This window comes from Caretta caretta, chromosome 4, assembly GCF_965140235.1.
Source record: "Caretta caretta isolate rCarCar2 chromosome 4, rCarCar1.hap1, whole genome shotgun sequence".
NCBI lineage: Eukaryota > Metazoa > Chordata > Testudines > Cheloniidae > Caretta > Caretta caretta.
In genome coordinates, this window is record NC_134209.1 from 124010134 (window position 1) to 124082222 (window position 72089).

The window sequence follows — 72089 nt, forward strand, 5'->3', positions numbered from 1 at the left end:
AAGTGATGTTTGAGCCCAAGTAGCTCCTTCCTGGTGAAGCTCAACAGCCAGAAAGGCTAACGGGCAATGTCCTACCTTCCTAAAAATGAGGCCAAGTTTGCACAGCCTAATTTTCTTTGTTGGTTTTAAAATCCTAATATATATAGATAGATAGATAGATCCATAGTTGCAAAATTTGGATCTAGAGCTTTCCATTAGTGTGGGAGTATGGATGATCTTCTGTTTCATGATTGTGGTCTGGAATCATGTCTAGTCTTTGTAAAAAATGTATGCATAGTAGATAAAGTAGAAATTTGAAAGTTTTTTTTTTGTCATTGGAAGAAATGTATTGGAAACACTTTGAGACCCACTGACTCACAGTAATAGCAATCTGTTAATTCTAGGGCCTTATAAAATGGAAAAGGACAAGTCTTATAAGGTCTGGAGGAGAGAAATGTAGTGAATCTGGCCCCAACATCCAAATTTGCCTTTGGAGGGTAAATATAGACTTCTGTCTGAATGGCTGAGATGTCTAACATATACCTGAGCTACAGAGTGACAGCTCCACTCTCCCTTGTAGGAGTTTGTAGCTGGCAGCATTTTTCCAAACTATATTATGGAAAAATATATAAAAATACTAAACTGGGAGATGTATAAATATGAATAAAAGGTTGTCTTTTGTGAATTTGATTCAATAATACATATTACTGAGTGCTGTATATAAAAATTACACACTTTTTTAGCATGAACAAATTAAAAAAAAACTGTCCACCATCCACTGCTAAAAGTTTTGCCTCTAAATTATATTTGTTTCTATTTAACCTTACCCCTTGGCAGTTATTTGCATATATTAACCTATGTGCTACTGTGTGATACTGAGTAGTACTGTAGAAAGTCCATAAACTTGTTAGTTATAACTCCATTTTCACTACTCATCTGTTCATACTTTAGCAGGGATTTGTCATATACTGTACATGCTCCTCATAATATATTGTTTCTTTACTATGGATCTTTCAGTTTATGTGCTGGAGAGACTTTTGGAACAGAAGCCATTTTAACCTGAACTTTATGCTGAGTTTGTCTCTGATTTAGTGTCTCTAACAATTCAGACCATGGAGCCACAGTTCAAGTTCTTCTTCAACTACTCATCTTTACTGCAAGAATAGCAGCAGAATAGAAAAACACAACTGAGTCCCTTGGACATTATTTCAGTGGAAAAATTCACAAGCCTTAAGAAGCATGTGACCGACACCTGGTTACAGAGCTCCCTTTTATAAATGGCTCGTGATTATTTCTTGTTTGTGCTGCTGTTAATGTGTTAGGGGCTTTCCAGACACACAAAGAAAGGGCCCTGCCCTCACAATTTAAGATGGAAAATACAGTTAAATAGCGGTCAGGAAAAGAGAATCTTGTATAACTAAATTCTGAGATTAATTTTACCTACTTTTGAACAATGTTTTCACTAACCGATTTGAGATTATTTGTTTCCCATACTCTAAACCTAAAATTGGGCACATAAATCCATATTTAGCAATTTTAAATTAGTGATCTGGTTTTCTGAGTCATTAATAGCCTGCTCATAACTTCCCTGATTTCAGTGGGAGCTGCAGATACTAGGCACCTCTGAATGTCATTCCAACTTCATCTGGGTGCCTAACTTCAGGAACTCAGGGCCAGATTTTTAGAGGGATTTAGGCGCTTGGGTGAGCGGAGCAATGCCTAACCCCAAGGTGGCCCACCACGTTGTTAAATCTTCAGCTCCGATTTAGGCAACACCATGCCACCTAGGCTCCCTGTAGAATGCATGGGGATCGTTAAGCACTTAAGGGATTTTCAAAAGCTGGTCAACTGAGTGGAGAGTTTCGTAAGGTAGTCAAGAGTGAAATGCCCAGGAGAGGGGCAGGGAGAGGTGAGGGGCATAAGTGGCTGATAGGCTCTTCCCTCCACTCAGGATCTTCAGCCATGAACCCTCTCTTGGAGATTAGCACCTGAGCCAGGTCAGCCTCTTAGGCAGCTGAAACCATCTGTCTCTCTGTCTCCTGCTTATGCTCAATACCTCTCTCACACTCACCTACATTTCCCGGTGCCCATCTCTCCATTGTGCAGGTGCTGTGCTGCCCTCCCACCCATCAGTGGGCTGCATCTGGCCCTTCCTCTGTGGGATCGGACAGATATCCGGTCTAAGGCATGCTCAGAGCATACCTAAAGGATCAGGTCCCACTGGTGAGATAAGTGTTCCTCCTCCTAGTTTAAAAACCCTGCTTAAGGGGCTCCGCAGCTTCAGCTTGAGGTAGGGCTCAAGGTGGCTCCCTGCCCCGGGGGTGGTGGCAGCACTTAGGCAGCTTTACAAATGCTGAGCAGAGGAAACGTAGGTGCCTCTGGGTACTTAGGCACCCAGGGTACTAGGAGGCACTTGAGCTGCAGCTTTGAAAATGTCACTGGTGCCTACGTGATGGAATTAGGCACCTGTCTGCCTGTGTACATGCCTAAATCCCTTAAAAATCTGGATCTCAAGTCTGAAAATGTTCATACCTACATTTTACCGTGCTCTAATGTTTTCTTATGCTTATGTCAATACATTAAAAAATAAAATTGAGGATAAATGCTACTATTTCTGAGTGATTAAAATGGATCCCAAGAGTAAAGGCAAGATACAGCTCTTAATTTCTGTAACATGGGAATTTATGCCTATCAGTAGAATCATAGGGCAGGTCTACACTACTGCTTAAGTTGAACTAACTTACCCTCCCTCCTTCCCCCCCGAATGACGCAGGTTACAGCGACCTAAGCACTGTCCACACCTGTGCTATGTTGGTGGGAGACACTCTCCCCCGTCTCTCGTGGAGTAATTATACCAATGGGAGAGTGCTCTCCCGTCGGCGTAGAGCATCTTCACCAGGCAGCTGTGCCAAAGTAGCGCTTCTAGTATAGACCGGCCCATAGAATCGTAGGACTGGAAAGGACTCGGAGAGGTCACCTAGTCCAGTCTCCTGCACTCATGACAGGTCTAAGTATTATCTAGACCATCCCTGACAGGTATTTGTCTAACCTGCTCTTAAAAATCTCCAATGATGCAGATTCCACAACCTCCCTAGGCAATTTAATCCAGCTTCCCTCCACCCAGTGCTTAACCACCCCGACAGTTAAGATGGTTTTCCTAACGTCCAACCTATACCTCCCTTGCTGCAATTTAAGCCCACTGCTTCTTGTCCTACCCTCAGAAACTAACAAGAACAATTTTTCTCCCTCCTTCTTGTAACATCCTTTTGTGTACTTGAAAACTGTTATCCTGTCCCCTCTCAGTCTTCTCTTTTCCAGACTAAACAAACCCAGTTTTTTCAATCTTCCCTCGTAGGTCATGTTTTCTAGACCTTTAATCATTTTTGTTACTCTTCTCTGAACTTTCTCCAATTTGTCTACATCTTTCCTGAAATGTGGTGCCCAGAATTGGACACAATACTCCAGTTGAGGCCTAATCAGCGCAGAGTAAGAGTGGAAGAATTACTTCTTGTGTCTTGCTTACAACACTCCTGCTAATACACCCCAGATTAATGTTTGCCTTTTTTGCAACAGTGTGCACTGTTGACTCATATTTAGCTTGTGATCCACTATGACTCCCAGATCTTATCCTCCAAAGCACTTCTAACCCCTCCCAGCTTGGTATTGTCTGCAAATTTTATAAGTGCCATTCTCTCTATGCCATTATCTAAATCATTGATGAAGATATTGAACAGAACCAGAACCAGAGCTAGAACTGATCCCTGCTGGACCCCACTCGTTATGCCCTTCCTGCTTGACTGTCAACCTCTTGATAACTACTCTCTTGGAACAGTTTTCCAACCAGTTAGGCACCCATCTTATAGTAGCTCCATGTAGATTAGGTTATATTTCCCTAGTTTGTTTATGAGATGGTCATGCGAGATAGTATCAAAAGCCTTACTAAGGTCAAGATATACCACCTCTACTGCTTCCCCCCTATACACAGGGCTTGTTACTCTGTCAAAGAAAGCTATTAGGTTGGTTTGACATGATTTGTTCTCAATGAATCCATGCTGACTGTTACTTATCACCTTATTATCTTCTAGGTGTTCGCAAATTGATTGCTTAGTTATTTGCTCCATTATCTTTCTGGGTACTGGAGTTAAGCTGATGGTCTGTAAGTCCTCGGGTTGTCCTTATTTCCCTTTTTATGAACAAATAGATTCCAAGATCTACAAATCATAACAAATACACAGGTCACGAGTCTGCAGCTTTCACTTTTATTTGGATAAGAAAAATGCTTCTTGTTTGCCAATCACTGGGCATATACATGCTCTGAAATTGTTTACCGTGTTTCAGAAACACAAACATAAGGCTAAACTAAGCTTGATCAGCCAAGTCTGACGTATCCTCTTTAATACAGCACGGTTGGCAACTATAATCTTGAAGTTTGCAAGCTGTAGTAGTAGCATTATTTTCAAACACCTTTGGGAGCAGAGGATCCTTTCCTGGTATTAAGAAGCTTCTCTCCCTGCCTCTGACAGAAAATGTACAAATGGAATAGGAACCTTTTTACTTCGAGGCAAAAATTGTGCTTTCATGTCATGCACTCTAATTAATTTGCTGTGATGTCTCTCTGGTGATATATACAGAAATAGACATTTTCTCTGCTATGTTCTGAAGTAGAAAACAAGGCATGAGTCGGAAAGCTACAAAAGGGCAGAACTCATTTTGTTTTAATTACTTTTTTTTCTGGTTCATATCATCAAGATTCAGGTTTAGTTCTGAGTACTCAGATCCTCATGAAATCTGAGAGCGTTACTTTTTATGGAACTAGTCCTGCTCTACCCTATATATGTAGAGCTTCTGAGCCTTAGTGCTGATACAGAAATGATACCAGTCTGGGAACTGTAAGAAATAAGTTGTGAGTATTCATGTTCATTATTGAAGGATACAGTCATGAACCAAGTTCTCTATTTTGTAAAAGGGAGAAGGAGGAAACACCTTGCAAAATGTTGGGTCGAAGACCATGAGGGATCCCTTTACCAAAGCAAATAACAAGGGAAGTATTTACTCAGATGTGAAGTGTGTGTGTGTGTATGTACACTGCAATCTTAGATGATCAGCTAGATTCTTACCTGAATGGTAATTCTATGATGGGTGTGTATTAAATAGTAATGTCTTCTCAATACAGAGTTTCAGCTAACTTTGCTCACTGAGATTCTGGAGGTGCTTGGCAAACTTAAGGCTACGACCAGCTTAACTGGTCACATGTTCCTCACCATTGGTTAAGTTAGTGAGGAAATATTAAATCTATAAGAGTCCTGTGGCTGACACATGAGACTGGTATTTAGGAGATGATGTTGGTTCTAATCTGGTGCTGCCACATATTTCCTGTGTGGCCTTTGTCATGTTACTTAACATCCAATCCTTTGCCCATGAGAGTCAATGGTACAGGTCCCATTGACTTCAATGGGGTGGGATCAAGCCCCTCTGTATCTCGGCTCTCCGTCTATAAAATGAGGATAATGATACTTCATTCACAAGCATGTTGTAAGAACAAATTCATTCCTCTTTCTGAGGCAGCAAAATACCATGGTGGTGAGCGCCATAGGAAAGTCTATAAATACAAATATTAATTTAGCAAAGGTAATCTATGCTCTTGAGGGAGGGCAGGGACTCTACATCTCCTAGATGAACATTTGTGAGGCCCTGCTGAGGGAGGAGTCCCGTTGATGCTTGTTAATATTGTCGCTCTTTGCCTTGACTTTAGTTTTACTTTTTGGGGAAGCAGTATCTGGATCCTCAGATTTCACTGATGTCATTGATGGTTGTTCTCTTAAGAGTGGAAAAAGATAAAGTGCCCATGCTGATTCTTTTGTGTCTATCACCTGCATTTAAGGTTTTGTTGACATGATTAATAATCCTGGGAGGGATTGACCAAAAGGCTCTTGAATGTCTCCATATAAGTACCTCTGTAGTCTTCTCTCTTTGAGGACCCAGGGTGTAGTGCTGGGTGATCACTCCTCTGCTCCAGAGCTCTGGGTTGCTGGGGGCACCATGATAGAAACCTGTCAAGAATAAGTCAGAAACCTAGTTTATTTCATAGGGTATAGGAACACAACTAAAATCGTAGGCTTTGTACAGAAACCTTTTTTTGTTTGCTTTCTTTTAAAAAGTTATTTAAAAGTATCCTAATATCTCTGAAACGCTATTTTTCTGTGTAAGTTGAGGATGTCTTGACAACATAAATCAAACCTTTCAATGTTTAAAACACAGAAAATTGTATATAAAATGAAACTGCATTCAGGTATTGACAATGTTTCATATATATTTAATATGTATAAATGAAAATTCAAAGCCAATTGTATTTTTTTGCTGGTAAAAGAGGTAATTGATGCATTAAGGTACATTTGTATCTAGGCAGTTTTAAGACATGCATTATTTGCCTGTTAATAGTCGTGATATAGTTAGCTATAAAGAAGCTTTCATCAGAAAGGACTTTACAAACTTTACATATAAGCAAAGCCACTGAAAAGCAGTCATCTCTGGCATGGAATATGGCAGAGCACGTAGGAATAGAAAAACTTTGCAAAAGTTCAGAAAAGGAAGCGAAGACTGCTGCATCCATTTGAAACTGAGGGTGAATTCAGGAAAGTAGAATGTAATGACTTGCCATAGTTGGAAATTGCCTAGGACACTGGGATTAATACTCAAACTCTCACAAAAAGTGTGTATGGGATCTTTAATAACCAGTAACTGGTCGGGAGTTCAATTTTGTCTCCTCTCAAAGATGGCACCTCTAGAAACACCTTTTCCCACCATCCGAGAAACAAGAGGCTGGGGCACTGGTTCATCTGACAGTGCAAAGAGTGGAGGATATGAACTCATCATTACCAGAACATGTAGCACCTACATGTGTCTTGGAGATCTCCCATTGGCATCCTGACAGGATGCAATCATAATTTGTTTTTGTGTGGCCTATGAAGTGTGATATTTTGTATTAGTCATTTTGAAATGTATACTAGAAGCTCATAAAAGCATTTGAAACCAAAGAAATTTTTTCTTTAGTGTTCCTCCCTCCCACCCCCTCGAATTAAATAGCTATCCAAATGAATGTAAGTTGGCATTTGTTAGAAGGGCAGAAAGCACACTTGGGCTGAAGACTTATTTCTACACACAGCCCATTTTAATGTTCCAAGTACTGTATACTATAACACGCCCCAAAATGGGACTTATAAATGCAAAAGCTCACTATACTGTATGTGCGTGTTGGTCTTTTGTCCTGCAAGTTATTAAAATACAGACTGGTTGCCTAAGAGACTGGGTAGTGATTCAGCAGATATTTAGCCATTAGTACAAATTAATGTCTTATGTGTATGTTTCCAATAAATTCATTGTAAGTGTTCAAGTTATCCAAGCCACCCACCCAATAAGTGTGTTCTCGCAACAGAAGTATTGTTGTTGCCATGGTTCTGCCTCATGATGTTATTTTCTTAAGTAAATACATTTTTCAGACTCAGTTGTGGCTGTAGTATATTGATGATAAACTCCACATGAAAGGGAGCAAGAGTGTTGATTCATTAAGAGTCTTTTCATTAACAGTCCTACATTCATCTGTAAAAGAAAATCAAGGAAAAGTAACTATGCACTCAGCATTTTCTTGTATCAGTCCGATTCTTTATTTTTAATTATGGCAGCATATGAGTTGGAATCTCTCAAGGCTTGATATTTTAAACTGAACACAAGTGTGTTCCATTTCTCATTTAATTTGCATATGTGATTAGTGGGACTATAGGTGCAAATAGTATTTTGCAGATGCAAGAGGTCTATTAGATGGCAATTGCATGTACAAATTAGTTGCACAATTTCTGCACATGAAATTTTAATAAATTGAATACCCAAACCTGAAATATATTAAATATTTTCTCAGTTTTTGCCCCTCGCCCTCTTACTTTCCCGCCTCCTTTATCCATATTGCCACGGAAGAAGGGGAGCAGGAGGAAGAAAGGGGCAAAAGGGAAGAAGTAACCAAAGCCAAAGAACAGACAGACTATTGTTGGGATTTCAATTTTCTGTGGTTTCATTTTTTAAAAATTGAAAATGAATTATTTTTCTGTGAAAGTTTTCATTTTTGAAAAAAGCCAATTTTTTTTGTCAAAATTTCAAACAAAAATTTTCAACCAGCTCTGTTTATAACTCTCTTCCTTCCTGGCCCCATTTAGTCATAAAAGGTGAAACGGACAACCCCTTTTTGATTCAGCACTTGATATCCTACAGGATGATCTTGCAGTTCTGTTTCTCTGGGTCTCAGGAAGTGAAGTGTCATTTGATAGTGCACTTAATCGCCACTACCATTATTATTTCTATATTTATATTTATAGCACTCGGTTTTTGCTTGGCAACTAAAACAAATGAAATGACAGATATTTGCTTCAAGCACTTTGCAATCCAAACTAGACATAAAACAGCAAGAGACTGCAGTAAACTAAGGGCAGGGAGGGGAGAAGAAGGAAGAGAGTTATAAGAAGAGCTGGCTAAAATTTTGCATTTGAAACTTTTTTGAAAAAAAAAACTGCTTTTTTTCCCCAAAAACGTAAATGTCCACAGAAAATTGTTTGGATTTTTTTAATGAAAACACTGAGAATTGAAATCTCAACAATTATTTTTTTCAGTTTTTGGTTACATTTACCTTCTCTCTCCCTCCCCCACCCCCCCTGTTCTTCACTGATTAATATAGAAACAAAAGATGAAAAACATTCAAAAATATTGCAGTTTGGAATATTCATTTTTATTGAAAAATTGGGACATTTCGCTACTTCTCTCAATAATTTAGATTTTCTTTTCAAAATGTTTCACTAAACATTGTAAGAGTAATATGAGTGAGGTATATTGTTATGTATTGGTGTTAGGTATATTTTATTTTGGGAACAGTTTTGAGGCTGAGGGTTCAAATGGAGATGAGCCTTGCAAAGTTAATCAAAAGGACTAAGTTCTGGAGAGAGTTTTGAAGGTGGAGAGTAAAGCTGGCAGAATCGTCTAACAGTGTGAACTGCTGCCTCTCTGCCAGGGTGTCTAATTTATATAATGTGTGATTTGAAATACGGCAGGATAACATTAAAATAGATGTGATTTCACAAGGGATATCATTTATTTCTCTGACAGACCAGGATGACTGACTGACAAATGAAAGTAGGAGAATTTTTGATTCTAATGTATTTATTACCTAGATAGAATTTCAACTACAGAGCAGCTTTCTGCAGTTTCTGATCACAGTTCTACTTCTTATTGCTCAACTCTCTATCAATATTTATACATTTTGGAGAGCCAGACAATATCACAGAGCTCAATCTCCTCTTTTTGTGCAGATTTTCATCTCTAGGGAACTGTATTTGAACTTGTCAGTTCTACGAATGCAAACTCAAAAGTAAACTCTGGGCTCTATTATCCCATGATTGGCTGTTTTGACAGCCGTCCTCAAACAACAAAGGCAACATTTTAATATTTTGAAATGAATTGATCTAAAGCACTTGAAATGAACCATCCTAGATAGCAGTGTGTGGTGGTTCTGCTACTGGGGGGAGAGGGAAATTAATAATTTGTTGCTGTGGATTTACAATGTCTATTCACATTTGTAAATTGCATTCCTCTCTGCAAGGCAGTACTGTCATGTTCTAGCAGCCTGGATATATCTTTGGAGCAGAGCCACAAATTACTATGTAATATGTGGAAGAGAGAAAAACTAGTAATGACCACACAGGATCAGACCAGTGGTCCATCACATGCAATATCCAGTCCCTTCAACAATGGCCAGTAACATAATACAGGGCTTCAGAGAAAGGTGCAAGAAACCCTGAAGTGAGCAGTTATAAGCCAGTCTGTCCATAGGGATGTTTCTTTCTATCCCCATCAATTAGTGCAGGGCTTATGCCTTGAACCATGAGCTTTTCTATCCTGTTTAAAAATTTTATTCTTTTCTAATGTGGCTGTGAAAATGCGAATGATCACAAATGTCTAATCTTTTTAAAGCCATTAGGCACTTTTGAAAATGTTATCTAAGTGATTTAGGATTATAAACCCTATTTTCATAGAATCATAGAATATCAGGGTTGGAAGGGACCCCAGAAGGTCATCTAGTCCAACCCCCTGCTCGAAGCAGGACCAATTCCCAGTTAAATCATCCCAGCCAGGGCTTTGTCAAGCCTGACCTTAAAAACCTCTAAGGAAGGAGATTCTACCACCTCCCTAGGTAACGCATTCCAGTGTTTCACCACCCTCATAGTGAAAAAGTTTTTCCTATTATCCAATCTAAACCTCCCCCACTGAAACTTGAGACCATTACTCCTCGTTCTGTCATCTGCTACCATTGAGAACAGTCTAGAGCCATCCTCTTTGGAACCCCCTTTCAGGTAGTTGAAAGCAGCTATCAAATCCCTCCTCATTCTTCTCTTCTGCAGACTAAACAATCCCAGTTCCCTCAGCCTCTCCTCATAAGTCATGTGTTCTAGACCCCTAATCATTTTTGTTGCACTTCGCTGGACTCTCTCCAATTTATCCACATACTTCTTGTAGTGTGGGCCCAAAACTGGACACAGTACTCCAGATGAGGCCTCACCAATGTCGAATAGAGGGGAACGATCACATCCCTCGATCTGCTCGCTATGCCCCTACTTATACATCCCAAAATGCCATTGGCCTTCTTGGTAACAAGGGCACACTGCTGACTCATATCCAGCTTCTCATCCACTGTCACCCCTAGGTCCTTTTCCGCAGAACTGCTGCCTAGCCATTCGGCCCCTAGTCTGTAGCAGTGCATTGGATTCTTCCATCCTAAGTGCAGGACCCTGCACTTATCCTTATTGAACCTCATCAGATTTCTTTTGGCCCAATCCTCCAATTTGTCTAGGTCCTTCTGTATCCTATCCCTCCCCTCCAGCGTATCTACCACTCCTCCCAGTTTAGTATCATCCGCAAATTTGCTGAGAGTGCAATCCACACCATCCTCCAGATCATTTATGAAGATATTGAACAAAACCAGCCCCAGGACCGACCCCTGGGGCACTCCACTTGACACCGGCTGCCAACTAGACATGGAGCCATTGATCACTACCCGTTGAGCCCGACAATCTAGCCAACTTTCTACCCACCTTATAGTGCATTCATCCAGCCCATACTTCCTTAACTTGCTGACAAGAATACTGTGGGAGACCGTGTCAAAAGCTTTGCTAAAGTCAAGAAACAAAAGCGCCATTTTTAAAATAGGCTCCTAAATCCCTTAAGTGTTTTTAAAACACATTTTAAAATAATGCTCTGGGCCTCAATGACATCTGTTGTCAAAAAGTTCCAGGGATTAATTATGGGCTGTATGAAAAATTCCTTCCTTGTATGAATGTTCATTTTGTTGCCTTTCAGTTCATTATATGCCTTCTTGTTCTTGGATTCACAGAGATGTAAATAGCAGTGCCCAATGTCTATGCCATCCATTATACTTCTGTGATATACTCTCTTATTGGTCTCACCTCTAAGCTAAATAGTCCCAACGTATTCAGTCTTTCCATGCCTCCTACCATCTTCACTGCCTATCCCTAAAACCTTTCTATTTCTTCTCTATATTTTTTGAGATAAGTGACCACAAATGAATATAGAATTCCAAGTTAGGGTGCATCACTGAATATGACTATTGTATTGCTAATGCTGTTGATGTAGCTTTTATGAGTGTTGCATATTTTCAACCCCTCCAACCATGCTTTGGTTTGAGGGGAAGACTAAGGTTTATGGGCATCACAGACAAAGGGTGCATGAGGAAAATCTTGGAGGAGATGATGATGGAAGTGCAGCAAAATCCCAGGGAATGTTTGTGAGAAGGATTGATAAATTATAGATTAAGGAACCTAATAAAAATACTATTATCTACACATAGACAATAACTCCCAATCCAGGGAATGTATTTATCTGTCTTATATACATTCTGTTGGTTTGTCTTATTTATTAAATATTTACAACATAGTGTACCTCAGTTCACAGCTTTCGCATGTTCATCATAGAAGGCTGGAAGGGATACTGAGAGGTCATCTAGTCCATCCCCCAGTACTGAGGCAGGATCAGATACACCTAGATCATCTGTGATAGATATTCATTTAAACTCTTCTTAAAGATGCCAATGAATGAGATCCGCCAACCTCCCTTAATAACCTGTTCTTATAATTAACTGTCCTTATAGTTAGAAAGTTTTTTTTTTCTAATGTCTAACCTATATCTCCCTGGTTGTAGATTAAGATACTTATTTCTTGTCCTACCTTCAGTGGACATAGAGAAGAATTAATCACCATCCTCTTTATAACAGCCCTTAACATTTTTGAAGACTCTTATCAGGTCCCTCCTCAGTCTTCTTTTCTCTAGCCTAAACATGCCCAGTTGTTTAAATCTTTTCTCATACATCAGGTTTTCTAAACCTTTTATCATTTTGGTTGCTCTCCTTTGGACTCTCTCCAATTTGTCCTCATCTTTCCTAACGTCTAGGGCAGGGGACTCAAACATGCTGCCTGCCCTTGGAGTTATTTCCTGCGGTCCTCCATAGGCGCATATTCCACCAGCAGCCAAGTTCCCCTCACCCTCTGCACCCCCTGTGCTCTTCCCACCACCAAATAGCTATTTGGAGGCGCTTAGGACTTTCCATGAGGGAGTGGGGAGGAGCGGGGACGCGGCACGCTCAGGGGAGGAGGCAGAGAAGAGGAGGGGCTGGGGCGGGGATTTGGAGAAGGGGTTGGAATGGGGTGGAGTTGGGGCGGGACTTTGGGGAAGGGGTTGAAATGGGGGTGGGGAAGGGGTGGAAAGAGGCGGGGCAGGATGGGGCCTCATGGATTAGACGAGCAGTCTGAGGTATGAAGTTCAGCATGTATGATATTATATATAATATCATACATGCTGAATATATATTATATTATATTAGACTGTTAGTGTAGATCATCGTCAGTGTTACTGACCACATAAGGAATAGTTACAGGTGTTCATATTTTATTAAAACTCCTCTTCGCATTACAGTTTTAAAAAAGTTAATACATTGACTTTTAATAGCATACTATATTACGCTTCATTTTTTTCATTTTTGACTATACTTTTGTATTGTTGTATGAAAAGGTTTCAGTGTTGCGGCCCTCGGGCCAAGGTACTAGTCCTCATGTAACCCTCGTGGTGATTGAGTTTTGAGATCCCTGGTCTAGGGTGACCTGACGTCCCGTTTTTAAAGGCACAGTCCTGTATTTAAGCCCTCCTGCAGGTGTCCCAACTTTTTTTCTTAAAAATGGGCAAATAATCCCATATTTTCTGTCTTCCCCCCCCCACCCCATCAGCACTGGTGGGTCCTGCTGCTGGCCGGGTCCTGCTTGCCAGCCACCTGCCCACCAGTGGTGAGTTGGGGAGTCCAGTGGCCAATGTTGTGGGTGGGTGCGCAAGGCTGGTGGCGGGGCAGAGATGCAGTGTGAGGGGCCGTCCGCTCCCCCTCCTGGTCTATCAGTGCAGCCCCTGCTGCGTGCCAGCTCTCAGCCAGCAGGGCCCCTCCCCCCATCCCATTTCTGGCCGGCACTGGCTACGTGATGTGAGCTGCAGTGGCTGGTGAGTGCAGGCAGGCGCCAGGCAGTGGCTGGTTACATGTTGCCTCTGCTGCCCACCCATCAGCCCTTTATGTGCTCCCCCTCTCCCTCCCCCTCACTGCTTTGCCCCTTCACCCTTCTCCCCCCCCCGCTCTTCCATTCTCCCTCCTGCCCCGGTGGGGCACATCCTGCTCCCAGAGCTCTGTGGAGAACCAGTCCCTGGTTGGGGTGCTCAGCTCACCAACAGCCTGGCCAGCAGGCTCCTTCCTTCCCCTCAGGGCCTGTGGCTGGGCCAGCACCCCAGGAAAGCCCAAGAGTCTCCAGCCCATGGCTTTGGCCAGAAGGTGCTGAGCCCTGCATGTGCCAAAGCCTTGCATAGCCCTGGCACGGGGAAGCCTCTCCGCCCCTCAGCTAAGCTCTGGAGTGGTGACGGGGGGAAGCGATTTCCAGTCTGTTCGCTCCCTGAACCTGCAGGCTGCACAGCAGCTCCCAGGGCAGGGGCTTAGCACCCTCTTCACTGCCCCTCCGTCACCCTGGGTCCTGCCCCAAGGCAGTGTGGGGCTGCTCCGTCCCCTAGGCACCCTCCCCTGCTGAGGCACATCTCTGGCTGGGTTCACTGAAGCTTCTGCAGTCAGGTTCCCTGGGCCCTGATGCATAATGCTTCCTTAGGACTTAACCTCTTCCTGCCTGCCTGTAGCCAGAGGCGGTTGGGTTATGTCGGTTGCCAGCAGCAGCCTGGAGGTGTTAGCTGCCTTTTGACACTGTGCAGGCAGGATGGGAGAAGCTGCTTCCAGCCACATGGGGAAGGAGGGGAGAGAGAAGAGATGAGCTCTGCAAAGACACTGGCAAGTCATCCCTTCCCCGCCACCTTCCTCCCCTGTGTGTGAGAGAGGTGTATGGGAACGTGTGTGTGTCACCTCTCCCCATGTGTGTATGGGGGGTAGGGGTGTGTCTGTCACCCCTCCCCGTGTGAACCCTAAAGCCTTATAGATAAGAATCCAATTACTCAGTATTTCTTTTTAACAGGGGTTCAGTCAACTTGATGTTAATTTGAATGTTTGTACTGCATAGTTCTGATTGATTACTGTTGAACTCGCTTGAATACAAGTAATTTTACCAGGTGTCCCGTATTCAGCATAGGGAAATACGTCACCCCTACTAAAGTCTGATGTCCAGAACTGGAAACGATACTCCATCTGAGGTCTCACAAGTGCCAAGTAGAGAAGGGCAATAACTTCCCGTGTCTTACATACGATACTTCTGTTAATACACCCCACAACGACATTAGCCTTTTTAGCAACTGCATCACATTGTTGAGTCATATTCAGTTTGTGATCCACTATAATCCCCAGATCCATTTCAGCAGTTCAACTGCCCAGCCAGTTATTTTCCATTTTGGAGTTGTGCATTTGTTTTTTCCTTCCTCAGTGTAGAACTTTGCCCTGTCTTTATATGGTTTCCCATGCCATTACCCCTTGCTAGGAATTTCACACGTCACACATCACTGAGACTGGCTGAGTAAACTAATCTCTTACAGTCTTAGTATAATTTTAGCAAAAGATTGGGACACAGTGGGCCAGATCCTCTGTTTGTATAAATAAGCATAATTCAGTTAAGCCTTTGGAAGGTCAGTTAATGTCATTTTTTTTAGAAGAGATTTAAGTGTCTTATCCCAGCATTCATCTTTCTCAGGTTCAGTCTTTATTAATTAACTGGGTTTTTTTTTGTTTTTGTTTTTCTGTTGCTTTAAACTTTGTTCTCCATGTCCAAAATAGTCTAGGCTTCCCCCCATACTCTCCACAACTCAGTTTTTAAAACTGTTATTCTTTAATTTAGAAACTACATTTAGCAGGTAAGATTTCTCTGAGCCTTGCTACTCTTTTTGAATGGCTGCAGTAGCTCTGGTATTTCACACACCACTGCTTAAAAAGTCAGGCTTCTTATTCAAGAGTGCTTTTCTTTCCACTATTTATTTATTAATTGTACTACTCTATTTAGAAGGCACCAGAAGTGTGCAGTACATGGCACAGTATAATAGTTAAACTTTGCCAGAAAAGTAGTCCTTGACCCAAGAGTTCACAATCTAAAGCCACTAGTGGGTACAATTCAGTACATTACAGGGACGAAAACTGTGCTGTGAGGATTTATAACTGGAGGAAGTGAATTTTCAGAAGTATTTTTAAGGAAGGTGGATGGGAGCTAGCCACACATTAGAGGCTGTTTGAAGCATAGGGGTCAGTGTTACAAGTTTGGACAAGATGAAGTAGACAAAAGAAATGGAAATGAAACAGAGGAGGAGATGATGGGCTCATCAAGCCCTCGGATCGCTACCCCTTCCTGCTTCTCCACGTGGGCACCAATGATACTGCCAAGAATGACCTTGAGTGGATCACTGCGGACTACGTGGCTCTGGGAAGAAGGATAAAGGAGTTTGAGGTGCAAGTGGTGTTCTCGTCCATCCTCCCCGTGGAAGGAAAAGGCCTGGGTAGGGACCGTCGAATCGTGGAAGTCAACGAATGGCTACGCAGGTGGTATCGGAGAGAAGGCTTTGGATTCTTTGACCATGGGATAGTGTTCCATGAAGGAGGAGTGCTGGGCAGAGATGGGCTCCATCTTACGAAGAGAGGGAAGAGCATCTTTGCGAGCAGGCTGGCTAACCTAGTGAGGAGGGCTTTAAACTAGGTTCACCGGGGGAAGGAGACCAAAGCCCTGAGGTAAGTGGGAAAACGGGATACTGGGAGGAAGCACAGGCAGGAACATTTGTGAGGGGAGGGCTCCTGCCTCATACTGAGAATGAGGGGCGATCAGCAGGTTTTCTCAAGTGCTTATATACGAATGCACAAAGCCTTGGAAACAAGCAGGGAGAACTGGAGGTCCTGGTGATGTCAAGGAATTATGATGTGATTGGAATAACAGAGACTTGGTGGGATAACTCATATGACTGGAGTACTGTCATGGATGGTTATAAGCTGTTCAGGAAGGACAGGCAGGGCAGAAAAGGTGGGGGAGTAGCACTGTATGTAAGGGAGCAGTATGACTGCTCAGAGCTCCGGTACGAAACTGCAGAAAAACCTGAGTGTCTCTGGATTAAGTTTAGAAGTGTGAGCAACAAGAGTGATGTAGTGGTGGGAGTCTGCTATAGACCACCGGACCAGGGGGATGAGGTGGATGAGGCTTTCTTCCGGCAACTCGCAGAAGCTACTAGATCGCCCTGGTTCTCATGGGTGACTTTAATTTTCCTGATATCTGCTGGGAGAGCAATACAGCGGTGCATAGACAATCCAGGAAGTTTTTGGAAAGCGTAGGGGACAATTTCCTGGTGCAAGTGCTAGAGGAGCCAACTGGGGGGAGGGGGGGAGCTTTTCTTGACCTGCTGCTTGCAAACCGGGAAGAATTAGTGGGGGAAGCAAAAGTGGATGGGAATCTGGGAGGCAGTGACCATGAGTTGGTTGAGTTCAGGATCCTGACGCAGGGAAGAAAGGTAAGCAGCAGGATACGAACCCTGGACTTCAGGAAAGCAGACTTCGACTCCCTCAGGGAACGGATGGCCAGGATCCCCTGGGGGACTAACTTGAAGGGGAAAGGAGTCCAGGAGAGCTGGCTGTATTTCAAGGAATCCCCGTTGAGGTTACAGGGACAAACCATCCCGATGAGTCGAAAGAATAGTAAATATGGCAGGCGACCAGCTTGGCTTAATGGTGAAATCCTAGCGGATCTTAAACATAAAAAAGAGGCTTACAAGAAGTGGAAGGTTGGACATATGACCAGGGAAGAGTATAAAAATATTGCTCAGGCATGTAGGAATGATATCAGGAGGGCCAAATCGCACCTAGAGCTGCAGCTAGCCAGAGATGTCAAGAGTAACAAGAAGGGTTTCTTCAGGTATGTTGGCAACAAGAAGAAAGCCAAGGAAAGTGTGGGCCCCTTACTGAATGAGGGAGGCAACCTAGTGACAGAGGATGTAGAAAAAGCTAATGTACTCAATGCTTTTTTTGCCTCTGTTTTCACTAACAAAGTCAGCTCCCAGACTGCTGCGCTGGGCATCGCAAAATGGGGAGTAGATGGCCAGCCGTCTGTGGAGATAGAGGTGGTTAGGGACTATTTAGAAAAGCTGGACGTGCACAAGTCCATGGGGCCGGACGAGTTGCATCCGAGAGTGCTGAAGGAATTGGCGGCTGTGAATGCAGAGCCATTGGCCATTATCTTTGAAAACTCGTGGCGAACGGGGGAAGTCCCGGATGACTGGAAAAAGGCTAACGTAGTGCCAATCTTTAAAAAAGGGAAGAAGGAGGATCCTGGGAACTACAGGCCAGTCAGCCTCACTTCAGTCCCTGGAAAAATCATGGAGCAGGTCCTCAAAGAATCAATCCTGAAGCACTTGCATGAGAGGAAAGTGATCAGGAACAGCCAGCATGGATTCACCAAGGGAAGGTCATGCCTGACTAATCTAATCGCCTTTTATGATGAGATTACTGGTTCTGTGGATGAAGGGAAAGCAGTGGATGTATTGTTTCTTGACTTTAGCAAAGCTTTTGACACGGTCTCCCACAGTATTCTTGTCAGCAAGTTAAGGAAGTATGGGCTGGAAGAATGCACTATAAGGTGGGTAGAAAGCTGGCTAGATTGTCGGGCTCAACGGGTAGTTATCAATGGCTCCATGTCTAGTTGGCAGCCGGTATCAAGTGGAGTGCCCCAAGGGTAGGTCCTCGGGCCGGTTTTGTTCAATATCTTCATAAATGATCTGGAGGATGGTGTGGATTGCACTCTCAGCAAATTTGTGGATGATACTAAACTGGGAGGAGTGGTAGATATGCTGGAGGGGAGGGATAGGATACAGAGGGACCTAGACAAATTGGAGGATTGGACCAAAAGAAATCTGATGAGGTTCAATAAGGATAAGTGCAGGGTCCTGCACTTAGGACGGAAGAACCCAATGCACCACTACAGACTAGGGACCGAATGGCTAGGCAGCAGGTCTGCAGAAAAGGACCTAGGGGTGACAGTGGACGAGAAGCTGGATATGAGTCAGCAGTGTGCCCTTGTTGCCAAGAAAGCCAATGGCATTTTGGGATGTATAAGTAGGGGCATAGCGAGCAGATCGAGGGACGTGATCGTCCCCCTCTATTCGACATTGGTGAGGCCTCATCTGGAGTACTGTGTCCAGTTTTGGGCCCCACACTACAAGAAGGATGTGGAAAAATTGGAGAGAGTCCAGCGAAGGGCAACAAAAATGATTAGGGGTCTGGAACACACGACTTATGAGGAGAGGCTGAGGGAACTGGGATTGTTTAGTCTGCAGAAGAGAAGAATGAGGGGGGATTTGATAGCTGCTTTCAACTACCTGAGAGGTGGTTCCAGAGAGGATGGTTCTAGACTATTCTCAGTGGTAGAAGTGGACAGGACAAGGAGTAATGGTCTCAAGTTGCAGTGGGGGAGGTTTAGGTTGGATATTAGGAAAAACTTTTTCACTAGGAGGGTGGTGAAACACTGGAATGCGTTACCTAGGGAGGTGGTAGAATCTCCTTCCTTAGAGGTTTTTAAGGTCAGGCTTGACAAAGCCCTGGCTGGGATGATTTAGTTGGGGATTGGTCCTGCTTTGAGCAGGGGGTTGGACTAGATGACCTCCTGAGGTCCCTTCCAACCCTGATATTCTATGATTCTATGAGGGCAGAGGTGTAAGCAGGAGTGGAGTTACAGATTGTTTTGGATGAAAGGAGACTCTTGAACTATAGGCAGAAAGAGATGGGAAGTCAAGTCAAAAATTCAGGAAGAGAAAAAACAAAGAGCAGTGGGACAGGAAGGTGATGCTGGCCATAGCATTTTTTGGATGGGAGAAAGATACCATCATCATCAGACACGCATAGTCCATTGAGGACCATTGTCTCAGCTAGTGACCATGACTGATGGTGTTGCACCAGGCGTCATGTAATGAAGTTACTGGATCTTACTCAATCCTGTGAATCCATGAATATCTGGGGTGGCCTCATCAGGCAGCACCAGGTCTGGTCAGGGCATGCACCCCTTCGCATGTGGATGTAGAGTTTGAGAGCAGGGTGTGCAGGGTGGCAAGAGGGCTGGCAATACTGCTTTTGAATGTACAGTAAAAGCCTTTTTATCTGGTATATTGGGGAAATGGGTGCTGGTAAGTGAAAAATTCCGGTTAACTATGATGGAGGGAGTTTGGGTTCAGGAGGGAGTGTGAGGCCGGGGGTTGGGGCATGGGAGGGGGTGTGAGGCATGGGCTCTGTGAGGGAGTTTGGGTATGGGAGTAGGCTCAGGGCAGGGAGTTGGGGCGTGGGAGGGAGTGCGGGGTGCCGGATCTGGGTGGTGCTCACCTTGGGTGCCTCCCCACAAGCAGTGACCTGTCCCTGCTGCTTCTAGGCGAAGGTGTGACTAGGTGGTTCTGTGCACTGCCACCGCCCCCACAGCCCCCATTGGCTGCGGTTCCCGGCCAATGGGAGCTGCAGAGACAGTGCTCGGGCTGGGACAGCACACAGAGCCGCCTAGCCATGCCTCCACTTAGGAGCAGCTGGGACAGGTTGCGCTTCTGGGGAGCCATGTGGAGCTAGGTAGGGAGCCTGCCAGCCCCACACCAACCGGACTTTTGACTGGACTTTCAATGAAAATCAGAAATACCGGTTTATAGAGCTTTCCGGTTGGTAAAGTGATGGATAACACAGCTTTTACTGTATTGAGCAATTGAAGGAAGGCCGGATCTCTGTGAAATTGTAACATTTTGCACAAAGTCAAACCACTTTATACTAAGGATTACACAACACATTTGGAATGCCTCTAGCTGCTCCAAGTCTGCCTATGAGAGTGCTCATATTTGTGACCTGTATAGCAATACAGGTAGTACACAGGTTTGATAGATCCTGAACTTTCGTCTCAGCACAAAGAAGTTTTTGTGTCTATAAGTGAGTTGTGGATTTCACACAGGAGGCAACGAGACCAATTAGTCTAAGAATGTCTGGTTTGCTGCAGCCATTTGAACTCTGTTTGCACCCTAGGTAGATGAACTCATCAACACTTTCCGAGGCACTCTATCTCACCTGCATCAGAGGTTCAGGTGGCCCACCTCTGAGGTTCTGGAGCTTGGTCTTCTGCCACAAGATGTTCAACTCCACAGTGCAGGTGACATCTTGGAGACCCTCGAGTGCAGGGCATCTGGAATGCCAAATCCTTTCCGTATGGGCCAAAGTGCTGACCTGTTTGACTCAAAAGCGGCTTGGATGTTGATATATGCCACATGATGCGGGCGGTTAAATTCTCAGTGCAGCTCAACCAGAAGTCAGAAGGTAAGGACAGGGTCCATTGTTGACCACCCAACAGTGAAACCTGACTGCTGTGGATGATGATTTCTTTTAAGGAGTGGCTGCATCCTACTAAGCCAAATGTGAGTGAAGACTTTCCCAGGGAGAGAGAACAATGAGACGGCCTGTAGTTGCCCCACTTACTCTTTGCCCTGGAACAGGGATACTATGTTGACATCTTGCCATTCTGCTGATACTTTGCCTGGGGCTCCCACTTTTAAGAACAGTTGATGCAGGCTGGTGCGCATTGGTTCCAAGGCACCTTTGAGCAGCTTGGATGGAATACCATCAGGTCCAGCAGCATGTCCATTCTGTAACATTTGGATGGCCTTTCATACTTCTGCAAGCGACGGAGGATTGGTGTTTGAGCCTGGGTCCGCAGCTTTGCGGTTTGCCAGGTCACATAGCTCTGGACAGTTTTCAGCAGGTCTGTGGTTCAGCTCCCTCTGATAATGTGTTTTCCATCTGATCAGGACCTCGTCCATTGATGAGCAAGGAGAGCCATTTGGTTTCGTGATGGGGATGCTGGAGGACTGATGAGCGCTGCCAGCCAGTTGCGTGATGGCTCTGTAGGCAGTATGCAGATTGTTGTACGTTAGGCTGTCCTCTGCTTTGTCAGCCAGGAATTTGATGTAGAGAAAGATACCAATAGAAGCCTATGCTAGAGAGGAGATGGTTGCACTAATGATTAATAATACCTAGCATTTGCTTTTATCAGTAGATCTCAAAGCATTTTACAAAGGAGGTCAGCATCATTATCCCCATTTTATAGTTGGAGCAACTGAGGCACAGGGAGGTGAAGTGACTTGCTGAGGATCACAGGTGAATAGGACCCAGGTCTTCTGAGTCCCAGTCCAGTGCTCTGTCCATTAAGCCATACCACACTAGACAAATCTGGTAGTAATCAGAACATGGGTGTGACAGGTTGGATCACAGAAACCCCTTTGGGACTGCTACCTGATGTGCCTAGACTACCTCTGAGCCCATTTTCCCTGCCAGCTTTGGACTTCAATACCTTGCCTTGTTTGAGCCAGACACGCTTGCCTGCTGCAAACACAGATCTAAGTCTGAACCACGTCCCGCACAAACTGCAGGCTTAACTGAAAAACGCTTAAGAAGTGCTCTTGTCTCCAGCACTCAGATACCCAGCTCCCAATGGGGCCCAAACCCCAAATAAATCTGTTTTACCCTGTATAAAGGGTAAACTGAGTTTATACAGGGTAAACTCATAAATTGTTCACCCTCTATAACACTGAGAGAGAGTTGCACAGCTGTTTGCCCTAGGGTGACCAGACAGCAAGTGTGAAAAATCGGGACGGGGGGTGGTGGGTAATAGGAGCCTATATAAGAAAAAGACCCCAAAATCGGGACTGTCCCTATAAAATTGGGATATCTGGTCACCCTAGTTACCCCCTCCCCCAGGTATTAATACTTACTCTGGGTTAATTAATAAGTAAAAATTGATTTTTTTATTAAATACAAAAAAGTAGGATTTAAGTGGTTCCAAGTAATAACAGACAGAACAAAGTAAATTACCAAGCAAATTAAAATAAAACATGCAAGTCTAAGCCTAATTCAGTAGTAAATTAAATGCAGGTAAATCTCACCCTCAGAGATATTCCCATAAGCTTCTTTGACAGACTATCCTCCTTCTAGTCTGGATCCAGCAATCACTCACATCCTTGTAGTTACTGTCCTTTGTTCCAGGTTTCAGAGTAGCAGCCATGTTAGTCTGTATTCGCAAAAAGAAAAGGAGTACTTGTGGCACCTTAGAGACTAACCAATTTATTTGAGCATAAGCTTTTGTGAGCTACAGCTTCATCTGTAGCTCATGAAAGCTTATGCTCAAATAAATTGGTTAGTCTCTAAGGTGCCACAAGTACTCCTGTCCTTTGTTCCAGTTTCTTTCAGGCATCCTTTGGGGTGGAGAGCCAGCTGAAGACAGAATGGAGGAGTTTCCCAGGGGCTTGTATAGTCTCTCTCTTGTGGGTGGAAACCCCTCTCTCCCCCTGTGTAGAATTGCAGCTACAAGATGGAGTTTTGGAGTCACATGGGCAAGTCACATGTCCATGCATGACGCAGTTCTTTAGAGGCCCACGTCATTGTCGACATGCTAGTTTGAATGTTTCCAGGAAAGCTCAAATGTGGATTGGTGTCTATCAAAGTCCATTGTTAGCCAAGTACTCCCAATTATTTGAATAACCCCTTCATACTATGTTGACCAGATTTGCCTTCGGTGCTTCCTACAGCAAACACTTTAAATACAAGCATAGAGCCAACGCTCATAACTTCAGATATAAAAATGATACGTGCATATGAATAGGATAAATGCATTCATCAGAACATAACCTTTGCAAAGATATGTTACATGGCATATGTAGCTGTCATAAATATAAAGGGAAGGGCAACAACCTTTATGTATGCAATAATATAAAATCCCTCTTGGCCAGAGGTACAGAAGCCCCTTACCTGTAAGGGGTTAATCAGTTCAATTAACCTAGTTGGCACCTGACTAGAAGGACCAATGGAGAAAGAAGATACTTTCAAATCTGGGGGGAGGGAAGGCTTTGTTTTTGTGCTCAGTGTATGTTCTCTCTGAGACAAAGAGAGAGACCAAGCAAGAAATCTAGCTCCTACTGAATGATACATCTAACTTACAGAAATAGTAAGTAATAGAAAGGAAATGTGTTAGAGCAGTGGTTCTCAAAGCCAGTCTGTCGCTTGTTCAGGGAAAGCCCCTGGAGGGCCAGACCAGTTGGTTTACCTGCTGCGTCCGCAGGTTCGGCCGATAGTGGCTCCCACGGGCCGCGGTTCGCTGCTCCAGGCCAATGGGGGCTGCGGGAAGTGGTGCGGGCCAAGGAATGGGCTGGCCGCCCTTCCCACAGTCCCCATTGGCCTGGAGCAGCGAACCACGGCCAGTGGGAGCCGCGATCAGCCGAACCTGCGGACGCGGCAGGTAAACAAACCGGTCTGGCCCGCCAGAGGCTTTCCCTGAACCAGTGGTGGACTGGCTTTGAAAACCACTGCGTTAGAGTATCTTTTGTTTTAGCTTTGTGAATTTTCCCTGTGCTAAAAGGGAGGTTTACCCTATTTTTTTGTATTTTTAAAGTGTTGCTTAGAGGGGAAGCCTCTGTGTTTTGAATCTTATTACCCTGTAAAATTACCTTCCATCCTGATTTTACAGAGGTGTTTCTTCTACTTTTTTTCTTTATTATAAAGTTCTGTTTTTTTTTTTTTTTAAAATCTGGTTGGTTTTTAGTGTCCTAGAAAACCAAGGGTCTGGTCTGTGCTCACCTGGTTTACCTATTTGGTTGGTAAATTATTCTCAAGCCTCCCCAGGAACAGCGGTGTATTATTGCCTAGGCCGACAAATTTATAGGGGCGGCAAATTTATAATAGCAGCCACAGGCGCCAACTTCCCCCGGGCGCCGGTGGGAACCCCCCCCCGCCCCAACTCCGCCCCTTCCCTTCCCCCATTCCAATCCCTTCCCCAAAGTCCCCACCCCAACTCCGCCCCCTCCCTGCCCCTATTTGTCCCCTTCTCCAAATCCCCGCCCCAGCCCCGCTTCCTCCCCTGAGTGTACAGTGTTCCCCCCTCCCTCCCAGCTGCGTGAAGCTGTTTCGCGCACAAGCGCTGTCAGGGAGTGGGGAGAAGCAGGACCTGGCAGCACGCTCAGGGGAGGAGGCGGAGGTGGAGCGGAGGTTAGCTGGAGCGGGGAGCTGCTCTGCACCCACCAGTTTTTCTCTGTGGGTGCTCCAGGCACGGAGCACCTATGGAGTCAGCATCTATGGATGCCGCGATTCTACCAATCATAGCATGTATTGAAACTACCAATGATGGCGCCAATTTGTAAAAAAAACCTAAAAACAAGTTCATATGGGGGCAGCAATTATTTCAGGGCCTAGGGGTGGCAAAATCATTAATCTGCCGCTGCCCAGGAAAGGGGTGGAGGGGCTTGGGGGCATGTTTTAGGGAAACAGGAACTCCAAGTGGTCCTTTTCCTGAATCTTTGTCTAACTCACTTGGTGGTGGCAGCACTACCCATCCAAGGACAAGGAAGGATTTGTACCTTGGGGAAGTTTTTAACCTAAGTTGGTAGAAATAAGCTTAGGGGGTCTTTCATGCGGGTCCCCACATCTGTACACTAGAGTTCAGAGTGGGGAGGGAACCTTGACAGTAACAAAAAACATGTTCAATTTATGTCATATTTGCATTCATAAGCATATTTCTATAAAGCATTATGGGGTGCAACGTCACAATGGGCTAGTGTTTTTGGCTGTTAGGACAGCATGCAAAGGGTGAATCTGAGGCATTTTACGGTTGGTCTGCAGTGTGAAACATAATCATGCAGCAATCCGGCTAGGGTATAGCTATACGTATAGATCAAGACAAACAGTGTAGTGTTTAGCACTCTGTCTGCTAACTGTGATCATACCATTTTCTACACTTACAGCTCACCTCTATTCAGTCCCCATTCACCTAATACTGGTACTAGCAACTGTGTTCAAACATTGTTAAATATTTTCGTGTAGATCAGCCCTTAGAGCAGAAGGTGATAGAATATGAAGCAAAAAAAAAAAAGGGAAAGAAACAATGGCAAGTTGACAAGGTTATGAGTTTGGGTGAAAGGCAGAGGTTGGTAATGTAGGGAACAATATATGGGATTGGTTGTCCCAGTTGTTATTTCTTCAGTATTTAACTTCCATAGGACTGTCTGGTGGTTCTGACAATCGGAAGAGATAATGTAGTGGGAGGAAAAGCGAATGAGCTCAATATCCAGAGGAGAACCTGAAAAGCGGAAAGTTCTGAGTCTGTCTGGAAAAATGAAATTCACTCATGACGGGAGATGGATGGCTTGGCTGGATCCTCCCAGGAAGTTTTTCTCAGGCAGTCTAAAATTAATTCTCCTTCATAATTAAAATACATTTGATATTTTTAGGAGCAGCTCTTTAAGTGGGTTTCTCCCACTCCTCTCTTCTGTGCGACAGACAAATGCTACTTTAATTGTTAATTTGCCAGAACTAGGATGAGCAGAACTGGGAAAGGCTGTTTATCTGTGGTACTTATCTGGCCCCTATTAGCATACTATCAGAGTGCCTCCCAAGCTGTGACATATTTATTCTCACAATAGCTCTGTGAGGTAGGCAAGTGCCATTATCCCCATTTTACAGAGGGGGAATGGAGGCACAGAGAGATTAAGTGACTTGCCTAAGGCCACACAGGAAGTCTGTGACAGAGCAGGAGATTGAACGTGGGTATCCTATGTTCTAGGCTAGCACTCTGACCACTGGGCCATCCTTCCTCTCCATTGCCTGCCAGATATTTTCTTTGGTGTTGTGAAAAATCACAGAAATCTATTTGGAATTCCAGAGCCAAGGCCCTGATCCTGCATCAGGTCCCACTAGTGCACACTGCTCAGCCCATGTTGAGTCCTGCTGAAGTCCAGACTAGCAGATGCTGATGAAGGATTGGTCCAATTTACCAACTTTGATTAAATGTAGAAAGGATGGTTGGGATTTTCAGAATTGCTCAGCACTGTCCTAACTCTCCTCCTGTTGTAGTCAATGCTAAAACTCTCACTGATTTCAATGGGAACAGGCCATGGTTGAGCACTTTTGAAAATTTCACCCTGTAACTAGTGAAGGACAAATAGAGCAGAATGTGCTCACTCATATCCTAGCAACTGAAATCCCTTTTTTTGCATCCATGCTATTCATGTACAACAATATATATGCCTCTGGTTCTCTGACTCTGCACTGCTCCCAATGCAAGAGTGTTCCCAACAGATACCATCTCGCCTATTGTGAATAGCAAATTATGAATACTCCTGGCACTGAATTCTGTCATAGAATCATAGAATCATAAAATATCAGGGTTGGAAGGGACCTCAGTCCTCAAAGCAGGACTGATCCCCAATTAAATCATCCCAGCCAGGGCTTTGTCAAGCCTGACCTTAAAAACTTCTAAGGAAGGAGATTCTACCACCTCCCTAGGTAACGCATTCCTGTGTTTCACCACCCTCCTAGTGAGAGAGTTTTTCCTAATATCCAACCTAAATCTCCCCCACTGCAACTTGAGACCATTACTCCTTGTCCTGTCATCCGCTGCCACTGAGAATAGTCTAGATCCATCCTCTTTGGAACCACCTTTCAGGTAGTTGAAAGCAGCTATCAAATCCCCCCTCATTCTTCTCTTCTGTAGACTAAACAATCCCTGTTCCCTCAGCCTCTCCTCATAACTCATGTGTTCCAGTCCCCTAATCATTTTTGTTGCCCTCCACTGGACTCTTTCCAATTTTTCCACATCCTTGTGGGGCCCAAAACTGGACACAGTACTCCAGATGAGGCCTCACCAATGTTGAATAGAGGGGGACGATCACGTCCCTCGATCTGCTGGCAATGCCCCTACTTATACATCCCAAAATGCCATTGGCCTTCTTGGCAACAAGGGCACACTGTTGACTCATATCCAGCTTCTTGTCCACTGTAACCCCTAGGTCCTTTTCTGCAGAACTGCTGCCGAGCCATTCGGTCCCTAGTCTGCAGCGGTGCATGGGGTTCTTCCGTCCTAAGTGCAGGACTCTGCACTTGTCCTTGTTGAACCTCATCAGATTTCTTTTGGCCCAATCCTCCAATTTGTCTAGGTCCCTCTGTATCCTATCCCTGCCCTCCAGCGTATCTACCACTCCTCCTTTAGTGTCGTCTGCAAACTTGCTGAGGGTGCAATCCACACCATCCTCCAGATCATTAATGAAGATATTGAACAAAACCGGCCTGAGGACCGACCCTTGGGTCACTCATTTTCAAGTTGACTAGTAACTTTCTCTGGGAGCATTCCTATTGACTTCAATAGCATCATTCATAGACTAAGCTACTCCTCGAGGAGAATAAGAGAGGCCTTTGGAAAGCGGTGACCCATCCACGTTCCCAAACCATTTATAGGCTAAAATTTGTTTCCACAAAACATTATTATAAGAATAAAAAACAAATTTGTGAAAGTCCCAGGTTGTGTGTAGGTAATTCAGGAATGGAAGGGTCTGGGGTTGCCAAATACATTTGTTGTGAATTGTTTGCCCAACTTATTACAAGAGTGAGAGAGCGAATGGCTGTACTGTCATCTTTGGAGTTAGCAGCATACTTCTCGGTCTGTGCCTTCTCAACACAGCTCTGGCTGTAGACTAATGGCCTGATCCAGCTCCCATGGATGTCAATAGATTCAATGAGAGCAGCATTAGGCCCTAATTTAGCACACTAGAAGGTACAGACTAGAAGGTGATATTGAACATTGCATCATTTCCCTGTTCCCAGGACTTCCAGCCGGTAGATCACTGCAACTCGCGTGGATTCCAGTTTAGCCCATGTGCATATGCCATGAGATAATTAACCCTTTGGATGAACAAACTGCAAAGCACTGTAACAGTAGCCGTTTCTGTATTTTTATCAGCTGCATCATGAAAATCTATCTACTACCCTCCTCTATCAATAGGTGTACTGTAGGTGAATGCACTCAGTGATTGACAGTCACATTTGCTAAGACCTACCACATCAGTTGGAACCAGGAAGATTTGGAAGTACACTTTGGTAGAAATCCTCTTTAATGCACTGATTCAAGCTGAAAGCCTGCAGTGCTACATAGCAAATTTAAAGCTAGAATCCACACATCATTAACAATGAATCCTGATGAGTAAGTTAAGTAGAAGCAGCATCAATAATTTATGTTGATGAACTCAGCATTTTCTCTCTCTTTTTTTTTTTTTGGTTGCATCTGTCTTTGGAAGCTTGTAGCATCTTACAAATGAGGTGCCAGAGATTAGTCAGAAACAAAAAAAGCTAGAAGCTTATCCAGAGAGAGTGAGAGAATGAAATATAGATCTATATGAAACACACACACTTTGCACAGTTAAGAATTTTTAATCACACGGGGCTATATCTTCCCAGAATTTCCCCAAAGGCTAACATGTTCCCCACATAAAAAACACCATCATAGAACTCAGAATGGTTTTCACTTAGAATTACAAATGAAGGCTATTGATCATGATGAATTCTGGTCTGAACAGAGTATTCCACTCATTTCATGTTGGGCAAGTGCCTGATAGTATTCTTGGTTGAAATGTGTGTGATTGAATTGACATAATGACAGTACCAAAGTGCAAATGAGCAAGAGGCTTGCGTTCACTTTTTGACAGAAACTCATGTTACTTGGTGGCATCTCATGTTGGCGTTTATTACTCTGTTTCATTAATTGTGACATGCTGCTTTAACTTATGGCCACCATGCTGCATAGTTCTGGTATAAGAACTCCCACTAGTAACGGGAATCTTGCAGGCACAGTGATTGCACAAACAGGTGCATCATTTTCTACAAACGTTTTAACAAACTTTTTTCCTATTTTCTGCTTATTAAAAAGGGAAGAATTTACTGTATGAAGGGCCTGATTCAGGTAGTGTGACTCATGCTGAGTAGTAATTTACTCTGTGTTGAAATAATTGAAACTGCTTGTGGAATGAGGTATTACTCCGTGTGAGTAAGTGGCAGAATTGGATCCTAAACTACTGTTACCCCTTTTTAGCTTGAGCAGTTAGCCAATATTTGGGGCCTGGTGGGTTGTTTCCATTAGAAGGAGAAATTGATGATATGATGGAGTCAGGTATTTCTTTGGTACAATCCTGTTTGTAAACAAACAATGTAATCAAAGTCCTGTGTCCCTGAACGCAATAGGAATCAAACAACAGGAGGTGACTTACTTATTCATAATTTCAAGCCTTTTCCCATGCAGCACTCTGCCCAAAAAGCTCTGCTTTTTCTCAGGGTCATGCTACAAGTGCTTTTCTTGCTTTCTCCTTGGGTTTTGCTCCTTTCTCACTCACTCAAAATCATCTCCAGCCCCTGCATTTGCATTCAGTCTGATCTTTGAGTGGTGGCTTCCATCATTTCAACTATTATTAAATAAAAGGGCATTTCATGGTTCCTTCATCTAGCCTGAATAGGAAGCACCCAGCATACCCAACATCTTCAAAGAGATTTATGCTTGTCCCTAGATCAGACATGCAGCTGTGAGCCACCCAACCTACAGCATAACAATGTTACTCAAGAATTATCAAAATGATCCAAACTAGATCTAGCTCAAATATGTTAATTCTCTAGGTGCTTCCACATTGTGGCTTTTGCTATGAGTCTGACTTTTTTTTGGCAAACCACACTTCTTTTAAAATTGGTGCCTACTGTAACTTATTTTATCTTATACACCTACTTATTTTGGCCTTATATAGTATCATTCATCCAAGATGCATCATGCATTATACAAACAATGTATTACACTGCTCAACATCTCAGGCTCTCTGAACACTCAGGCAGGCATCAATTACACTTGCTTCACATGTTCAAGATTTTCTTTGCATGCATGAGGGCTAGAAACATAATTTAAAAAAAATGAAAGCTGAGATTTTGATGTAATGATGGGACTCCAGAAACTGGGTCCTTGGGTATGGGCCTATAGGCCTATATATGCCTTAATCTGGCCTTATGTGATCTAATAGACAAATCTTGTATATTTTGGTGTTGTACTGAGTGGTCATTTCCATTGATCTGTATAGTACTCCAGCACTGAAAAAGGTTAAGACAATGTTACTTAACTGTGTTGTTTCCTCATGACAAAAATAACCAAAGAAGATGGCAAGGGTGTTGCACTGACATCATATATTTATCCTCATGCTTTTCCTAAATATTATAGAAAGCCATTTGTGTCACATATATGAGGTGGATGGGAGGGAGGGGTAATCTGAATAGTTTATTAATGATCATATCGTAATACAATCAGATTAAAGAGTGTCTCCTTAAGTTAAAACTTCCAAACAGTGGCTGGCCCAGCATAGTGTGCAACATTGTTTTCTAAGCAGGTGTGCCACCTGAATCATTATTGTGTTTGGTTCCAACAGGTTATCCATTTATAACTTATACAGCAGGAAATCGAAACACAAATCTACAGATAGCTGCAATTAGTGTAACAATGTTAAGTAGTAATAAAAAGGCAGATCTAGTAGTGTATCTGGCAAGCTTTTATATGGATTTTAAAGTGGCATTTATCCCAGTGCTGTCTAAAGAACCAGTGAAACCACAAGTTTGGCAATGAATTAATTTTAGAGAAGGGAGGGAAGCCAGACATACCGCCATTCTGAATGTCTGTTAACTCGGGTAGCTGGATGGCATTGTCTTCCCTGGCTATTGAAGGTTACCGTGTTCTATATGTCAGATACCTTGACACCGTGCTAGTTATACTCCTTATTTCAAAACATGGTGTCCCTGATGTATATGTAAAAAGCTGAGAGAGATATCTAGAAAATCTTTCGGAGCCTGGCAGCTTTGGCCAGAGAATCGGGAAAGTCCTTGGCATAAGGAGCGTGGGAGACATCAATTAAAGAAAAATTAGTAGAACGGCTTTTTAGAGCATTGTGACATCTTTGAGAAGCCAAGGACACCTTTGTGTTGAGTCATTCAAAACAAGCTCCAGCTTGTTCTTGGAACTCCATTTGTTTAAAAAAGAAGGAAAGAAAGCGAGAGAGAAAATGGGAGAGGAAATAAATATATGTGCTCTTTCATATGGTGATTACAGACAACTCGTCAGTAATTAATGGTATTATAAATTCTCCTCATATCCAAAGTTCTGGTATTTCTTCATGCCATGAGATAATGTTCAGACCGTGTTAGTGTTAAGAACTAAGTTAAATTAAAACACTTGTTGAAAAATACGTATAGAGTAATTTAACATAGAGATTGAAAGTGAAATGTTCTTGTTAACTTACTTGAAGCATCAGATCTTTCTTACGCCGTGTCAAGAGACAGTAAGATACCACAGAAAAGAGATAGCACTCTTTGCTTTGAATACAAAATGTACCATTGCCCTTTTATGATATGAAAAAACAATTTGGTGCAGAAGGTCCCAGCTTTTTGGTCCTGATCCTTTGTGGTTATTAATGACCCTCTTGAATTCTTTATAAGAGAGAGGGTGTTAGCCATGTTTTCCTGGCTACTTAAATTACCTTTGTTGTTTCAGTCACTTATAGTATTCTTCACTTCCTGCGTTCAGCTGAAGAGCAGATTGTTAAAAGTAGATATACAATGGCTGTTGCATTTCTGTGGTGGGCAAATAGATCCCTGAAAGTACTCTTAACATATCAGTTTAAGTATGGGAATCATTTTGGTATGAAAGGCATTATGCAAGTGGAAAGCATGATATTACAATAGTTATTAGAAAATGAAAAATGAAGGTACAGCGAAGTCTCAGCAGAAAGTGTAAGGTTACAAATAAAACCCAGCTGAAGCTATTCACAATCATTTGCTTTTTGGAAGCACAGCAGTAGTACTTCATTGTAATGTAAAATACTACATTGTAATGTAAACGTCTATTGGTATAGTTTTAAAAATCAGAGTCTGAATATAGTGTATGGCAATTGGAGCCACATAGGGGAGTCAGTAGCTCATATATCTTTTTGAAAAAAGAAAAGGAGTACTTGTGGCACCTTAGAGACTAACCAATTTATTTGAGCATGAGCTTTCGTGAGCTACAGCTCACTTCATCGGATCCGATGAACTGGGAGGAGTGGTAGATATGCTGGAGGGGAGGGATAGGATACAGAAAGACCTAGACAAATTGGAGGATTGGGCCAAAAGAAATCTGATGAGGTTCAATAAGGATAAGTGCAGGGTCCTGCACTTAGGACGGAAGAACCCAATGCACAGCTACAGAGTAGGGACCGAATGGCTAGGCAGCAGTTCTGCGGAAAAGGACCTAGGGGTGACAGTGGACGAGAAGCTGGATATGAGTCAGCAGTGTGCCCTTGTTGCCAAGAAGGCCAATGGCATTTTGGGATGTATAAGTAGGGGCATAGCGAGCAGATCGAGGGACGTGATCGTTCCCCTCTATTCGACATTGGTGAGGCCTCATCTGGAGTACTGTGTCCAGTTTTGGGCCCCACACTTCAAGAAGGATGTGGATAAATTGGAGAGAGTCCAGCGAAGGGCAACAAAAATGATTAGGGGACTGGAACACATGAGTTATGAGGAGAGGCTGAGGGAGCTGGGATTGTTTAGCCTGCAGAAGAGAAGAATGAGGGGGGATTTGATAGCTGCTTTCAACTACCTGAAAGGGGGTTCCAAAGAGGATGGCTCTAGACTGTTCTCAATGGTAGCAGATGACAGAACGAGGAGTAATGGTCTCAAGTTGCAGTGGGGGAGGTTTAGACTGGATATTAGGAAAAACTTTTTCACTAAGAGGGTGGTGAAACACTGGAATGAGTTACCTAGGGAGGTGGTAGAATCTCCTTCCTTAGAGGTTTTTAAGGTCAGGCTTGACAAAGCCCTGGCAGGGATGATTTAACTGGGAATTGGTCCTGCTTTGAGCAGGGGGTTGGACTAGATGACCTTCTGGGGTCCCTTCCAACCCTGATATTCTATGATTCTATGATCTCTACACTGCCTCCAATGCTGGCCTGGGCCAAATAGACACAATTGTCCTTGTTCTCCCCTTGATAACTCCATTTAAATCAGGAGTAACTTCAGTGAAGTCAATAGCCATCCTGCTGCAACCCTGGGTGAGAATCAGTCCCAATATTTTCAGACCTCTAAAATAGGCGATTGAGCCACCCTTTTAAAAACGGAAGTGTCAGGGAGAACTTGTTAAGTGATGCTTCAAGTTTCCATGGCACTGAGTAACAGACTGCTATATTCTTGTGCTTTGTGTGCGGGCTCTCTTTGAAGTGTCAGTGACCATCTCATTGGAGAGGAGGACAAATGTGGGGGTTCATATCAACTAGGTAGACATAAACCTCCTGCCCACAGGCCTTGAATAAAATATCTAAGCTTTTCCTGTATCAGTGCTTCAGGTCACTGGTATCGCCCGTGGCGCATGACCTTGGTCAGGATGGAGTCAGCCCACGGACATGCTACTGGGGGTTCTTGCCACTAAACAGTACATATTAAAAGGCAATATTGAACCTGGAAGGGAAAAGGGAAGAGAGTATAATGCTGTGCAGTTTCAGTTGCTAATTGTGCCCAGATTAGTTAATTAGATAATTAACATAAGAATACTTTCTTTTCATATTAGAACATTGTATATTTACAATAGAGCTGTTCATAAGTAGAGTGCTGTGCTGTGGGAAACACTAATTAATTCTGTAAATTTGCACCTTTAATTGCTAAAGTACTATGCTTTCTCCATGTTTGTTTTAGAGTAATGTTAACAGATTACTGCCTGCTCTGAGGAGTATTATTCTCTCTGCCAAATGAATACATTCCTCTCACCCTACGACCAGAATTTAAGTTTACTTGCAGTATTAACTACGTAACACCTTAAATGAAGTACCTGACTATCCTTCATATCATATGTAAACCAGCATCACCCACTTACCCCAGTGAATGCCCAATACCACTACATGGATGAGTTGGCTGGAATTAAACCCAAGGAAATCAGGGAAACAAATTTGGCCATCAGAGTAATGTCTTCTTCAGTCAAAGACATCTGTCCGCAGATCTTCAGGGTAGTCTGCAGGTTAGGTGTCTTTCTATAATCCTTCCTGATGTTGGATGCTCATATAGCATTTGCTGTTAAAGTGTGCTTTACCTACATAGAGGCCTACATCCCATCATTTGCAATGATGACCTGGCACTAGTCATATATGTCTTTGTTACCTGCATACCGGATTGTTACAGCATAATATATCTTGGCGTGAAGGCAAAGCTTGAATGAGCTGCAGTTGACACACAATACAGCAGATGGCTTCCTCAGCAACTCAACTAACAAAGAACACATCACCCCCATGCTGCTCACTTCGCTGGCTCCCTAGTGAACTTCAGGTCAAGCTTAAAGTCTTGGTCCATATTTTCAAAACTCTCAATGGACATTTTCCAGCTAAGCTAAATAACCACCTGCTTATGTCTAGAGCTGGTTGAAATTTTTCAAATTTCAGAATAATAGTAATTAATTTAAAAAAGCCCCCCAAAAATACACAAGGGGAAAAAATTGAAAAAGCTTTTACAATATTTGTCCTATTTTTTTGACCATCTCTATCCAGGACCTCAGTTACCTTCAGCAGCTTAGTTTCTTAGGAGCAATAGAACCATTCACCTCAAGGAGAAAGTCTGCAATTAGCAGTTGGCACCTCCTCAGTAGCTTGCTTGAGATTGTGAAATTCACTCCCATGGTAACTAAGAATGAACACAAACTTCATCACATTCAGGACCAGATGCAAATCTCCCCTCTTTGATCTTGGTCTCTCTCTCAGAGCACTGCATGACTTGCCTGTGTTCCTGGAAGAAAAACAAACAAACATGTAACTGGCGATGTGGCGGGGAAGTGAGGATGCAGGAAGCTTTCAGTTGCTAAGGTGGTGGGTGCGGAGCTAGAAGCTGCATATTGTACTCATGTCATATCTTGCTTTCCACCTGAATTGCTGTTGATTTCCACACTGAATTGAGGTGACTGCTATGGTTCATGGCAGCAGTTCAAGAGCTTCCAACCTGAGGACATCCCTCCAGCCTGTAGAGAAAGAAACGGAGGAATCCAGGAACAAGTCTGACGCAAATTACGCCATACGTAACATAGAAATCCTGTAGAAAAGGAAGACCCCCTTTGAAATGCTCCTTTTAATTTATGTAAAAGAAATTAAGAGACCAATTCTGCTCCCCTTACGTTGAGTTCTCCTATTGATCTCATGTAGGCTACACCTTATTCAGTACATGAGCAAGGGTTATATAATTGGAAGATTAACCTCTCAGTTGAAGTTTGTGTTAGGATTAATTTCTTGAATTTATCCTCATTCCGCTTATGTTGCTCCCAGCTCCAGGGGCAAAGTGTTGTTTACAGGTACTGAAAGACTATGGTAGCAGTTTCAAGAAAGTTTCTTCAGTGCCTCCATGAGGATAATGCCCCAACCAGTGAGCCCTTCCCTCTGATTTTACAATCTTGAGGGATATATTTGTAGTTCCTTTATGATATCATGGGTGAGGGAAAGGATATAAGTTCCAGTTTCTTGTTTTATTATACTCTAAATTTCTTGTCTACATTTTATCATCAGTCTTTTGTAGCTATTTTTTCATCTGCTTTTTCTTGTATTCTTACTGTTTTCCCTGTGATTTCCCTTCAGCAAATCCCTTCATGCATTTTGGCTCAGTGTTTATCCCAGATAGTTACTATATCGTCCAGTAATATTTTCCAGTATCTAGTAGGCTTAACTTTCCTGTCCATTTTTTTTATTTGAAAGCTCCCTCCATAATCCTCAGAGCTTTGTGCTGGGTGTTGTAGGGTTGTCTTTGAGCATGAACATTGGAAAGTCCTGATATACAGAATCCAATCGATATTTATTTTTAGCTGTAGCTATTCACCCAGCCATGGGATAGAGGAAAGTTTTACCAGTTTTGAGGAATATTCAGTGAGGCTCCAGTTCTGTAATAGGGGTTGGCGATACCTAAAGACAACATTCTTTACAACACATTCACACACTTTATGTAAAATTAGTCAGTTAAAGCTTGGGTATATTTCAAAGAATCATGTCACTAGCACTCCCACAAATCCTTAGTCTAGACCAGTGTGTAGTGTACAGTCATGTTCAACAACTGATTACATTTTATGATTGGGGTTGTATAAAATATGCCGGTGTCCACTCAACGTACCAAGATCTGTTTGCTACAAACAGCTCTCTGATCCGGGGCACTGGAACAATGTGTATAGTGGGGCTGCTGAGAGACATTGAACCAAACTATAAACCCTGTATATGATGGAAACTACTTTAAGCTAGGGGGTTAAGCAGCACCCTAGTTCCAACACCTATGTCTCTTGAGTGTACCCAGTATATCTGTGGCTGAATCAGCTGCTGAGAAGGGAGCCCCCTTTCTAGTGTAAGTGCACATAGGGGACTCATCACATAATCCCCGCCCTGGAATTCAGGAACAGAAGAAGAGGAGACAGGGCCAAACTGCTTCTACATAGAGGTCAGGTCTATCACAGAAACTTTTACCAGAATAGCAATGTGATTAAAGGTGTTTATTTTATAACATTTGTATATCAACAAAAGCCCTACTGTAGACACAGCTATACCACCAAAAAATTCTTTTGCTGATATAGTTTATTTCAGTCAGGGAAATGGTATAAACTATAGTGGCAGAAGTACATTTTTGCCAGTAGAAGCTGCTTTTCCACTGGGAGGTTTTGCCATTATTGCTGTACTGGTATAAGTACAGTGGCAAACCTTTTCTAGTGTGGACTAGGCTTGAGTGGAAGTAATGCACTTCTAGCAGGAGTGGGGAGAGTGTGGAATTGTTAATTTTTTTTTTGTGGGACAGGGTAGAGTGTTTTATCCAAGTCTCCTTCAGACCCCACTGTCTTTCTCTCCCTTCCCCCTGGTGGACACCCAAGACATTTCTTGGAGCAAGTAAACAATAGAAAAGTCCTCTCCCCTCTTTCTTCCCTCATGGGAGAGGGGAGTCCATGGGAAATTAGAAAGAATTAAGGGTGACCTGCACCTCAGGCAGACTTTCTGTGTCAGCCCTTTGGTTTTAGTCTAAAAGGGATCTATCTCCAGCCCCTCCTCATGAGGCATACTGCGTAGGGTTGCCAACTTTCTAATCGCACAAAACCGAATACCCTTGCCCCACCCCTACCTGGAGACCCTACCCCACCGCGCCTCTTCTCTGAGGCCCCACACCCACTCACTTCATCCCCCCTCCCTCCTTCACTTGCTCTTCCCCACCCTCACTCACTTTCACTGGGCTGGGGCAGGGGGTTGGGGTGCGGGAGGGGGGTGAGGGCTCCAGCTAGGGGTCTGGGCTCTGGGGTAGGGCAGGAGATGAGGGGTTTGGAGTGCAGGAGCGGGCTCAGGGCTGGGGTTCGGGAGGGGCTCTGTCTGGGCATGCGGGCTTTGGGTGGGGCAGGGGAATGAGGGGTTTGGGGTGCAGGAGGGGGCTCAGGGATGAGGGAGGAGTTTGGGGTATGACACAGGTTGTGGGTGTGGGCTCCAGGAGGGAGTTTGAGTGAGGGCTGGGGTTCAGGGCTGGGGTTGGGGTGCAGGAGGGAGTGCAGGGTATGGGCTCTGAGAGAGGGCTCAAGGCTGCGGGGGGGGGGTGGAGTATGGGCTCTGGGAGGGAGTTAGGGTGTAGGAGGGGGCTAAGGGATGGGGTGTGGGAGGAGGTTTGGGATGTGGGCTCCAGCCGGGTGGCGCTTACCTCAAGCGGCTCCCAGTCGGCAGCGTAGCAGGGCTAAGGCAGGCTCCCTGGCTCCACGCAGCTCCCAGAAGCAGCCAGCGTGTCCGACTCCTAGACAAGTGGCGGCCAAGCGGCTCCGTGCCCACAGGGGCCACCCCCGCAGCTCCCACTGGCAGCGGTTCCCAGCCAATTGGAGCTGTGGAGCAGGTGCTCAGGGCGGGGGTAACATGCGGAGCTTCCCCGATTGCCCCTGCACCTAGAGGTGGCCGCAGGGATGTTTTGGCCACTTCTGGGAACTGCAGAGGGCCAGGCCAGGCAGGGAGTCTGCCTTAGCCCTGCTGCGCCACTGACCGGACTTTCAATGGCCTGGTCAGTGGTGCTTACCAGAACTGACAGGGTCCCTTTCCAACTGAGCTTTGTGGTCAAAAACCAGACACCTGGCAACCCTAGTACTGCTTTGAGGCTGGGTGATTGCAGCTTTGGGAGTGGTGAGGGTTCTTGCTGTCTCCCTCTCAGCAGGCCTGTCTCTGCTGTCTGAGGCGATGCATGGCAGCCCTTTTCCTATTCACCATCCCTTCCTTTGGCAGGTTTTCCTTTTTAAGCTCCCCTCATCCCTCCAGGCAGAACAAGCCTTGCAGGTGTGTCTCATTGGTGTTAAACAGGCCCAGAGGAGGTTGTTAATCACCCTCACCCTGGCAGAGAGGAATGTCCCTTCCCACACGGATTATTTCAAGTATCACTGACACAGGCAGAAAATTTGAGGTAGTTCCAAGTTAAAATTTTGGTGGAACATTCTTTTATGAGAGGCAGGGTATGTATGGCAGCTTCCTCGGGAATTAGTGTCCTCTGAAGTCATGATGAAGTGGCAGAAGCTGCAAAGAGACAGTTTTAGGTTTTTCTAATACTGATTCAGCCATATAAATGTTGACTTTAACAAGACATTCTCTTATGGTCTAGTTTACCCAGTCATAACAGTGCCCATGCCACCTGTGGACAGTGAAGAAGTGCTGTGAGAGCATTATCTTGTAGATGAAGGTTGAGCAGGGCTTGCCTATCTTTTTTTATTATCTAACAGATATAAGGGCCTGTTAAAAGGCCCATTAAGAGAAATGGAAGTCTTTCCATTTATTTAAGTGGCTTTGGATCAGGCTCTGAAAGGACTGAAGATCAGTGAACATCGAACTCTGCTGTTTGTCCAGAGCTTTTTAGTCCATTAATTTGTCTGGGAGTATCTTGCAAACAGGCTTTTCATTAGACTTCTAGTAATTCCTTGTTTTCTCTGGGTTATAAAAAAGGCAAAAATAACTAAGATAAATGTTAAGATATTTTGGTGTGTCTGCTTCCACCTGAAGCAAGGGAATTACTGGATCTGGCCAAAAATTTTCAGATGGAATGTTTTTCAGTTGGAAAATGCCATTTTGTTGACGTCCAAACTTTCTCCAGGAATAGTCAATTTGGGAAAAAAATTGGGTTTTGGCAGCGGAAGGGGGAGAAAATACCTTTTTGATAAGGTGGATGTTACATTTTGATATTTTTCAAAGCAATGTTTTGATTTTTGATTTCAAAATGGTTTCTTGTTTTGAAATACATTTTATTTTAAAAATGCCAAAATCAAAACAAAGCATTTTGATTCCATCAAAAAGAGCTTAAATTGACCTGAAATGATTTGTTATCCAGAAATGTTATTTCATAGGAAAAGTTATTTGTTTTTGTTCTGCATTAGAATGAAACAAATAAAAACATTGTGGAGTTTCCCAGGTCTAGAAGTGCTTAAGGCCTGGTCTACACATAAAATTTTTTACTGGCATAGCTATGTTGGTAAAAGTCCTAGTGTAGATGCACTTATAGCTATATAATGGTCCTTATACTAGTACTTCTTCCTTGACCAAGGGATACTGTTCTAGATTTGATTTTGACAAATAGGGAGGAACTGGTTGAGAATTTGAAAGTGGAAGGCAGCTTGGGTGAAAGTGATCATGAAATGGTAGAGATCATGAGTCTAAGGAATGGTAGGAGGGAGAATAGCAAAATAAAGCCAATGGATTTCAAGACGGCAGACTTTAGCAAACTCAGGGAGTTGGTAGGTAAGATCACTTGGGAAACAAGTCTAAGGGGAAAAAATATTTGAAGACAGTTGACAGTTTTTCAAAGAGACATTATTAAGGGCTGTGATAGGGTCAGGCCAGATGGCTACAGGAGAGTGTTCCTGTTGGGATCCAGGGGGTAGGCGGACAAAGCCCACCCACTGCTAAAGGATCCTCCCCCAGCCTAATGGGGGAATCCACAGGACCTGGAAACCAAATGATTGCAGGGGACAACTAATGAAATAACAGGGACGGGAATGCGGTCAAAGGGCCAAACGAAGGGAACCAGACGGGGACACCGAGCAGAGAACCCCAGATAGCGCCCACTACTCCTCGAAGGCATCAAGGGATGCCACCCAGAGGAACTCTGCCTGGATACGTGAACGGATGGAAGATTGGAAATAGGCCCCACAGTCACAGGAGACTCCATCGGCCAACCTCCTCACCCTGGTTTTATAGATGGCCATTTTAGTCAGGGCCAGGAGAAGGCTGACCAAGAGGTCCTGTGACTTTGTGGAGCCACGGATAGGGAGTGCCTAAATAAGAAGGTGAGGGGAAAAGTGCAACCAAAATCTTAACAAAATGTCTAAGAGGAGCCGGAATAGGGGCTGCAGCCTGGCGCACTCCAGGTAAATATGCGCCAGGGTTTCCCTCATGCCACAAAATAAGCAGGTGTCCAGGATAGGGGTGAACCATGCCAAGTACACGCCCGTGCTCACAGCCCCGTGAAGGAGCCGCCAACTGATATCCCCGGCGGGCCTCGGGACCAAAGTGGAGTAAAGGCTGGCCCACTGGGGCTCCTCACCCTCTAGAGGTGGCAGTAGGTCCCACCACTTTGTATAGGGGCGGAACGCCAGGGTGAGGAGATGAAGGGTATGGAGCACAAATGTGTATAGATGTTTCCTTGGAATGGTCTGGAAGTGGACCAGCTGCAGATCGTGCAGCCGGCTCACGGTGAAGGGGTGACGGGGCTGGTTGGGTCCATGGGGTAGGGGCTGGATGAAAAGGTCCGGAGGGCCTGGGGTGGAGGGTGGGCGGGGCGCACCCTCTCACAGGACCCGGTCGAGGTAAACCTGAGCAGCGGGTGACAAAGCGGCCCTCACATCCTGAAATACGTGCTGGGGAGTACGAGGCCGGGAGAGCCCCCTGCGCTGAGTAAGCGTCAGGGGATCCAGCCAGTCTCCCCGGTTGTAGTCCAGGAGGTCTCTGACTCTGGTGACTTCTGCCAGGACCAACGTCTGGCGCACCTAGGGGGACTTCGCCACCTGCACATGGAGCTGAGGGTTTTGTAGCAGGGGCTCCGCGAGGAGATCTGCCCCCACGATGGCTGCCATGGACCTGGTCACTGAGAACAGTTTCCAGGTCCTGAGGAGGTCCTGGTAGAAGACCGGCAGCCCAGAAAGGTCTTGTGGAAGACCTCTCAGATGGAGATAAAGGAGCTGCCAGTCATATTGGAGCCCTCGGAAGTGGCGCAGGAAGGCATGCGCCAGTACACTTCACGCTGGACTACCCGCACCATAAAGGAGCCTCTGCAGGGGCTGGAAGCGGAAGACATGGACCTGAAGTGTAGACACTTCAGGCCCTGCCCTCCCTCCTCCAGGGGTAGATGAAGAACCTTCGCAGAGATCCAGAGCAGTCCTGACCAGAAGAACTCCAGAATCGAAGTTTGGGGGTTGGCCAGGAAACCCGGGGCCGGGACCAGGGTGTTGAGCCGGTACCAGAGCATGGACAGGACTGGTTGATTAAGTACCAGTGCTCTCCCTCGAAGGGAGAGGCACCAGAGTAGTCCTATCCATTTCTGGAGCTGCTCTGTCACCCTGCCCCCTAAACCATGCCAGTCCTCCGGTGGAGACGGATGCGTGGCAGAAAGGTAAATGCCGAGATAGACCAGCGGACGCACGCTCCACCGGATGGCCTGAAGCGCGGGTGGGTGGGAGCTCGCCTGCCACCCATCCCCGACCACCAGGCCAGAGCTCTTGACCCAGTTGACCCGGGCGGAGGAGGCTGCCGAATAGATGGCCTGGCAAGCCTCCACCCGCGCCAAGTCACCCAGGTCCTGGACCACGAGGAGCACATCGTCGGTGTATGCCGACAGGACCAGCCGGAGCTCCGGCTCTCGCAGCACCAACTCCGTCAACCTCTCATGGAGGAGACAGAGGAAGGGCTCGATTGCCAGAGTGTACAGCTAGCCCGAGAGGGGGCACCCCTGCCGTACTCCTCGCCCGAAGCTGACCGGTTCAGTCAGGGTCCAGTTGAGCCTGACCAAGCTACAGGAGAGTGTTTTTTTTTATTTTTTTGTGGAAGCAGAAAAGAATTTTATTTGCATAACACTTACAAAAAATCACCAAAAAGGAAAAAACAAAACTATGCAACAAAACAAAAACAAACGCAAGGTATAACACAGCAGCCTTCAGGAGGGAGAAGTGTTCAGGCTAGCCTGGGCCCAGAGCTGGGGGGCTTCCTCGACACTCATGGTCTTCCACCCTCCTGAGTTACCTGGTGGCCTAGAGCGGGGGGGCTTCCTCAACACTCGTGGTCTTCCACCCCCTCGAGTTACCTAGTGCCACGCCCAGTGTCACCGATTATTCCTCTCCTGAGAGTGCCCGACAAGATGGGCACAGCTGCGGGGTGGGCGGTTTGGGGGTGTGGGGATGTACACCTACATGTGATAGGACCCTTCCTAGGTGACGGTGATGATGGTATCCACAGCGGCAACGGCTGGGGCTGGGGTCGCTCGCTCTTCCCCTCAATCGAAGGGTCAGACGGAGGGAACCGGATGGGGTCACCGAGCAGAGAACCTTGGACAGCGCCCACCGCTCCTCGAAGGCGTCAAGAGAGTTGGTGGACGCTGCCCAGAGGAACTCCGCCCGGATACGTGAATGTACTGAGGATCGGAAAACGGCCCTACAATCGCAGGACGCTTCATTAGCCAACCTCCCCTCTCTGGTTTTATAAATGGCTGTTTTAGCGAGGACTAGGAGGAGGTTAACCAGGAGATCTCACGATTTTGTGGGGCCACGGATGGGGAGTGTGTAGATAAAAAGGTGAGGGGAAAAATGTAGCCAAAAGCATAATAAAATATTTGTGAGGAGCTGGAAAAGGGGCTGCAGCCTGGCACACTCTAAATATATGTGCGCCAGGGTTTCCCTCACGTTGCAAAAAGGGCAAGTATCCGGGATGGGGGTGAACCGCGTCAAAAACACGCCCGTGCTCACAGCTCTGTGAAGGAGCCGCCAACTAATGTCCCCGACGGGCCTCGGGACCAAGGTGGAATACAGGCTGGCCCACCGAGGTTGCTCACCCTCCAAAGGTGGCAGGAGGTCCCGCCACTTCGTATCGGGGCAGGAAACCAGGGTGTGGGCACGAAGGGTGTGAAACATGAGTGTGTATAAATATTTCCGTGGCGCGATTTGGAAGGTGACCGGCTGCAGTTCATGCAGCCGGCTCGCAGTGAAAGGATGAGGGGTTTGTTGGGATCTCCGGGGTAGGGGCCCAATTGAAAGGTCCGGCGGGCCTGGGGTAGAGGGTGGGCGGGGTGCGCCCTCGCGCAGGGCTCGGTTGAGATAAGCCCGAGCAGCGGGCGTCAAGGCGGCCTTCACCTCCTGAAGTACGCGCGGGGGGGTACGAGGTCTGGAGAGCCCCATGCGCCGAGCGAGCTCAGGGGATCCAGCCAGTCTCCCTGGTCGTAGTCCAGGAGGTCTCCGACTCTCGTGACTTCCACCAGGACCAAACTCTGGTGCACCGAGCGGGACTCCGCCACCTGCACACGGAGCTGGGGGTTGTGTAGCAGAGGCTCCGCGAGGAGATCTGCTCCCACGGTGGCTGCCACGGACCTGGTCGTTGAAAACAGTTTCCAGGTCCTGAGGAGGTCCTGGTAGAAGACCGGCAGCCCGGAGAGGTCTCGCGGAAAACCTCTCGGACAGAGCTAAAAGAGCTGCCGGTCATATCAGAGCCCTTGGAAGCGGCGTAGGAAGGTGTGCGCCAGTATGCTCCATGTCGAACTACCTGCACTATAAAGGAGCCTCTGCAGGGCCTGGAGGCGGAAGACACAGACCTGAGTGTGCAGACATTTCAGGCCCTGCTCTCCTTCCTTCAGGGGTAGATGAAGAACCCAACAGGGGCTCAGTGCATTCCTGACCAAAAGAACTCTAGAATCTATGTCCGGAGGTTGGTCAGGAAACCTGGTGCTGGGACCAGGGTGTTGAGCCGGTACCAGAGCGTGGACAGGACTAGTTGGTTAAGCACCAGTTCTCTCCCTTGGAGGGAGAGACATTGGAGTAGCCTCGTCCATTTCTGAAGCCGCTCTTTCACCCTACCTTCTAAATTTTGCCAGTTCTCTGGCGGAGAAGGGTGCATGGCAGAAAGGTGAACGCCTAGGTAGAGCAGTGGACCCGTGCTCCACTGGATGGTCTGAAGCATGGGTGGGAGGGAGCTCACCTGCCGCCAGTCCCCCATCGCCAAGCCAGAGCTCTTGACCCAGTTGACTCGGGCGGAGGAGGCTGCCAAATAGATGGCTTGGCAAGCCTCCACCCGTGCCAAGTCGCCCGAGTCCTGGACCACGAGGAGCACGTCATCGGCGTATGCTGACAGGACCAGCCGCAGCTCCGGCTCCCGCAGCAACATCCCTGTCAACCTCAATCGCCAGAGCATACAGCTGGCCCGAGAGGGGACACCCCTGCTGTACTCCTTGTCCGAAGCTGACCGGTTCGGTCAGGGTCCAGTTGAGCCTGACCAAGCTACAGGAGAGTGTTAGAAGGCAGATATATTAGTCCCAGATTAAGCAGGTCCATTTTCCCTGGGTAAAGTAACAGGGGAAGTTCCAGAACAAGAAGGAACTTGCTGGAAGAAATTCGGGCAGGCAGGCTAATTCGGACACATGGAGCCAATTAAGAAGCTGCTAGAATCAATTAGGGCAGGCTGGCTAATCAGGGCACCCGAGTTTAAAAAGGACCTCACTTCAGTTTGTGGCTTGCGTGCAAGGAGCTGGGAGCAAGAGGCACTAGGAGCTGAGAGTGATAAGGTGTACTGCTGGAGGACTGAGGAGTACAAGCATTATCAGACACCAGGAGGAAGGTCCTATGGTGAGGATAAAGAAGGTGTTGGGAGGAGGCCATGGGGATGTAGCTCAGGGAGTTGTAGCTGTCGCACAGCTGTTCCAGGAGGCACTCTAGACAGCTGCATTCCACAGGGCCCTGGGCTGGAACCCGGAGTAGAGGGCAGGCCCAGGTTCCCCCCAAACCTCTCAACTCCTGATCAGACACAGGAGGAGTTGACCTGGACTATGGGTTCCACCAGAAGGGAAGGTCTCTGGTGTCTTCCCCGACCCACATGGTGGATCAGCAGAGACTGCGGGGATTGTTCTCCTTCCTTTTTCCCATGCTGGCCAGTGATGTGGTTAGCTGAGTGAATGGCAGGTTTGAGCCACTAGCAAAAGTGGCCAAGTTGAGGGCTGCCGTGAATCTCTGAGACGAGTAAATCCGCCAATAAGCGCAGGACCCACTAAGGCAGAGGAGGAACTTTGTCACAGGGCACAAGAGCAAACTATCCCACTGCGTAGGAAAGATAGGAAATATGGAAAGAGACCACCCTGGCTTAACAAGGAGATCTTCAATGATCTAAAAATAAAAAAAAAGTCCTGCAAAAAGTGGAAACTAGGTCAAATTACAAAGGATGGATATAAACAAATTAATACCAGTATGTAGGGACAACAATTAGAAAGACCACAGCATAAAAAGAGACTAAACTAGCTAGAGACATAAAGGGTAACAAGAAAACATTCTACAATATTTTAGAAGCAAGAGGAAGACCAAGAACCAGGTAGGCCCCTTACTCAATAAGGTGGGGGGGAAATAGTAACAGAAAATATGGAAATGGCAGAGCTGCTTAATATTTGTTTCGGTTTTCACCAATAAGGTTGGTGGTGATTGGACATCTAACATAGTGAATGCCTATCAAAATGAGGTAGGATCAGAGGCTAAATTAGGGAAAGAACAAGTTAAAAATACTTAGACATGTTAGATATCATCAAGTCACCAGGGCCTCATGAAATGCATCTTAGAATACTGAAGGAGCTGACTAAGGAGACATCTGGGCCATTAGCGATTATCTTTGAAAAGTCAGGGAAGACAGGAGAGATTCCAGGAGACTGGAAAAGGGCAAATATAGTGCAATCTATAAAATGGGAAATAAGGATAACCCGGGGAATTACAGACCACTTCTGTATCTGGAAAGATAATGGAAGAAATAAGCAACCAATTTTTAAACATCTAGAAGATAATAAGGTGATAAGTAACAGCTTGAATTTGTCAAGAACAAATCATGTCAAACCAACCTGATAGCTTTCTTTGACAGGGTAACAAGTCGTGTGGATCGGGGGGAAGCAGTAGACGTGGTATATCTTGACTTTAACAAAGCTTTTGATACTGTCTCACATGACCTTCTCATAAACAAACTAGGGAAATGCAACCTAAATGGAGCTGCTATGAGGTGTTGCATTACTGGTTGCAAAAGCATTCCTAGAGAGTAGTTATCAGTGGTTCACAGCCATATTGGAAGGGCATAACAAGTGGGGTCCCGGAGAGATCAGTTCTTGGTGTCAGTCTGTTTGCAGACGACACCAAGCTGGGAGATGTTGCAAGTGCTTTGGAGGATAGGATTATAATTTAAAAGAATCTGGACAAACTGGAGAAGTGGTCTGAAGTAAATAAGATAAAATTCAATAAGGACAAATGCAAAGTACTCCACTTAAGAAGGAACTAAGTTGCATGCATACAGAATGGGAAATGACTGCCTAAGAAGGAGTACTGCAGAAAGGGATCTGCGGGTCATAGTGGATCACAAGCTAAATATGAGTCAACAGTGTAACACTGTTGCAAAAAAAGCAAACATCATTCTGGGATGTATTAGCAGGAGTATTGTAAGCAAGACATGAGAAGTAATTCTTCTGCTCTTCTCCGTGCTGATTAGGCCTCAACAGGAGTATTGTGTCCAGTTCTGGGCACCACATTTCAAGAAAGATGTGGACAAATTGGAGAAAGTCCAGAGAAGAGCAACAAAAATGATTAAAGGTCTAGGAAACATGACCTAAGAGGGAAGATTGAAAAAACTGGGTTTGTTTAGTCTGGAAAAGAGAAGACTCAGAGGGGACATAACAGTTTTCAAATACATAAAAGGTTGTTACAAGGAGGAGGGAGAAAATTGTTGTTCTTAACTTCTGAGGATAGGACAAATAGCAATGGGCTTAAATTGCAGCAAGGGAGGTTTAGGTTGGACATTAGGAAAAACTTCCTGTCAGGGTAGTTAAGCACTGGAATAAATTGTCCAGGGAGGTTGTGGAATCTCCATCATTGGAGACTTTTAAGAGCAGGTTAGACAACCATCTATCAGGGATGGTCTAGATCAGGGGTTGGCAACCTTCAGCACGCGGCCCATCAGGATATTCCGCTGGTGGGCTGTGAGACATTTTGATTACGTTGACCGTCCACAGGCAAGGCCTCCCGCAGCTCCCAGTGGCTGCGGTTCGCGGTTCCCAGCCAATAAGAGCTGCGGGAAGCAGCGTGGGCCACAAGGGTGTGCTGGCTGCCACTTCCCGCAGCTCCCATTGGCTGGGAATGGTGAACCGTGGCCAGTGGGAGTTGTGGGGGGCCATTCCTGCAGACGGTCAACGTAAACAAAATGTCTTGCGGCCTGCCAGTGGATTACCCTGATGGGCCACATGTCAAAGGTTGTCAACCCCTGATCTAGATAATACTTAGTCCTGCCATGAATGCAGGGGACTGGACTGTATGACCTCTTGAGGTCCCTTCCAGTTGTGTTATTCTATATGCACTTTTAGACTGATAGCCCCGCATCCACACTACAAGGTTTTGCTGGTATAGTTATACCAATATAATTATACTGGTGAAACCCTCCTAGTGTAAACAAGGTCAAAGTATTTGAAAATGAATAGAAAGCTTGGTTCTGATTCTGTATGAGTTTGGGTGAAAGTTTGAATCTTTATCCAAATCAGTTTGCCCATTCCCTAAAACCTCGTACACTTGTAGCGTAAACTAAATTCAAAGATAATGAAAGTCAGATATAGTGAAATTGCTTTTATAGAGAAATGGATTGAAGATCCATATTACTCCAAGCATTCAGAATGCACAGATTGTCATTCTGAACATGGTGAACCTTTGTATATAATGAAGTTCTTTTGACAGAAAAATAAATTCACTTGAGGGTTCCACTGTGGAGGAGGAAAACAGAAATGACTACAATACTAAAAGAACAAATGAGTGTACAAAAGAGCATTCCAGTAATTGTGACCTCTCATTATTAAACACAGTCCCATTCAGTACCATAATTTTAGAAGTAATTGCTCCTAATTATTTTAATCACTCCCTCCTGAACTTGCTTTTAGTTCATACCACTAGGCCAGTTTTCCTTGGCTGCATACAAGTACAGTAAATGTAAATGTTATCTTTGCATATGATTAATGACTGAGGAAATATCTTCATCATTTTGTGCAAAGAAAGGAAGAGGGAGAAAAGCTGGATGCTCAAATCTTTCCCTTTGATTCCTTCTCTTGAAGTTATTGAAGATAAAATTTTTTAAAGAAAACAATTGAAAAAATAAATCTGACAGCTATGGGGATTTAGGAGGAAATGTGGAAAGTTCACTATGGCAGTTTTAGACTCTTATCTTAAGAGGCTTCTGCAAAACTTGTTTAAATTTCAAATTATTTCTGAATCTTTCTGGTGCTTTCTTTGTAAAGGGACTTCAGATACAGACCCTTTTTAGTTCTATTTTTTACTCTATCTGTGTTAAATTGTACGTCATTCTTTTGCTGCATAAAATAATCTCAATCAGTCCTCTCGTAGTGTAAAATATTTCCAGTGTAAGGTTCTAAGTACTCAGATAAAAATGAATAAAAGTTTTTGGGCCTGTAGCCATCCACATGAATGAGGAGACTGTATGATGGAGGAGTGGGAGAAAGTATAGAGATGGGAGAGAAAGGAGTAGTTTCACTGGATAGTTTTGAAAAAAGCATGTGCAATTTCCTGCACCAGACAAAATTTGAGATACTATTTTCAACAAAAAGAAAAGGAATACTTGTGGCACCTTAGAGACTAACAAATCTATTTGAGCATAAGCTTTCGTGAGCTAGTGAGCTGTAGCTCACGAAAGCTTATGCTCAAATAAACTTGTTAGTCTCTAAGGTGCCAGAAGTACTCCTTTTTCTTTTTGCGGATACAGACTAACATGGCTGCTACTCTGAAACCTATTTTCACAAATGTATTTTTAAGACAATCAAGTATTAATCTGGAATTCTAGAATGTCATTCCACTGAGTGCTAGTTTGAGCATGTCATGAAGACTAGAATAGACTAGTCTAGAACATTTGTGCAGATCAAAATAAATCCTCTCTAATCTGAGTTGAACTAAAACAGTCATTTGGGTATTATCTTCTGTGGTTTTCCTTCTTGCTTTCACTCTCTGAAACTGAAATGAGGCAAACCTCAAAGTCTGGAAACTGGCAGAAAAACAACTTTTGCAGACAGAGGGACAGATTTGGCTCTCACTTATCATTGTGGATGCCACTGATTTCAGTAGGGTTGTTGGGGGCTCATCTGAGGACAGAATTTAAAACAGTTTTTCATTTTTGGTTCAGCTTGGAACTCTTTTAGTCATGTGATAATGTGGCTTGCAAAACTATCATGAAAATTACCAGCCTGGGCATGGAATCTTCTTGCTTGCCCTGCCTTGATGATGCTGAAAAACTTCATGATAATTTACTCGTGTCAAAATTACTCACCCTAGATGACCAGGCGGGATTGCATTTTGAAAGCTGTAAAATGCAACTGCATCGCTGTCTTCTTCACAATTCTGCCTCAGAGGAGACATTTTTATTCATTCTTTGTATTAACGTAGTGCCTAGAGGCCCCAGTCAGCCAGGGGCCCTTACACATGCAGTCCAAGCTCTGCGGAGTTTACAGACAAAGGGCACTTTGTCTCTTGACTTGAAGTCACTTTTACTTGAAGTGAGAATCACTTTACCTTACTCTGCAAGTAGTCCCACTGGCTCCGAGGCATCACCATAAACAAACTAGGGAAATGTGGACTAGATTAAATCACTGTGAGGTGGGTGCACAACTGGTTGAAAAAGTGTATTCAGAGTATGGTAGTTATCAATGGTTCACTGTCAAACTGGGAGGAAGTTTTTTGGGGGGTGGTAAGGGTCTATCACTAGTCAGCATTTTCATTAATGACTTGGATAATGGGGTGGAGAGTCCAGGCATTCCATGACTGGCTAGGTTGTAGGGGCATTGTTTCATGTCATTCCAGTGGGTGGTATTATCCAAGCTTGCCCATATCCTTTGTGGGGCCACTTATGGATGGGGAACTGAGGCACAGGGAGGCTAAGTGACTTGCCCAAGGTCACACAAGAACTCCATGGTGGAAAAGCATATGAACCTGGGTCTCCCACATTCCAGACCCATGCCTCAACCACTGGACTATCCTTCCTCCATGGGGTGGACAGTATGGTTATAACTTTTGTGGATGACACCAAGCTGGTAAGGGTTGCAAGCACTCTGGAGTACAAAATGGGAATTCAAAAAGGGTCTTGATAAACTGGAGAATTGGTCTTTAATCAACAAGATGAAATTCAGTAAAGACAGGTGCAAAGTTCTGTATGTAGGAAGGAAAACTTAAATGCACAGCTACAAAATGGGAAATAAGCAGCTAGGTGGTAGTACTGCTAAAAAGGATCTGGAAATTATATGCTCAAATAAATGTGTTAGTTTCTAAGGTGCCACAAGTCCTCCTTTTCTTTTTGCGGATACAGACTAACATGGCTGCTACTCTGAAACTGGAAATTATAGTGGATCACAAATTAAATATGAGTCAACAATGAGATGCAGCTGTGAAAAAGACTAATGTTGTTCTGGTGTATATTAAGAGGAGTGTCGTATGTAAGACATGGCAGGTAATTGTGCTGCTCTTCTTGGCACTAGTGAGAACTCAGCTGGAGTTAGTGTCCCCAGTTTTGGGTGCCACTCTTTAGGATTGATGTGGACAAATTGGAGACATCCAGAGGAGAGCAAACGAAATGATAAAAGGTTCAGAAAATCCGACCCCTGGAGCAAGGTTAAAAAAACTGGTATGTTTACTCTTGAGAAAAGAAGACTATAATAACAGTCTTCAAATACATTAATGACTATTAAAATAGGACAGTGATCAGTTGTGTAGTGAAGCTCTTGAATAGGCTTCCATGGGAATTTGTGGCAAGTTAGATAAACACCTGTCTGGCATGATTTAGGCATACTTAGTCTTGCCTCAGTGCTGAGGGATGGACTAAATGACCTCTCAAGGTCCTTTCCAGCCTTACATTTCTAGGATTCCCAAATTTTCTGACAGTAAACAGGCTAGTGGAGATGCTTTAATTTTGTATTAAAAAAAGTCCACAAGCAATTTATGTAGCTTCCACTACTTATGCTTTAGTGGTTTGAGCGTTGGCTTGCTAAACCCAGGGTTGTGAGTTCAGTCCTTGAGGGGGCCGTTTAGGGACCTGGGGCAACAATTGGGGATTGGTTCTGCTTTGAGCAGGGGGTTGGACTAGATGACCTCCTCAGATCCCTTCCAACCCTGATATTCTATGATTCTATGATATGCAGCTATTGATCCAAAATAACGGCATTATTTTCCAAGGGAAGAACAGTCCATGTGACAGAGTGACAGCAATCCGAGACAAACTGTAGGGAGACATTAGAATGAGTGCATATGGTATTTAGGGTAAACTAACAAGGCAAAATAGCAATCAGTCAGGGAATATAAGAGGAGGGAACATCTATCAACATGAAACTAGACTTTTGTCTTAGCAGGCGGTCTCTCAAGAAGTGTGACGTGTGCAAAAAAGATGGTGTTGGTCTCCCTAAACTCAAAACCAAGTTCAAAGTATTCCTTTGAAGTGTGACGTTGACAGTAAATGGAAATAAACCCAACCCTCATCTATTTAGGAAGGCTGAGTTTCATTAAATATTGTATATAATTGTAAATTGCTCTGCAAAGGACACATAATAATTAGCTTTAAAAGGAGTTGAAGGAAAAAGAGAATAAATTGTCTGTCTACAAATACAAAAGCTGAGTTTGTGTGTAGAATGGTGAATAAGGTGCTCACACCTTTATTTCAAAGGCTGTCCAGAATGTAAACAATAGCGCAGGGGGACCTTCCCTGACTTAGGGAGCTGTGACTCATTCCCTGAGGTTCTAAAAGGTAAAACGGACATACAGACAAACCGTAAGGTTTGTAGACTTGTATTTTTGCTTAAATCAATGGTAAGAGATTCTTCCTATGGGCAGGTTATTCCCTAATTATCCTTACAAGGTTTTCTTGCACTGTTCTCTAAAGCATCTGGTAGTAGCCACTGTCTAACTAGCCAAGGTTTTGAGTAAACAAGCATATTCTGTTTTCTTTAACTTCCATTCCTTTAAGTCTCTGTTTTCTAACTTGAGTAAACCTGGATTTATGATAATTTTAGAAGTACACTGTTTGGAACTATACTGAACAGAAGGAAAGTTAACCTCTGACTTCAAATAGGGTGGTAGGTACCAACCCAGAGGTTAAAAGTCACAGGGCAAAAGAATACCCTTTCTCCCAATGATGCTACCAGGGTGCCCACTGAAGTCAGCAGAACATAGGGATAGTGGCAGGTACAGAGGACTGACTGTGGCAATTTGCCTGCCTGAATTTGCAAAAGCATTTCCTGCTCATATGGGTCCTAGCTCAGACCTAGTTGACAGTGGTGGATGCATGGAGCTGTGAAAAATATAGTTTAGTTGTAAATAGAAAACAAAATTCAACATGCAGATGTGAGAAAATATGCCATTGGTACAGTGGGACTATATGTGTCATATTTAAACACGTGGGCTAAGCAGAAGGGACTGGGCGAAGGTTATGTTTAATCAACTTTAGGCCCCACCAATTCTGTGGCCGACAAACTGCTGGGCTGGTCACCAGCATAAAATGGAGTAGATTAGGGCTGTTCTACTTTGTATCCACTACCAGTGGCCTAGGCAGTGTGTTCTGGAAGCTAGATATTGTCAGGATGTACAAGAACCTTGGACATGCTTCTGCTGGGCGCCAGGAAGGGGGTGAGTATAGTAGCTGCTGTGGTGGTTCTATGACTCGCGTGGGTTCCTTCGTGTGGGGCCATGTCCTCTGGGTTTCTGGTTGTTTTGTGCCACTGGGGCAGTGCAGAACACCCAGAGGCAGGGCTCGGTCCATGCTTTCTATTTGTGAGCCTTCAAATATCCTGTCGTAAATCAAAACAATAAAGCCATTTATTTTGCATGTTTCTAATATGGGGCTCTTGTTTGTTTGCCAAAAGCGGAGCATTTATAATCACAATTTCATTTCATTTACACGAAAAGATACGGTTTTCATATCTTGACACTCTTATCGTTTTCAGGCTGAGAAAGTTATCTCTAAGGGTTTACTTTATACCTCTGGGAACTAATAAAATATTATGTCTTATGAAAATCCTGCAAGGCTTACTATTGCTGCTGTGAATCAGAGGAAGCAAATATAAAGAATGGTTCTCTTTAGATTATCCAAATTGATATTACATTCAATGAGCATGTTTCTGACAAGGTTATAAATTATATTAATTTTATGGCTCTTTTAGGCATTCTTACCGAGACCAGCAATGGCCTGATGGTATCTACACCTTTGTCATTGCAAGGTTCGGATATAGTTGTTTTTCTGTTGTCAGCTTTGCTCCCATGGGATCCTAAGTTTTGTAACTCCCATAGGCATTTTATCAGATTATTGGCTCCATCAAACAAAAAGCTGCAGTATTTTTTTTAGTCATCATAGTGTGTTGGTGTCATATCAGCAGAGGCTCAATTGGCCACAAATGGAGCCGGAAAAAGATAGAAATCCCTAGAAGCAACGTTGGGGGTGGGGGGAGAGTCCTTTACTCAGAACTAAGAATCAGTCGTCAAAGTTTCCTTGCTCTATGTCAGTTATGGATGGGGTTGCTTCTGTGGAGGAGAAACAGTATAGACCCATATCTAGGTGTTTGTTCACCTACAGAATGAGTGAGATTTCTGAGTAAAGGAATCTATATGCTTGACTTGGAAGACCCCCCCCCCCAAATACACACAATTTATCCACAGGAAATCCTGTATCTCAGAAAAACTAAGTTTTTCCTGCTCATCAAGTAAGCAAATAGTCTATAGACTGACAGGTTTCAGAGTAGCAGCCGTGTTAGTCTGTATCCGCAAAAAGAAAAGGAGGACTTTTATGAAACCTCTTAAGAAGCCTCTTCCTTGCAATACAACTTGAGAACTTGGTAGTTATACTGTGCAATTGTGAGCACAAGTGAAAACAGTGTGTAACCCACTGGATGTGTATGTGTTTATAGGGCCCCCTTTATGCCTAACCTGCAGAGGATAGGAGTCTGTTATAGCCCTAGCTAAAGGGCTATAACTTGAGCTATAGCAGCTCATGCTTTTAGCCCAGAAGCTCCCTTGTTCTGTCCCCAGTGTGTTGGCGAAGATGGCTGCCGCCACAAATGCACAGGTGTTTTTCCCACTTTCACATGGAAATGTTTCATAATTAAAAAAAAAAAAGATATTGAATCAGATCCTAAGGGGGCTAAGTAAACATTTTGGCCACAGGGACAATACACATGAGAAGGAAGAGAACTAGCTGGAATCTAGTGGTGGACAGGAGGAGGAAGGGGAATGGTAAATTGGTGTCAGGTTCTCTCAGCATCTGAAAGGCATTAGCGACAGGTATGGACAGCATATCATGAGAAATAAAAAGAATGCAAAATAGCTAGTCATTGGGTTTTCTGACAAAATCAGGACCTGCCTAGGCAGTTTTTGCCATTAAAGAGAATTAGACAGAATCCATCTCCCCAAGCATCCAGTGATGCCATCTGGCTTGTTACTGAGGAAATCCCCATTGGCAGTGAGCTTTTTTCACATTGACCTGAACAAGTGCCAAGATTGTTTCACTCCCTCTGTCGTGTGTGCGCGCACTCTCTCTCTCAGCACTAAAGCATCCCATGGAAGACAAAAAATATGTGCTATATTAGCTTAGAGGAGGATGATAATTTTAGGAATGAGATTCTTTGACTGTGAGCCTGAGCGGGAAGTATAGGAACTGATAAAGGAGATTAAATTAGCTGAGACTTTTTGATGGACAAACCAAAACATCTTGTTGTTGAAAACGTACAGATACCATCTCTTCAGAAAACATGTTATGATCCACTTTTGTTGTTATCCTAAAGGGAGGTGTAGGAAATGGAAGTGAGTCATGGAGGAGGAGGGGTTCAGGTGAGATCAAGGCAGAGTGAGTGAGGATGGAACAGCCCTACATTACATCTGTTGAAATCACCTGCTGTGGGTAATTACTGTGTCACTTTCTAGTCTTTTCTGCAAGATCTCATTACCTAAGATTAGCAGTGTGTATGCGCAATGGTGGGCTATTTCTGATGGGAAGAGTTGCAAGCAGTGTAGTTAATTTTAATTATTTTCCAGTGGAACATCCATATAGGATGCAGTATAGAGCTGATTTAAATTACAAGCTTGTCTGAAAACTGATTTACCTGCAGAAAAGTCCTAATGTCTTTAAATAGATAATTGAATCTATGTTTACGTGCACAGAACTCTCATGTATACATGCACAGAACTAGATTCGTATACAGATATATCTTAAAGAAAACCTAATTGTCCACTTTTGTGACGGGAACGGTCTTTGATGGGATAGTAAAATATCACTATTAGTTACATTACAATCAATCCCCATGGTAAAGGATGGGTGAATTGATATTTTCCCCAAGCTAGTAAATGTTTGACAATTTTGCAGTTGTTAATGCATATAGTCTCAGTGACATAGAATGTGTACAGTGCCTGTATGTGTATATTATGGAGGTCCATTAATTTAGATCTCAAAACTATGCTGAGATAGCACAGTTGCTTATTTCCTTGCCTTGGGTTAATATGGACCAATTCAGTCTAGGTTGTCGTCACAAAAATATTTAATCTATAGGATAGAAACTTGATAGATATTTTCCCCCATTGTATTGTGTCCAGTCATGAAAACATAACTACTGGATTTGTTCCTCAGCCATACTACTTTGTGAAGATTATAGTGCAATTACATTATTGTATTTTTCTCTTCTTTGCTGTAATATAAAAGCTGCTAAAGTACTTGCTTTAAAATACGGAACTTGTACAAAGTGGTAATGTCTCAAATAAAATGATCTATTGCATACTGAGCAATCTAGGGCAATGGGTATTTAAAAAATCCGGAAGGGGGAAAAAAAACAAGCAATAGCCTCAGTTATTATACCAAATGTTGGCAAGGCAACTATTCATTGGTTTAATGTTACTGTTTCTTGGCTTTTAATTCAATAGAAGAACCCTAAAGCCTTCATAACCCCTTTTTGATAAAAGCAAAAATAGAAACATTCATTGTGGACTATTGTATACAAGTTTAAATTTAAAAAATGTTAGTCTCTTCCAGGCTGAAAAATCTTTCTTCTATCAAAGAAAAAAGTCCCTAGACAAAACAAAGAACAAAACCCCCACAAAGTTTGGTCGTTACAGTGTTATCAGAAGCATTCTGGTGCTCGGTAGACATGTAGTGTGATACAGCCAGACTTTGGAGTCTTCTTTGGGCTGTGGGATCCTGCATGCCTCAATGAGATGACATTCGTCATTCGGTGACACATTCAGGCAAACAAAAGTTGGCTGCAGGATATACCAGCTCCCCCCAAAGCAGTATGATCTGTAGAGGCAGGCACCTGACTTATCCTTTCCTGCTTGGAAAGACTAATAGGAGGAAGTAAATAGAGGGAATTCAGTATTGTTTTTTAATAGACAAAGGTAAAGTCAGTATCTCATTGCTGGTTTTGCTATTGATTTTAATATATAGGAGCCCCCAGTAAAAGCTTCTTATCATGGACCAGATTTTACCTGCCCATTTAGAAAGAAAATAGGAGGCCTGATTCTGCTCTCACTTCCACAGCTGTATATCTGGAGTAACTCCATTGGAATCAGCGGAGCTATACTAGTGTAAAACTGGTGTAGCTTGTTTGAGTTCAGTGGAATTGCTTCCTATTTAAACGAGCGTAGATGAATCAGAATCAGGCTGTGGGAGTGTTGGAGTTTCCCTCCATTTGCCTGTCTCGTCTGTTTAGACAGTCCCTGTTCTTTAGAGGTTACTGTCTTTCCCTATGTCTACAGTACTTAGCACAGTGGGGTCTGATCTCAGTTGGAGCCTCTAGGTACTGTTATGTTGATGATAAGAGTCAAGGATTTATGTTCAACTCAGTTAGAAGGATGTGGTTTGAATGATTATTTGAACGATTATCCTTCTACCCAAATGCAAAAAGAGTGCGGAACTAAGAACTTATGGCCTTTAGGTTAACCTTTGAGCTAGCTTTCTCAAATCTAATGAGCTGTCTAATGATTTGGGCAATACTGGTAGTTTTCAAAAATGCAATATATCATTGCACTTACAATATTAGATCAAGCTTTCAGAAAACAAACTGGGCAAACATTCCCTTTCTGCAGGGAACAGTCATGAGATAAATATAGAAATGGGCAATAAACAAAATAGTGACATTTATGCACAAAAGGTTTATCAATTTACTTTTATAACAGAAAAGACATCTTGATTGTGAAATTGATTTAGTGGGACAGCACAGTTTTAGTAACCTTTGTATCTGTGGTGGGTAACCTGCGGCCCGTCAGGATAATCCGCTAGCAGGCCACAAGGCAGTTTGTTTACATTGACCGTCCGCAGCTGCCATTGACTGGGAATGGTGAACCGCAGCCACTGGGAGCTGTGGGCAGCCGTGCCTGCAGACGGTCAATGTAACCAACCTGTCTTGTGGCCCACCAACAGATTACCCTGACTGGCGGCATGCAGCCTGCGGGCCACAGGTTGCCCACCACTGCTATATATCCTTATGACAGTATTTCACTGCTATTGCCCTTCAAACTCTTGTGCAAGATGTCATTCTGCTTACACACTTGAAAGTCTGACTCTAGATGTCAAGCAAGGCCAAGTAGGGTGAAAAGAGTTCAAGTCCCAGTCCCAGGCTGAATGACTCCGGGATAGCATTTGTCCCAGATTCCCTGTGGCACTGCTCCGCACCTGTCTGAAGCTCAGGGGTGGTGCCAGTCTCTTCCCAGTGGGAGAGGGGAGACTGAGGTGGGCCTTAGCCCCCACCAGCACCAAAAGGCCCCCTGCTCCTCCTCTCCCCTCTGAGGCCCTACCCCCTGGCCAGGCCAGAAGCTGGAGCCAGGAAGTAGTAAGAGCTGCCCGTGGAGCCTGGGCCATTGTGAGGAGACCCGGACCCTCCACAAGTGCTGGGAAGCGTGCCCTGGGGGAGTGGGGACAAGGGCTGGGGGCTGCTCTTGGGCACCCCAACTCCCCACCCAAGACAGGTGGAGTGTCCAGGGCTCCCTGCAGCGACCCAGGCTCCCTGGGTAGCTATTACCATGGCCTGGCTCTGGCTTCTGGCCTGGCCAAGGGGTGGGGCCTCAGGGGGAAGAGGAGGGATAGGGGGTGGGGTCATGGAGGGGGGTGGGGCTCCTACATGTGTCCCACTTTTGCGTTTTGAAAAGGTGATCACCCTAAAACCAAGTTATTTTGAAAGGTGTCCAGGTAGCAGAATGTCCTCTGCTTGCTTACATTCCATAAACATGATGGGATTTAACTTTGCTTCACAATGTAGGTCTTAACTTGCACTGGATTGGGGCAGATCAGGATAGACTAGGTCACATTGTAGACTTAATTTCAAGAATGGGACAGACAGAATCTACAGTAACAAAGTGTACATAGGTCCTTCCTCCCACTCCTTTCATAGGCACCCAAGACATCAGGGAGTAGTTTGGCCAGCTTTTGTTGTCTTATGTTAGCTCAGCTTGCTGGAAATATGAAGACACTGTTGAACAGTATTTCATTGTAACTGCCGCTGAATGGAGATTTCCATGATAGCTCCAATCCTTCTGAGTGCAATCACATTAAGCATAGTTCAGATCTTTTTCAGTCCCCTCTGTCCAAACATTTTGTATGTACTGTAGCTTAGCAATGCCTCCCAGGACATATGACTCTGTCAGTAGACAAACAATTGCTTAGCTTGAAAGAAATGTAATTATTTAAGACATGCACGAATGTTTTTGGCTGCATGATGCTCTAACATTATTAACTGCAGGGAGAAAAAAAGAGGTAGTGCTATTTTAGAGACTATATTACTATTGTCCTAAAATGCTAAATAAATGTAAGTTTTATCTTTACCAAAATTCCACATTTGCTCCTGATAGAAGATTGGATTTCTAAGTAGGATTAAGTAAATAAATCATATTAAAATGACAAAATGGGTAAATAAAATATAATGTGAAATGAAATGTAAATTGGATTTAGGCAAACACTTTTATACAGACCTCCCGTCAAACCCTATCAGGCTGCTTCAAATTCCTACTGTGATTTCTGCTCGCAGTTCTATTACATGTTGCCACTCAAGGGCATTTGATGTTTTCTCTCTCTGGAAATTCATTTGCATTTAAATGATTTGAAATAATCATAAAAGCCAAGTGCTATGAAGTTTGAAATTAGTTACTGTCTATAAATTGCGATGCCATTAAAAGATGATTTTGAAGAGCTTTGCTGTCTCAAATGTATGCAGATTAAAATCTAACAAAGTACACCTTGTTACAAAACTGTAAAGAATGGTGTGACACGGACTTAAATTGATTTATTCTCGTACTAGTGCCTATAAACTTTACATGCTTGGGTTTCTTCTGAAAGTGGAAAAAACTTTGTCTACTGAATCTGAGCCAAGTTCTGCTTTCAGATGGGGGTTCAGTGGGTGTATGAGACCTATGTTTGGCCCTTTGTGTCTAATCTATCTGCTCTATTACATTTGTGGAAATGTTGTGGTACTAGTTGGATCTCATGTAATTTTTATGCTGAGATGAAGAAGTTGGAGCAGAAACAATGGAGGCCATTCAGAATTGGCAGGATATGACTTTTTGATTGGATACAGTATGATGATGATTGGCACTTGTATAGGGCCTTCTTTTGGAGGAATTCAGTGCTCTAATACTATTAATGGATTAAGCTTCATAACTGAGAAATTGTAATTATTACCCCCATTTTACAGATGGTGAAACTGAGGCATATAAACCAACGGTTTCAACTGTCTGCTAATTTTATGTGCCTCTGGTTTTGGGCATCTCAAGCTTGATGCCAAAATATTGAAGAATGCAAAATTAAAGCCTACTTCTAAAATTTTGGCCTAAGTGACCTACCTGAAACTGACTCTCAGAGTACATTTGTTCATTTTGCCTATCTAATTTCAGATGTCACCCGTCTCCACTGAGCAGACACAAAGTTCATTTCTACTACAGTCAGTTCAAGTAGAGTTTCTGTATGAGACATTTAGTCTCCATTAAGAGCAACCAAGGCCATATGGGTGTTTTAAAGAATTTTACAGTAATTTGTCCTTTTACCCAATCACTCAGATGCAGCTGGTGGTTTAGAAACCTGACTGCCTGGTTTCCTTGCTAGCTTGCCCCCTGGCTCCTCAGCAGCCCATCTGGCAGACTGCTGGGAATCCTGGTCTTGAGGGTTCACAGCTCTGGAGCAACCTACCAGGCAGATTGTCTTCAAGTTGGGGACCCCAGGGCTTTGAATATCCATGGCTATGAGGCAGTTCTCAGGCTGCCTGCTGGGGCTTCATTCTCTTTCATAGTGGAGAATTTCAAAATTTTTGATTTTTAGTTTTGAATCAGCATGAAACCAAATATGTAAATCCCCCCTGAAATGGATTACCTTTTCCCACCCACCTCTAGTTAGGTTTAGTCAATATTTGGGGGTAGCCAGACTGGATGTGCATCCTTCACCTTGTCTCCCCTAACAGTAAACACACAGCAAATTTTCAGATTTACCTCAGGTTTCCATCAATAAAGCCAAGAAGGGTAACTGTAGCATAGTGCATAGTATAAGCTCATTTCCACCCTTTGTTTACACTGCAGGAGTATCACAAGTAATGTTCCTTTCCCTCAATCTTGTTACATGGGGTTAACCACACAGGTATGGTAATCTGTGCATAGAGATTACATCCAGTTGTAATTTGATATGGTTCTGGGACAACTAGAGCAAAGTTTGCTTGGCTTGTAGGCCACCAGAAACCTGAGGTGGGATTGCCACTTTATATAAATATTTGTATATTTTATGATGCATGGAGATTAAAGAAATTATGGCACTATGACGTACATTTTTAGAGGCAAGAAAATTTCCTAAGGGTTTTAAAATGTTTAAAAGTTATTTAAAGATTAACTATACAAATAATATCCTGCTACACAATGAAGACTCCTATATTTGTTTCTGTGATTTTGCTGCTTACTGATTGACATAAGATTGCAGTCATCATAATTATCCATATATTAAAACACATTATTCATAGTATTCACTCAGTAGTCAGTGCAAGCTACGAAGCTAATCCTTCCCTCATTGTAGTATACAGACTCAGTGTGTATACAATATTATGGAGTTTTTCCCATATAATGCCTTGAGTCAGGTTCCTGGTTATTTTAGTCATAGATTTGGAGGTGGGGAAAGGGAAATGTAGACTCATAAGAGTAAATGGCTTGTAAACTTTTGAGGCTATGCAATTCATAGTATGTTTAAGAGCATAAATGCAGTTTTTTGTTGTTGTGGGTTTTTTTTTCTCTCCTAGTCTAACAGAAGGTTCAGCCCAGGCCAGAGAAAAGGGTGGGAAGTCCTTAACAGGGCATGGTATCCTAGCTGACCAGGCTCTGTTTATGTTATGGCTCTGTTAACTCGTCACCTGTTGAGTCAAAACCCTTTGAACAATCAGGAAATACATCCCAAATCCCCCACTGTATGGCTTTGTAACTAGTGTCAGCTGGAGGACCCTATATAGAGGTGCTGAGATATTCTGTTGACCCCCCTGGTAGCCAGACCATGGGGATCTCAAGCCTTGCACCCAGAAATTAAAAGGCAGAGAGCCTCACTCAGTATAGGTCTTCACTGCAGAACTCTGGTTCTTTCTTGGGTGTTGCCTCGCGTCCACACACAACCCTCTCACCCGAGTTTGGTGATGCTTTAAACCCAGGCTGGCTGGCCCAGCTGTGGGTGTAGACTAGCCGCATTCATTCAGGCTGGTAATTTCCCTCCTTTGCAGGGTTGACACAGGCTGAGCCATTCAAGTGCTGATAGTCTTCCAGTGCCTTCCCAGAGTTCCCACTGTGTGCTCAGGACGACAAAGGAGTTGTCTTACAATTCAATGGGAAAGAATCATTGAGTGGTTCAATTTACTGGAACACAAAGAACCATGAAGAACCACAGAGAACTCAGAGGTCCTAGTGACACACACAAGAGAGTGCAGCACAAGTGATGTAAGTGCAGCACATGGTTACTCGGGTACGGCTTTGCAGTGTGGCTGCTCACACCCAGGCTAGACTAACATGGGTGCCAATCACCTGAGTTAATGCTGTAATGAAGACATACTCTTTGAGGCAAGAGAACACTCCAGGGAAGTAAGTGGTGCAGGGAGTAATCCCATTCCATCTGTTCACAAGGGTGCTTGGGGACAAAAGCTTATGCCCGAGTGCAGGCCTCCTTTAGGGCTTTGTTACTTAAAGAATAAAGGCAAAACTCAGGAAGAGCGTTCGTTTGGCAATATCCCTTATTTATGTGCTATTGAGACTGAGGTGGAGATACAAACCATTAGAAAGCCCATATTATTATTTTGTACAGCAATTGGTTCTGCCCTAGTTTAAACCTTTATTCATGGTTGACTGAAGAAAGTCTTGACAAAGCTATAACCCGATCATTTGCAACAGGGATGGAGGATCTTTGTAACTCTTATCACTAGAAATCAGATCCAATGAGATGGAAAGAAAATTGCTGGCAACTGCAGGCTTATGATAAAGAAACTACTGCAGAAGAGCTAACTGAAAAACATAACATTTATTAACTTGGGGCATTACTATATCTCCCAGAACATGTTGCAATTCAGTCTTTGCAGATGTTATTAAAATAATACACAGTCTTATAAAATGCATAAATTATACTTTAGCCTTATGAATTACAGAATGTGATTTGAAAAGGATGGTAAGCACAGCAAGCCATTTGCTATATGTAGTTTGACACTGCTTCTTCAGCACGGAATGAGTAGATGGAGCTTTATGATGCCTGTGTAAGAATAGAGGAGCTGAAGGCCATTGATTGTGAACTCTTTGGGGCAGAGACTTTCATTCTGTTGTGTGTTTGAACAGTACCTAGCACAATGGGGCCCTGATCACTGATTGGGGCCTCTAGCACTAGTGCAATACAGATTATAAATAATAGTAATGGCAAGGCGAACCTCTTCCTCTCCTGTGCTAAGATCACCTAGAAACAAAGCTTTGGCCTTACAAGCTCTGTGAACTTCCAAAGCCTCCTGCTATAGCCATGCCTCTCTTCTACCACTTGTTTCGGGTATGCCTCCACTTGAATTTTTAGCCATATGTTAGTGTGTTATGAAACTTGTGTACCTTGGATCCAAACACCTGCAAGTTTTTGAAAAGCTCTCATTCAAATTCAAGCTTTGTAGCTTAGGCCAGTCTCTACTCAAGATGAACTTGAGCGCAAGAACTGCTGTGCATTGCTAAATATGACACATAGGGTAAGGTAAGCCCACCATCTGATAATGCACCAGCTTTTTAAATTTTCTTCAGAAACTTCTGAGTGGTCTAGAAAGGAACCTGAAAAGGGTATTTAAATAAGGGTACAAATCACAGCTCAGGGTTTCAGTCTGATTTATGATTTTCTAACAGAAGGAGACTAGAATGTGGTACCTACTTAGGTAATTAGTGATTCAACATGCAGCCTGCATACCCAAGAGTTTAAACTGCTGGAAGTCTCATTTGTAACCATAAGAATTTAAAGGGGTACAAGAAGCTTGATTTGTTGTTGTTGCTTTCCTCAGTAAAAATTAAACCTGTTACCAAGAGCTGATGGTGCAATACTGTTTTGTTAAAGTGATGTTTGTCACTTTCTATGTACTGTTTACCACCAGTAACCAAATATATAATTCTTGTTGGTCTTTGAAAACAAGAATAAAAATATTGTTTTGATGCTTTCCAGCACAGCACTAGGACCATTACACTCAGTCTGGTGAGCTAAACATAGTGAATAATAGATCTGACAATTTAGCCCTTTTTTCCTCTTTGATTTACCTGACAATGGTTGCCCACATTTATCTGTGTTTAGGCAAATGCTTTGTAGAGACATATTTCCACCTGTGGATGTTCATTGAACCCATCTTTCTGAGGCTAGTCACCTACTGATGGTATTGTTCTTACTGCCTAATTGGACAGCTGACCGTTAAAAACATGGAATAACCACTTCAGAGGAAAAGATTTATTTGAGGTATTATTTGGATTTGCAAAAATAAGGAAGTGTCTATTACATATTCTGGGCAATTTAACATAATTAAATTTCATATTACTGTATCAAATATAAAACAAGTATCTGTATTCGCATGCAGCCAGCTCTGTTTGTAAGTGAATATGGGTATTTGCCCAGAGAACAGCCATTTCCCATCTCTGTGCCTTCTTCCATGCTGCCCCTTATCAAGGCAACGACCTCCATGAATTAGATCATCGTTCAGGAAAGCACTTACACTTAAGTACATGTTTATCAGTATATAAGAAAGCACTTAAATGGGTCCATTTGCTTAAGTCGCATTGACTTCAATAGGATTTAGGCATGTGCTTAAACACCCTTCCTGGATAGGGATGCTTTCCTAGTGTGTAAGGACACTAACCTTCCCTCCAAAGGCTCCTCAAAACCTACTCTGCTGTGACACTTACCAGAAGTCAGCCAGCCTATGGTGGCTTAGCTGTGCAGCAATCAGGGAGTGCTGATATATTTAAAGTGGAAAAAACCAAAACAACCACCACAGCAAAAGCCAACCAAACCACATTCGTGTGAGATGGTTCTATTACCATTTGTCCTCCTTTCTCCTCTCCCTTTTCTTTTTCACGGTCATTTGTTGGGTTATGTTTATTTAGATTGTAAGCTCTTTGGTCCAGGCACTGTCACTAAGGGTATGTCTATACAGCAAATGAAGGTGCGACTGTAGCATGGGTAGGCGTACCTACCATAGTTGTAATCTAGCTAGCATGGATAACAATGATAGTGAAGACATGGCAGTACGGGCTTCGTTGCTGGCTAGGTGCCCCAATACAAGCCCACGGGGAACCATGGGTATATACTCAGGTTGCTAATGCACCTGGCATCACTTCCACACTGCTATTGTTACTTATGCTAACTAGATAAAGCTAGCATGGGTATGCAAATCTGTACCACAATCACACCTTTATTTGCTGTGTAGCCATTCCTTGAGTGTTTTTGCAGCATCTCGCACAATACAACCTTGATCCTGATTGGCACCTCTAGCGAGCTCCCGTAATACAAATAATACTTGCATAAACATTTGCAGATGAGTGAAGCAAAAGGGGCATGAACAGGCTGAATTGAAAGGTAATTTAGAATTAGTAAAAGCTTCTGTGAATAATTTTGCCCAATATTCATCCAGTGCTGATTACACTGTTACTGCTGATTTAAAATATAACACAATTAATACTTTTGCACAGACTTTCACAGTAGAAAACTAAGCAGAAGAATGAACATTGATTAAGGGAGATGAACCAAAGTCTTTTTACTGATCATATATGTAGAAACGTCAAAAAATGTAAATTATATTCCATTGTTGCAGTAATTATGCTCTTCAGTGTACAGTGTATTTCTGGTTTATTGGATTGGCACAGGATTTGGTTTTCCAAAATATACATTTACTGTACATATTTCAATCAGAATAAGGTTCTAAATTGCTATGTCATTCAACAAAACTACAGTGCCAACGCACAAGATTTGTAAGGTTATTTTACTTTTTTCTTGTAGTCACTGAAGAGTTTATTGAAACTTAGACTAAAGCTAAATTCCTTCTTGATGCATAAGGATCTTTCATAGCCGCTTCCTCGTAATTTAGCTTTCCTTTTACTCATTTCATCTTGAAAGGTCATTTTAGGAACTAAAAAGTCCAGTTGCCAACTTTTAAAATAATCATGATCTCTAATAGAACACCAGCTATTTTTAACATTGTACTTTTTAATGTCTCTTCTTTAAAGACACAAAGCAACTGACTTTTCTTTTGCCATGAATGATGTATGACTTCAGAGATTTCAACTGCTATGACATAAATCATCAACTGCTGTCCCACTATTTGCTGATAAAGTTGGGATGTTTTCTGCACACTTTGCAGTAATCTTATCATAATTTGCTACTTTCTGCTATTCGATTTAATAAATAAAATTTCCTTGCAATTTATACCACCTGAATGTGTGGAATGGTACGGAAAATTATTATTTCACTTGTGCATGTGGAATCTATATAGTGTTCTCTACATGTATCTTGTAAAGCTACAATATGGTATAGTTTGTAAAGTAAAACTGTACACTTGATAGATTAAGGCCAGAAGGGACCATTATGATCATGTAGTCTGTGAAACCTGTATAACACAGGCCATAAAATTTTACCCAGTGATTCCCAAATCTGGCCCAACAACTTACAGCTGAATGAGAGCACATTTTTCAGAAAGAGATCAAGTCTTGATTTAAAGACTTCAAGTGTGGACAATGCTCAGACAAAACCATGCTCAGGGCCTCGTGGACTAATAGTTGGTTAAAATGCTGGCACAAGCAGATTTTGATATGTATTTGGCATTGGACTTTTTTAAATGCATGTTATGGTTATGTTGTGTTGAGTGGAGGGATACTGATGTACTCTGACTAGACAGGGGCCAGTAGCAGTTGAAACAGACCTATCTAGTATGTGAAGTTGGTGAAAATGGAAAAGTCTGTACAGAACTCAGGTGAGGGTAAAGCTACAGCAGCTATACTATGTAGATGATTGAACACGGTGGGGGGAATAGCAAGGTTTAGGATGAAAAAGAAAAAGTAGGCGAAAGGGAGAGAAACAGAAATTCAGAGAATGTTTCCCAAGCCAGATGCATATCAAAGAAAATAAAGAATCAGAGACATACAGGGAGCTCACTGAAACATGGCAGAGGCTGTAGTATGGACTACAGATAGTAAGAGTGTAGAAACAAAAAGGAGGAAATTAGCCTCAGAGCATATGGAAATAAAGTGTACAAAGGAGACCTTGGAGGGCACTAATGTATATTTATGTCATGAAATTATAGCTAGTAAAATTGAGAAGAAATGTGATTTTGAATTTTCAGAAACAGAGGTCTTTAGAGGTCTGTTAGTAGGTTGATGTAACGGGGCTCACTTACCATTAGAGCGTCTCCTTGTGGCTGTATCTGGGCAATAGCTCTGCCCAGTCTGACACCCACTTCCTTCACTCGCTTGGTGCGTGGCCCTTCTTTCTCTCCAGGAGTCACAATGCTCTCTCTTTGCAGCTTGCCCCTCTGGCTAGGTCACTATACAGTTTTCACCTTCTGGGGTAAAAAAAAAAAAGTCTCGCCAGACCAGCTGTCCAGATACCATTCCAGGCAGTTTCCTGTTTCAAGACGGTGCCACTTGCCCAGTGGCTGGTAGGGGAACCCAGGTCCACCTGCTACTTTGGGTTCCAGCCCAGGGACACTACAATCAGCAGCCAAGGTCTGCACCATCTCAACCCCCTTACTGCTGTTTCCCTGGGCTTCCTACTCTGCCCTCTGCAGGCTTTCTTCTCCATCACTCATTTGGGTAAACCTCTTTCATCAGGATTAGGATCCCAGGGCTTGTGTCCCCATCAGGTTTCCTCCTTCTCCCTCACTATGCCCAGAGAGTGACTGCAGAGCTCTGCACTGCAGCACCCTTCTGCTATCACTTCCTACCTTTATACAAGCCCCTGCCTACTCCTGTCCAGATGGGTTTCGTCTTTAATTAGTGCTTGTCAGCAAAACCCAAGTTTCCCCCAAAGTGCAGCCTTCCAGGTTAAATTAGTCCCTTGTGAGCCACCTTAACCCCTTCAGAGGTGGTGTGGGGTGAACACCCCCTCACCGTTGGGCATTTTCTGTATCTGATGGTATCCCTCTGAACTGCTGCATGCTTTTATGTTGGAACATGACACATGAGAAAATGCTTCTGTGTACATGACACTCCCTGCAGTGAAATACAGCTTTTAGGAGACACTGGTTGTGTGAGAGTCCAAGAACCAATAGGTTTAAATTGCATCAAAGGAGATTTAGGTTAGACATTAGGAAAAACTTCCTAACTGTTAAGCACTGGAACAAATTGCCTAGAGAGGTTGTGAAATCTCCATCATTGGAAGTTTTTAAGAACAGGTTAGACAAACACCTGTCAGGGATGCTCTATGTCATACTTGGTCCTGCCTCAGTGCAGGGGACTGGACTAGATGACCTACCAAGGTCCTTTCCAGTTCTATATTTTTATGATTCATTTCTATATGATATAAATTCTGGAAGTATTCAGTGATATCCATTCTGGAGTGACATACCCCAATATCAGTAGACCACATGATCAGGAGGAAATTAAAAGATAATTCATAATTCCCAGAAATAAACAGGCATTGCAAATGAAATGAACAAATCAAGTGATATTCCTGGGAATGTCTACTGACTTTTAGAGGTAAAAGGGTATCCATACTTATGGTATCCTACAAAAGGGCTCCATGGACACAAGCCTCATGGTAAAATGTACTCTTGCTGGTTTGCATGGAAACTTTTTTTAGGAACTGGGCAGCCATGACAAAAAGGGAATTGCATCATTATTGATGTGAGGCCAGAGGTTGGATCTTCTCTAGAGTTCTACAGGACTTCCTATGTCCTCAAGAGAATGGAGGAGCACAAGCGTGGAGGGGAACATCTCTAATGAGAGCTGGGAACAGCTAGCAGCACATATATCTGACAGAACAATGCCTCGTGTCATCCTTACGTCAAATGAGGTAAAGAAAATTCTCACTGAAAAAGTATCGAAGAACAAGGAATGCATATTCTTCCTGGAAATGTTTGTAGGAGCAAATCTCTGTTTTTGGAAAGAGTTGTGTGTGGCCCTGAGTATTTTTGACAGCATTGTTTAGTGAGCCATCTTGAAAGCTTCTGGGCTTGGGAGTCAGCTGCAGGAAGCAGAAACTGTAGTGACCAGTCAAAATAGCCATACCAAGGAAGTTTCCAAGCACTCATTGGCTGAAAAATATTTGTGTAAACAGTTTGAAAAGTTTTGAATAGTGAACAAATTCATAAAAATCAAAGTCTTCGCTATTTGCTATGTTGTCATGTTGGTCCCAGGATTTTAGAGAGACAAGGTAGGTGAGGTAATATCTTTTTTATTGGACCAACTTCTGCTAGTGAAACAGACAGGCTTTCGAGCTTACACAGGGCTCTTCTCGAAAGCTTGTGTCTTTCACTAGCAGATGTTGGTCCAATGAAAGATGATATGTCACCCGCCTTGTCTCTCTAAAGTCTTCACAGATCCTTTGCAAATAGAAAAAGGGGCTAAACTTGTTAAATGTTTAATTATGAATAGTTCATCTAGCTCTATTTGTGATATTCCATGTCAATCCTGGTTGATATATGAACTGATAATTGTGTTGACATTTCACAAGTCACCATGTAATTACCATTGTTTTCAGTGGTGTTACAGCAAAATAATATGCAATATTTCAAGGTATTTAATTAACTAGTGTCAATGAGTTCCCTTGACAATGATTTCTGTCATCCCCAGGATCACAGATGACACATGTCTGATGGATGTTAGAATCCTCAAAGTAAATGATATATGAACCAGGGACCAGCAATGTGATATGCAGAAGTCAGTATGATGGAATATATATAATTATTTGTTACCGTTTTAAAGGTGACCTGCGGAGGTAATAAATTGGAGTTTGTTTTCCTTTTCTTCATTATGGTGTATGAAGAATGTCCAAAAGGCTTTTTTATTTCCAGACAAAATAAAGTTCTGCTATTTTTTATGTTAGAAATTCTTGTCCACTCTTTTCCCTGGAGGATGATAGGAGAAATAATAGGTTTATATCATCAGATAGCCAGGACTAAAGCTGATTAATTGAAATAAGTGATTTTTTTATCTAGAATTTTTTGGATTCTCTGTGTTATCACTGATTTCATTCTAACGTCTTTCAAACATTTGCAAGAAAATCTTTGTTTCAAATCTAATCCTCCCCACATCCTTCATTTGAAAGCTGAGGAAGCTCCCAATTCTCTTCTCTGGCTCTTGTGAGTGAGTGCTCCACCAGTAAGGGAAATAGAAAACTAGAATTAAAAAAAACAAAAACCCTTAACCTCTCCTCATCCTTCATAAAGAAGAAAATAACCTGCATCTCCTATTAATTTCCATAAGATTTGTGGATACTCAGCATCTCTCAGGATCAGGTTTTAAATTAGCCATCTACAGATTAAAAAAAAGCAAGAAAGAGGAAAATGTAACCAATGCCTGAAAGAGAATAAGTGGGTATTCACCCATGAAAGCTTGTGCTCCAATACGTCCATTAGTCTATAAGGTGCCACAGGACTCTTTGCCGCTTTTGTGAATCTATGCACATTGCCATAAATTTAAAGTATTGTCTCTGGTAAAAGGTGCTATTTTTTTCTGTGTATTGTATTATTAAATCTTCTGTAAGATGCTTTAATGGTGTCATATTATTAATGGCACATTTAATGCATAGTCCCCGTGTTTGTGAATGTGATTTCCAGCTGGGAGAATTTTAGCCAGTTTTTACCATCTTGATTTGCAGGTGGCACCTTTTAACTCATTAAAAAACAATGTCTGAAGAACATGAGGGTCCTGGTTTGGATCTTGAGTCCGTATTTGTATACACAGTGGACCTGATTGACCCATGTGCTAAGTGGTAGGTTAACAGGTGTAATTTACAAAGTTTGCCCAGGAAACATGAACAAGGTTCATGAAAATAGGTACTGTAATGTACACAGGAGCAGTATGCTGTAGGTACTAGTAATGTCAACCTCATATCCCAACATCACCTCCAGGAGATGTGTAGTGGGAAATACATGGCCGTGGTTACCAAAACAGATGTGAGATTGGGGAAAAGACATACAAAGAAAGGAAGTTAAAGCATGTTGGGGCTGTTTTATCTTGCAAAACTGAATGCACTAATAGTTGTATTGATGGATGTCCCCGAGCAGTACCATGGCCTGCTCTTGGTAATTACACAAATAATGGGCTGCTATCAGTATGCTAGTCAAATAACCATTGTGATGTCTACCATGCTGCTGCATCGATTGGTTAGATATCTTTGTTTACATTATGATTTACTGCCTGGTTGGCACCTGAATGTCACTACACCACTGACTTAACCATGGCTTTTAGTTTCTGATATGGCATCTTGATTACTCCCCAGGGAGAGTGCCTCCTGCTTGCCAGCTTTCTCTTCCACCACTACACTAGTGTATGTTCCTATGTACCTATGTCTTCTGTAGAGATTGTTCAGGTGATAACTAAGTGAGCCATACTTATATGCAACCTGTCAGGGCCCACGGGTTGGCTTCTGCTGATTGTGGTCATTGTCCTTACATGCCTACTACTGTTCTGCTGCATGTTTGTTGATCATAACGTTTGCCTCTCCAGCACTAGTATGATGCTGCCTCAGAATGTGATAACTGGGATCCATAGTTTCCTATATGGATTGCTGAGTTGAACCACGTGCAAAGCATCTTTTATGGCTGTTCCTTTTATGGGCATTTTGTACATACGTGAGCCCCTTGCCTTCTTTAGTGCATATGGTTCAGATAGCACTTACTGGGAGGAAACTTAGATTCTTATAGTGATGCCTGTAACTGGAGTATCTGAGTGCCTTCAAGAGAATGACTAAAATCCCAATAGGCCAGTGGTCTAATTCTCCTCCCTACCTTCCCAAGGCATTTGGAGCTGTTACTGTTA